We start from the raw sequence: 52,676 nt of genomic DNA, 5'->3' as shown, positions 1-52,676 counted from the left end.
AACTGACTGACTTCTGGACCTAAACCAGCAGAGAAGAGGTCCAGGACGAGCGTGCTGCTGCACCAGTCGTGCCCAAAGCCTACCAGAGCTTCCTTTCCTAGCTGTGCAATGAGCTCCATCAGCAGAGAAATCTAGGATAAAACTTTGGAGCTTGGATTCCTCCCTCCCAAATGGGAAACAGAGCAAAATCATAAGAAGAAAAAACAGGTTCTGTCAGCTGAATTTACTGAGGATCACACTGGAGTATTTCACTCGAATGGAAAACTCCAGGAATGATTCTTCAGAGGCAGCACATTGCATTTGCAGCTAAACTCTGCAGGCTGAGATTGATATGTGGAAATAACGTCATTTCAAAGCAGAGGGCCCTGGAGCAGCCTCCTCCCGGAGCCATGGGTCAGGGTGAGCTGTATTTACTCCAGCACAGGCAGTGCCCAACAGGCACGAGTAAAACCACCAGATTGAGCAAAGAAATGCGGTTACCCAAACAGAAAGCACCAAACCCAGCGCTGGGGAAGCTTGCAAGGAAACGTGGGCACCAAGCAGGAAAAAATGTGGGGAAGGGGCTGGAAGCAAAGTGCCGAGCTGGTGCTGGGAGCTGGAGCTGAGCCACGGCATGTGCACCAGGACTCCTGTTGCACGCAAGGACGGCAGATAAATGTGCTCTGCAGACGCCAGATCTGGAGCGCCGTCCCCGTATTTCAAGCCCACCCATTACCATCGAGGGTTTTCTGCTCTCAGGCGCAGGCATAACTTACAGGGTGGTTGTTGGGAGGCTTAAAGTACCTATATCAATACTGCAGAGGGTGATTCATGATTATCTGCAGTAATCCAGAAGCTATACAAAATTGCTAATAATAGGTCTTGAAAACCGACATTTTAGTCAAGACAAAAAATGACTGGAACAAAATCCAATCATGCTTTGCTAAAACTATAAATGGAAAGGTATAACCCATATTCAGCTCCCCTAAACACTGAGCTAAATGAAAGCAGGGGATGTAGATCAGCCCCAGGATCCAAGTCAAAGCGGGGTTGGGATCCCGCCCCGGGAGAAGTTGATTCTCAACAGGCTGAAAGCGGCTCCCAGTGCAGCGGGTGCCACAGGACTGACTTAAATCTGAGATGACGGGGAGGATTTGGGAAGGGGGAAGCACGAACACGGATTATGTTGCTTCCCTGGCGGCACGTGACGGGCTGCGGGCTGGCAACCTCGGAGGTGCCAGAGCCAAGCCTCCAGCTGTGGCGATGCGGATGTGGGGCCCAGCAGGGTTCGCGGTCCTGCCGAACACCATTTATTTAAGGCTGCCGTGCGATCCGATGCACAGTTGCTAGGTGACTGGAGCTCAGGGCTGCAAGGATAACGTGGGAATGGCTGCGCAGGTCAGCCCTGGTCCAGCTTCTCAGCATCACATCTCTGAGATGCATCAGGATGCGGCTCCATGTCCAGGGAGCGGCACAAGGAATGGGGCAAATACGGAGCTTGGCCAGGGGGATGCCAGGCACGGCTGGAGAGCCCGGCCGGGTCCGCACAGTTCTGCCCTGCAGCCCAGGATCTCTGCGGGCAGGGAGGGCACAGAGCCTTCCCCAGCCCCAGGTCCCAAAACTTCTTCTCCCTTGCAGCTCCCACACTCCTCCTGCCTCCAAATGCCTGCTTACCCTGTTGGGAAATCTCTTCTCACCCCGCCTGACTTGCACTGTTTCATCTGCCTACAGATCGGATAAGCTGATAAAATGTGCTGAACGAACCAAACGGAGCCTGCTCCCTCCATCCGCTCCCCGCCGCCGGCTCATCCAAACCAGCGCCGCCGCATCCAAGGCCTCGAAAATCTCTTTTGCTATTAACACTGCAACAGAGCGCGGCGTCTGCACGGCCAAAGTCAACATGAAATTTGCAGGGATTTTTGTGGTATTGAGGGCAACTTAACGACTGAAGCCTGAGGCAGATTTACTGTCACAATTTTCACCGAGGACTGTAAAATTCAGCGTGTTGCAAGCCAGTCGTTAACATTGGCTTTAGGCTTTCATGGTTCTGGCTTGGGAAGCGGCAGCAAACGTTTCTGCATGTTACTGTGGGACTGTAGGTAAGCGTGGGATCAGCTGTTCCCCACCAAACCCCATGGCCCCCTTGTTTTCGGTGTAACCAGCCCCTCTTCCATCTTCTCCGCCCTTCCCGAGGCAGGCGATGTTTTCTCCCTCCTCCCGAGGAAAGGTGGGGTTAACCCCACAGCGGCTCCTGGGAGCCTGAGAGAGAAGGAGTCTTTCTTACTTTTTTCCCTACCAAATCATGAGGCATCTCATACTGACCACTTAAATGAAACCAGACTGTTTAGTCCAAGCGATTACTCATAAGCAGCATCTAATTACTTCTAGTATTTAAAGAGAAAACAGAAGAATCTCCTTGGAGTATAAACTCAGTGAAGAAGCTGCAGCTGCAAGAAGAGAGCCCGTGTTAGCCGGACACGTACCCTCCTTCATATCACGCTGCACAGCCGCACCCCAGCACCCCACATCCCTGGCCCACAGGCACCCCCCGAAGCACCCAGGGGTGCAACCATCCCTTTCTTCCCTCGTCCTTCCATCAATAACAGCATAAGAAACAGACGGGAGCGAGGGGATTTGCAAATACACATCCCAATATACCACATCCATACATGCACTGGTGCACGCAAACGATCCTGCAACAGAATGAGGGGGAAAATGAAGCCACGCTCCGTGGGAAAACAGTGCCTGGCTGTCGGGCCAGGCAGCCCATCCTTCGCAGGGAGGCACGGCCAGCTCCCTGCCCGACAGCCGCTCTCATCAGCAGATAAGATCAGAGGTTGGCAGAGCCACTCTCCTGGCTGGTGCGCTGCAGGCTCTTCCCATCCCAGCGATGGATGAAGTTACAAGGGAGCTGGCTGGAGCTCACAGCCGGAGATGCCGTCAAGCCCACACCCGCTGCCCTGGCCTCCTGGGACGGGAGGAGGATGAGACTCTGGCTTGGAAATCTCCCAGAGCACTTTAATCTTCTGTCTTGGACAGTGCCTCAGGCGGCTGTTCAGAAACGGGCGGGTTGTCCCTCTAGAAGCAGAATTGCAAAGATCGTCTTGTGAGAAGCCCCATGCTCCCTGCCCACATAGTGCCGTGGGGGATGCTGCAGCCTGGGAAGCAGGCAGGAGAGGGAAGAAGCTTTGGGCACCACTGCTTTTCCCCAAGGAAAGCTACAGGGGTTGGGTTCTGCAACAGATTCCCTGTGGGGCCAAAAGACAACCAGCAGCCCAAGCGCATGGACATGGAGGAGGCTGCAGCCTGCGTGGTGCGACATGCCCAGGCAGCTGGAGCATGGCTGGAGCAGGAGCATCTTCCCTGCTCAGTACCACTCCCGGGAGGCGCGGATGCTTCTCGAGCATCCTTGGCAGTGGCACCGAGCTGCCTCCATCCCAGCCTTGTCTGAGTTTGGGGGAGCTTCTCCACCAACCTGTGTCCCCAAGCCCTGGCATCTCTGGAGCACAAGGATGTGTGGGACAGGCTGGCCGCGCAGCTCCCTGGTGAGCAAAAAGGACAGTTAAGGAGCAGCTCTCCATTTTTCCAGAATTACTCTAAAACGTGGGTTTCACATTAGACCACCAACAGGGAGCAGGGGCGAGGTTTCTTTCCCTGTCTGCTACAGCAATTTTGGGGAGTTCCCCCCTCTTTTGGCAACAGGAACGATTTGCTGATGCCAGCACTGATGCTAACTATAGTGAAGCAGAAAGAAAAAAGTCCCCAGCTCCTCAGTACCAGGATCCCATTTCCAGCCACCGCTCTCTCCCATCCAGGACTTGAGCAAGGGCTTTCCAAGAGCTTCTGGTTGCCCAGCCTGGCTTAATCTCCAAGGGAGACTGGCTGTCCTCTGCTAGCCGGGGACATCTCTGGGTTTGTCCAGGGCCACCGCAGCACAGGATGGGACTTTGTCACCCTCTTGTGGCTTACAAGGGCTGGCAGGCTTGCTGTGGCTTTGAGGTGGCCACATCCAAGCCCCCTGCTCCAGGGAAGGCAGGGGAGTGCCTTCAGCCTGCTCCGTGCCCCAGCATCCCTGCTTTGGCCTTTTGCTCCCAGGGGCTTGGGGAGGCTGTTCACCCCCCGAGGATCGGCTCTCCCGGCTCTCCTGCCCTACAAGTCACGCGTCTCGAGAGCAATTTCTTGCCCATCTGGTTCAATACCGGCCAAGGAAGAGCTTCCCTCAATTGGGACGCCCCTGCTCGCCCCACGCTCCCGGCAAGCCACTGAAAGCATCTGCGAGTCATTCAGACTGCCTTGCTTTAAGGCACTCCCTCTTTCCCAGTTTAGGTGGCTGGAAATCTCCTACCCAATTCCCAACCCACCCAAATCTCAGCTAGGAAATTAAGCCGCACCAGCCTCTAAGACAGAGGGAGATTCATTCAGCTTTATCTGAAAGCCATTTCAAGTATGTCCAGATTCATAATGAAACTTGGATAAAACCCCAGAGATTAATAACAGTGCAGGGCTTTTTTGGATGATGGGTTTTTTCTGTTTCCAAGAGAAACATATATATGTGCTTTGGTGGAACCTCTGCGTACATTTTTTGGCAGAAAAAACAAAATAAATCCCTTTACTGCAATAACCCTCGAGCAAGATAAGGCAAGAATCTGTTTGCAATTCCCGTGTATTGTTGTCATACACGGATAAACAGGCATCTCTGGCCGTGCTGTCCCCTCGACAAGGCAGGGAGGACAGGGACTAACGTTGCTCCAGGAGCCCATCTCTGCTGCCCACACCATCAGGCAGACGCAGGTCCAAGCCTGGTCCTCTCCCACCACCCATGTTACTTCTATGCAAGCACACGTGTACGTGTTGTTCCTGCGTGAGATTTGAGCTTTTCTGGTACATCAAAGTCACATTGATCTGGAGAATGTGGCTGGAGCCAGCGTGGGGCTGCGTCCCACCCGAGCAGAGGCAGAGAGCTCCACAGCCCACCCAGGAAGCCCAGGAGGTGACAGGTTTGGGTACCAGGAGCACAAGCTTTCCATTCTGCCCACTCCCTTGTCTGGCAGGGAGCAGGCGGAGTGGTCAGGTAATGGCTCAAGTTCACCGAGTGCCTGCTCAGAGAAGGACCTCCTTGTGCCGGGAGGAGTGGGGCATCACCCACTGCTCTGCTTGAGTTGGCTCCCACACCACGTACGTGTTATAGAATCATAGAATCATTAAGGTTGGAGAAGACCCTTAAGATCATCGAGTCCAACCGTTAACCTATCACTGCCAAGCCCACCACTAAACCATGTCCTCAAGCACCACGTCTACCCAGCTTTTAAATACCTCCAGGGATGGGGACTCAACCACTTCCCCGGGCAGCCTGTGCCAGGGCCTGACAACCCTTTCGGTGAAGAAGTTTTTCCTAATATCCAACCTAAACTTCCCCTGGTGCAGCCTGAGGCCGTTTCTTCTCGTCCTGTCCTCATGTTGTATCACTTCACAGCAAAATCCCCCATCACAAGAGGGAAAGCCACCTCGGAACGGACCCAGAGGGAAGGATGTCACTGCAGGCACCAACAGGCATCTGCCTGTGCTGGGTGAACCACCGCCCTGCTGTGGCTGCCTGTCCTGGGCAGGGCCAGGGCGTTCAGTCTGCAGCCAGCCAGGCTGGCTCGGCACTCACGCTTTTGGAGGATGAGGGTGCTGTAAGCAGGACCATCGCCCCGGCCTCGGCTGCTCACGCCGCAAGCATCAGGGAGGGCTGGCAGCACCGTGGCATGAGGCGAGGCTCGTGCTGGATGTGCTCACACAAGTCTCCTCTGCCTTCAGACTGAGCCCTGCCAAACGAGGGTAGACCCTTGCGGGGTGTCATATCCCTTGCGGGGTCTCATGTCCCTTTGGGGGGGTCTACCCTCAACCCACAGCCGCTTGGACAAGGGGTGCAGGTCACAGGGAAGCCGTGCTCTTCACAACCCTCCTCCATCTGATACAAAACCACCTAACGAACGGGCCCTCTGAGACTGCCCAGCGCACTAATGCATCTGGCATCTGTCCACTCCCCTCCCTTAACCACTGCGGCTTTTTCCATCTTCATAAGCAGGGAAAGCAATCACCATAACGAACATCTCTAAAGCTCTCACCACGGCACTCAGGATGTGCTAAACGAAATAAACACACACCAAGAGCCCGTTAATGGCGCTCTCCTCGTGCCCAGCAGCCATGGCCAGGCAAGAGGGGGACCAGGAAGGGACGCTAATGTACAAAGCAGAAACCCTCAGAAAGAGAGGGATGAATTCTTGCCTATTTTTTCCTCCTTTTTTCCCTGTTTTCAGATGGCTGCATCTCCACCGCCGGCACATGGCTATGCCCATGCCAGGACGGTGTCGGCAGGGGAGAGCAGTGGGACACGCTGCCGCACAGTGATGCTCCTCGCCATGTACCCTCCCCTGGGTGACCCATTCTGCCCAGCCATCCTGCCCAGCAAGCTTTCCTCTCTTTCCCAGCATCCCAGACACAACGCACAGGGGGATTTCGGAGCAAACTGGTTATCTGTGGGTGGAGGTTATGGTCAGGGACTGTGGAGCAGAGACCCCCGGACTGTGAGGCAAATGGTCCTGGGCTGGTAGCAGCATGAGCAGGAGCTGACTGTCCCAGGGCAAAGTTACAGGGTGGAGCCATGCCAGATCACTGCTGAAAAACAAGGGGTTGTTTCTCCTCTCTCAGGCTCATGTTGGGCCACTTAACCAGGAGCAAGAGTTTTGCTCTGGTCAGAATTGAGCTGAGAAAGCTCAGGATGCTGGAAAGGCACAAGCCACGGTGCAGGTCCGCAGCATGACCCCGGTGCAAGCACTCCCTGCCTCTTCCCACTCCCTCCTTCCCTTCCCTTTCCTGCCGCACGGCTTTTGACTTAAGTTAAAGCAGCAAAGGATGCCCAACAGGAGAAAAATAATACCCCAGACCTCTGGCTTCGTGAACGCAAACACAGCCCCCTTCCCCTCTCCTCCCAGGTAGAGCTGCTGAAATCTGGATAAACACAGCGGAGCTGTTGTGGCTGTTGGTGTTGGCCGTGCTGCTCGTGAGGCTGCCAGGCCTTTTAACAGGGATACGCTTACAAACAAGAGCAAGCAAGAGCCTGGGGGAAAGCAGGGCTGGGATGGGGGCTGATTAATAATAACAGCCCTTCTCCTTGCTGCATCGACATATATTAGATCTACTACCAAAAAAATAAGAAATTAAATAGCTTAATGCTACTAGCTCTTCAGTGCCAGCGTTGAATAACTGCCACGCCAGTAGACACACAGGCAGTTAGACATAGCCAGAGATACGTTTCCAATCTAGATTGTTAAAATTAAGCATATTGCAACCAAATTTTAATGTCACGTCTGTCTGCTCGTTGGAGTTCTCAAATCTGTTCTTTCAGCTACCGAAATTAAAAGACTGGTTTATATGCTGAGAGGTGATTTTTTTTCCCACCATTTAATTAGTTTGAAACTAACAGGGCTGGGTCGCTACGAGTTTCAGTGATAGAGCTGTTGGGATACGTGTGTGTGTATATATATATATATATTTTTTTTTTCACTTCTGAGCTGCTGCTTCTCATCTGGCAGCAGGCTGCCAGTGACCGAGTCAGTATTATTTGATGCCTGCCTGATGGCTTACATGAAATGATCCAATCACCCCAAGCGAAGCCCCAGCACGAAGTGGCCGCCTCACAGAAACCCCCCTCAGCCTTGGCTCCGTGGATCCGTCCTGGCCGTGGGGCCGAGGAAGAGGCAGGTGTGGGGACACAGCCCCGCTTTCCAGAGGGGCCAAGGGCTAAGCTGGAGGTGGCAGGGAGGGCTGTGCTGCGCCGGGTCGGGTTCTCCCCATTCTGTTTTTGCACCTTGTGTGGAAATCCTATAAACGTAACATGGGAATTGAGTGCAATTTATAACCCCCGCGTCCCCAAAGACAGTACGAACCAGATGTTTCAAAGCTAACTGCTGGTTTTGCCACTGGTAAAGCACTGTGGGCTTGGTTTTGCCTCCTCAAATGCGGATAGTTAATAAATTAATGCGACTTGAACACCCAGACCCTGGAGGGCACCTGCCACCGAGCTGGCGTGGACGCCTAAATGACCCTAAGTGTATTTGCAAAATCGCGGGCAGAAAGCTGCAGCGGCCCTGTACACAAAACAATGCCATGATTCATCCGAGATTGCCATAACCCATCGCGTTTCATCAGGATGCTGTGGCATTTAAGATGGCATTTCCTCCCATCTGCTGTGCATTAGCAGACAAAGAAAAAGGAGGAGGGGGGAGAGAACAGCAAAAACAAAGGGGGGGGGGGGAGAAAAAAACGGGATTCCTGAGTCAGACTGTTCCCAAAGCAGCTCCTTGTCCTTGCAAAGCCCGAGCCCACCCTGCGGGCAGAGGGCAGTGAAACTGGTTGTGGGCAATTTTACCTCCAGCGCTCCCCAGGCCTGTGGTGTGGGATGCTGATATCAGCGGAGACTCGAAGCCCTGCAGAGCAGCGCCAGGGCTAAGGACTGCCAAACTTCAGGAGCGAACAAATCCCCCCAGGCTAACCACTGTTGTGGCTTTATTTTTCCTTGGTCATTTCCTCTTCTTTGATTTTCCATTGCTCTCTCCCCTCCCTGCCTCATCTTCCCTTGGGAATGAGAACACCCTCCTGCATGCCTACCACTCCCTTCACCACACCCCCCCTCCTCTCTTTGCCTGGGTTCCCACCTCCTCCTCTCACTGTCCCTTAACACTTCACCATCCTCCTCCTTTCACCTCCATCTCTCCCCTGCCCTGACCCATCCCCACCCTCTCCATGCTCCCTCCTCCTCCTCTCAGCCCAGGTGGCACCCTGGGGTGCTCTCCAGGAGGGAGGGAGCTCGAAGCCCTCTTGGCAGGGCACTCAGAGCAGGGAAATTCAGCTCAGCTTCTGAACTGGGCCACGAAGATTATCCTCCTAAACGTGGCTTGCACTTTCAGCAAACGGTCTGAATCACGAGACACATCAGAGTTACCTGCTGAGGGCAACAAGGGTCCTGCCCCTGGCCACCCATCCCACCCCTTGGCTGGGGAACCCTGCTTGGAGCCGAGGCAGAAGGAGCAATGTGCCTGCAGCTCGCGCTCCAGCTGGTACCAGCAGCCGTGAAATGGGTCAGGCGAGGAGCTGCACCAGCTGAGAAACAGGCAGAACCCTTTTCTGTTGTCTCTGCTCCACCACCGTGGTATAAAGACCAGCAGCCAGAGGCAGAAACTTCCTTGAGCAAATAGCTTGGGATCTCCCAGTATCTACACCCTATAGGTGCTACGCACTACCCTGGCATCCCTACAGATCACAAAGACCCTTCATTCTGCAACCCCAAACAGGCATAAACAACCCCACATCCACCAAACAAAAAGGTCGGACCGTGATGGAAGAGGTATCCCCCGCTGCTACAACACCCTATATGCCAAAACCTTATGGGTGGACAAACACATTAAATGGAAGCTGGCAGAGCAGCAAAGCGTCCCTGCAAGCCCAAGGGTCCAGCAGACGTGCCTCGAGGCTGTCAGCTCCCATCGGGCACAACGGAGGAAGGGGAGCACTCTCCAGCCTGCAAGCACACTCCCTGAACCCGGGCTTGGCCCGGACACAAGCAGTCATTCAGAATGGAATAGGTGTGGACAAGTTTGACCCCAAGCGATAACCAAAGAGCATGTGAAAGTGGCGGGGAGCAAAGCTCTCGGCTTGTGCGGCTGCGGGCAGGGACGGGGCTGTGCGGTTATTAGCAGACTGAGCTGAGCTGGCTACTCAATTACAGCTGTTTTATCCCCTGTCTGGATTTGAAACAGCTTCCTCCAATCTCTTCGTGACTCAGTGTCTTGGCACGGAGATCGCATACCCGAGAGGTTAGCTTTTGAAATCCACCAGGGACATTTCACCTTCCTAAAATAAAGAGTGGGCAAAATATTTTCAACCTCCTTCCAAAAAATGCACACACAAAAAAAATAACTCCTTAATAAGTGTATGTTGTTGGGTCTCAGCTGGCTTTGGGCTGGGGTAGATTTTCCTATTTATAATCATGCAGCCGTTTGCTGACTGAATAGCTCTATTTATTATTTAGCATGTTTACTAACTGCCCCAAATACCTCCTCTACCTGTAATTGTGGTGCAGCATACATATTATTTTTTTTCAGATTTCTTCATTCAAGTGGGTTGTGTTACTCCCAGGCCCCGCGCTGCGGTTTGCTAATAGTATTCATGGTTTGAGGGTATGAAGCTTTGGACTCAAGTGACCCTGAACTGTAGCGGACCTGCGAAGAGACTTGGGGGAAAAAAATGGAGCCAGTTTTTCAAGCCCTTTCTCCATGAGCACTCAGGGCTTTAACAGACTCTATTTGCCTTTCTTGAGAGCAGTCCCTCCTGGATGTGTTGATGAGCATAGGTTCATCTATCTTCTTCCCTTTGAAGCTCTACTGAAATTGGTAAAAGCCAAACCCTTTATGCTTTCATAGAATCATAGAATCACAGACCAACTGCTAGAGGATGTGAGTCCCAGGTCTTGGGAGAGGAGAGGAGGCCTTAAAATGCAGCACAGCAAGGGCTTGTTGGACTCTTGGTACCCCAACAGTGGGGGAAACGAAGGCACCCGGTTTCCCCAGGCACCCTGCAAAGAATGGAGAGAACAGAGAGCTCTGGAAAAGCTGGCCGTGCACCTCCAAGCCAGAGCCAGCCCACCGCCACCATGCCCTGTGCTGCCCATAAGGCCAGCTGATGGCTCTGCCCGCATTGTCCCCGTCCTGAGCCTTGTCAGGACCTACTCACCCCCCTTTGTCTCTCTGCTGGCATCTTGATGATTTGCTAATCCGGTCGCCTGCCCTCCTCCCAGCCCTTCTCCTGCCAGTGCTAAATGTCCCATCCACCCTCCATTCAGACCAATCTAAACAGTGCTATTGCAATTCCCTGCACCACACAGGGCTCCATTAACCCTGCGACATTTGTTTGGAGAGCTTCCTTGCCCAGGAGGGACCCTCTGCTTCTTTCTGCCCGAGGCCTGGGCAGCACCTCCTGTAATCTCCTGTACGCATGGAGCAGGGACAGGGGCGGAGGAGGGTTGGTTTGGTGTTAGGATTTGGTTTTTTTTAATTAACAAAGCAAACAGAACAGTTCCTGGGGGTATAAAACCATCCCAGGCCACATCAAATTAGGTCCAAATCTGTTCATCAATATACCTGCAGCAGGCAGTGCCCTTTGCGGACCACGGGAGCTGAATCTCCACCCCACCTCATCGTTTTCAGAGGCCCATGAAGTCAGCTGGCCCAGGCTCTGCCTCAGGCTGCCTCCGTCCGCTCAGCCCCGGTCTGCAGCCTCCGCAGGAGACACCCATCACGTCTCCCTGCCCTGGGATGCTTTTCCCCAACTCTTCCTCTCCCATTAGGAGAATCTGGTCTCCAAACCAGGCCGCTGGCTGATCAGACCTCGCACCTCAGGTCGTCTCAGAGCAGCAGCAGTCGCGCCGGGACACCAACCCGGGCCAGCCACCCTGTCGCGGCGTGTGCCACGGCCACGTTTACGCCGAGCATCAATGACCGTTTGTGCAGGGGGAGGTCAGTCCCAGAAAGGACTGGCCAGGTCTGCCTTTCGTTTACAGGAGCTGTAAAACTGCCACCTGGCCAGTGGCTTTACGGCTTTGGATGATGCTGGTGTCAAAGACGTTTGGTGCAAGAGCCAGCTGGAGCCAAGCCAGTTTTATATTTAATCTTGCCTATAAATGCAAATAAAGGGTCTGTATTTTGAGCGAGCAACAGGCGCACCACGGACGTTATTAAACCTTCCAAAAATAAACCTCTGCCAAAGTGAAGGGAGCCAGATTTTTTCCTGGAAAGTCTCAGCGCGGGGCGGGGGGTGGTGACGGGGCAGCCCCTCTGCCGCACGGCCCCTCTCCAACAGCTGCTCCGTGTCAGGAGCTCTTTCTTCCCTCTCACTGTTTGCTTGTTTTAGCCCCAAACAAATGCCTGAGCAGCTCCTCAGAGCAGCTTAATGTCTACCCGACGCTAAATCAGCCCTGAGTGCTGTAGGCCTTCACAGCTAGAAAATTGAGTAGATGTTAGAATCACAGAATCGTTAAGGTTGGAAAAGACCCTTAAGATCACCAAGTCCAACCACTCACCCAGCACTGCCAAGCCCACCACTAAACCATGTCCCTCAGCACCACATCTCCCCGGCTTTTAAATACCCCCAGGGATGGGGACTCAACCCCTTCCCCGGGCAGCCTGTGTCAGGGCCTGACGGCCCTTTTGGGGAAGAAGTTTTTCCTAATATCCAACCTAAACCTCCCCTGGCGCAGCTTGAGGCCGTTGCCTCTCATCCCATCGCTTGTTACTGGGGAGAAGAGACCGACCCCCACCTTGCTACAGCCTCCTTTGAGGCAGTTGCAGAAAGCGATGAGGTCTCTGTTGATGATGATGTTGCTGAGATAACCACCGCCCTGTCCACCCCCGTCGGCCAGCGGCCTGCCCTCCTCGCTGCCTCCCCCTTGGCCGCCCTCTCCCCCGCGGGGTGCCTGGAAAGGACCCCAGGCCCAGGCGAGGCCCCGCCATGCTGTGGCCCCCAACCCGGCACTACATTTCCCAGCGGGCTTCGCGGCGGAAGCGGATGTGACGTCGAGGCCGCGCGGCACGCGGCGCCCGCAGGCTGCGCCGAACGGGCCGCGCCATGGCGGCGGACGGCCGCGGGGGGCGGGAGCTGCTCGCCCTCATCCACCAGCACCTCCTCCGCGGCGGGTACGCCCGGGCGGCCCGGGAGCTCCAGGCGCAGACCGGGCAGGTAACGGGCAACAAGGCCCGGGCGGGGCGGGCTGGGAGGCATCGGGGGGCCCGGCCCCGGAGCGGGGGCCTGGAGGGCCCGTTCCCCCTTGCTCCCTCACCGGGCCCGCCCTGGGGGTGCCGTGCCCGCCGTGGGCCTGTGGCTCCGCGCGGGCCCGCGGCTCCACGCCGGCCCCACGTGCTGACCCGGTTCCCCCGGTGCCCCCGCGGGCTGGCCCGGCCCCGAGCCGGCCATGGGAGAAGGGGTGAGGCCGGCAGCCCGCCGGATAAAGCCGTCCGGTACCGGGGGGCAGCAGCTCGCCGAACACGCGCTGCTGCGAGTGAAACCGCGCCGAGGGGGGGACGCGGCTCTGGGTGCGGCGGGATGGGGGAGGGATTTACCGGGAGCGTGTGTGCGGGGGTACACGGTCCCGTTTTCCTGGGGATTCCCGGAGGGGCCTCTGCGGTCTCCAGTTCTGCCTGGTGGTCGCATCCAGCAGCGGGGCCGATGCCTGACTCGTGTTCCCTCTGCTTTCACAGAAATTGCTCCCTTCCCTCTCGACCTCTCTCGAGGACATCTTTACCCACTGGGAAAAGTAAGTCGAAGGAGGAAATAACTCCCAAATAGATTCCAGACTGCGTTAGCATCCAGGCTGCATGGCACGTGTGATCTTTATTTGCTGGAATTTCCCGCTGTCAGAGTATTTCCGATGATAACTGTGCTCAGCAGATTTTCCTCTTAGACTCTGGTTTCAGATCGATTCGTTTCGGATGTTAAAGGTTACTTTGGTTTAAGATTTCCTGAGCTCGGAGATAAGTTGTTACTCTAGTTTTGAGCTGATGCTGTTCTTGCCGGTTGGGGTTAATACTGGAGTATTGGGCTCAGAGTCATGCTTTGCTGGCAAAAATCTTTCCTCCAGTTCTGTTTCACTTTCTTTTTAAAGCCATGTGCTTTGCAGGAATGTTGACCCAAGAACAGAGAATTTGAGCAGATGCTGAAATGCCAAAGCTCTTACAGGAACTTAAACCTTGGCATAGATCATGTATCTTCTGACTCGGAGGAAGTCTCTTGATTTCAGCCTGTCCTTTCAAGCCCGTACATGTTCAGCCCAATGCCTTCCTGCGTAGTTATTGCACCAAGTACCCTATGTGAAGGTCTGCAGCAGGGAGGCTTCCCATCTGTGGGGTGCCGTGACGTTTGCACCGACCCTGTGCACCGTTCGCGTTGGTTTGATGCTGAAGCGCGGTGCTGCAGAGAGAGGCCTGGTGGCAGCCACAGCGCCGGGTTATCAGGGAATCAGTGGAGCTGGGCTTCTGTGCCCATGGTGAGGAGCACCGGAGTGAAGATGCTCCTCAGCATGGCCGTGCCAGCAGCCTTGGGAAGCAGGTGTTTGCTTCAAAGGTGTCTTCTGCTAGAACACCTTGTGCCTTGGCACTACCCTGGTCCTCGCTCTTGTGTCTCCATGATTTTCTTACTTGAGCAGGAGAAAGACTAGATCTAGGTGAGGATGTAGCAGTGTAGAAACAGGCTTACAGTTCCTCCCTCTGGCAACTTATTGCTCTCAGGTATGAACGGTGACCTTTCTCTGTGCTAGTTATCCTGGGTGCTACAGCAAACCCTTCCAGACACTGTTGCTTTTAAAGCTTGGGGCGCAATGAGGCACTCACATCACATTTAATTCCTTTTTCTGTAGTGTCACCCTTCTGTTGTGGTCCCACCACACAACTATGCCTTTTATTCCCGGTCCCCCTCAGTTATGCCTGGTTTGGAGTCACAGCAAGGGATGTATTGACCAGTAGTGTTGTTTATTCGGAAGGTGCCCTGCCTAGCTGGAGCGCTCTGGTGTGGGTGAGCTGTGACTCTCACATCTTGTCGCTTCATGGGCTTTTGGCCTGAAAATGCCTTTCCTCCACCTGCGCTGTGGCTCTTGCCTGTCTAACTGAGGCCGTCCTTGGTGCTCTCCTTCAAAAACTCTTACAAAGTGAACCTAACAGTTGAGATTTGCAGTTACTTAAAAGTGGCCTCCCTCCACGGCTACATTTAGTCTCAGAGGAGGCTGGGAAGGGGCAGAAGGCTGCTTGGGTGCAGGGGGAAGCTGGACCAGCACAGCTGGAGTCCTGCAGCCCTCAAACTCTCCGGGCTGCTGTAGGGCCAGAACCTGCGGGTACTGCTGTTTTCCCCTGGGCGGTATCCCTGAGGCCCCATCACTCACGACAGATTCTCACAGTAGCCTCTGTGGAGCTATCAGCTGCCACTGAATCAGGAAGGCATTGCGGTATCATAGCTGCCATGTGGCTTGCTCTGTTATTTTATTAAAAGGATTATTAGAGTAGTTAATGGGACTTTGTAATAGCAAATGTGACTTCGGCTTAGCCTGCTTGCAAAAAACTTGCTGTTCTAGCTATGCTACTGAAACATTCTAATAGTAAGCACAACCTTTACTGGCCAAATTGTTAAACTAGTCTTATTTTTAAATCAGGTGAACAAATAAAATAAGCTAAACTGGCACAAAAGTGAAGGGTTTTGCCTCTGATAATTGTGTGTCTTAGGGCTTAGAAGTATTGCATGCGTGAATCACACAGACTCGTGCCCAGCCAATGTTATCCTTGTAATAAAGCAAATGTATTACCTGTGTTTTAATTTGAAAATTGAAGATAACTTTAGCCACATCATCTGTGCTGGTACAGGTAGGATTCAGAGCTTGGAGACATGTTTCTCCGGCTTAATGTTTTAACCCAATTGAACAGCTTAAGTGTTTAATGCTTGTCTGTGGCCTCTTCCTCCCCTTCTTTCAACACATCTTCTGTAGGTCGAGCCACTTCCTTTCTTAGATCTCTCTGCAACCTTACTTTTCTGTCCTTTTGGCCTGTGAGCCCAAGTTCAAATGGCTTTTGCAGCCTTTAGATTGACTTCTCCTGGCCTTGTGGAATACCAAGACCCGTTTGGGGATCACTGCCCTAACCCTGGGACTGCACTTACTGACTGTCTGGCTACAGCTGCCTCCTGGAGCTGGAATTTGTTCTGTAGGATGCCTTTGCTCTGTGGTGAGCACTGGCCTGACCATATACATTTTTATTTCTCTGCTACAGTGCGGAGGAGTTTGCCTAGGACACAGAAAAAAAGTTCAGTATCTCCTCTGAGTATTGCAGGGATGTGTTATTCTCAGGAGTTGCCTGAGGAGGACTGGAGATGTCCCTTGCAGGTTAGAGAAGTATTTCTCCCACCCCCTTAGGAGCTGTAGAGGAATGACACTGTGTGTCCTTAGGCTGGAGCCTGACCTGAGAGTGGATGAATAATTATATTCCAATTTGTTGAAGATATTTTTTTCCCTATTCTGATGCAAATTCTCTTCCCTCAGAACTCCCTCGAATTCCAGGAGAAGAAAGGTGAGTGATGAGGAGGCAGCCATCCCAGAAAAGATCAGAGTTCCTGATCCTGTGAGCAGCTCTGAGAGCTCAGAGAAGGAAGAGGATGAGAAAGAGAAGGCGAAAGCTGCAAACGGTAGGAGCCTTTCGTCTCCTTGGAGTTGACAGAGTGGGACTGGAGGCTTGTGTAGGAGCAGCCCGACTTCCTTGGCTAGAGAAAATGCTTTTAAAGTGATGGCTACTCCCTTGTGCTCTTAGAAATATAGGACAACTAATTTAGCACCCCCTTCTCATGTGGAGTTTCTGAGGAGCACAGATGTCTGCTAAAGCTAGAAAAAACCTGTTATGATTCATTGGGAAGGGATGGGTGTTGTCGCTTGGATGAAGCCTTGGGAACCTAACGCTGCCCAGTGTGGAGCACCTTCTAGTTGGTCCCAGGTGTCTGCTGGGCCAGCAAAGACAGGCCTGTTTCATGGATGAAGGAAGGACTTGCTAGCTGGTCTGGAAAGCCACTGCCCTCTGTCTGAGGTGGGGATAGATCCCTGGTGCAGCGGACGTGGGAGGCATTGGCTTGCGTAGTCTAACAAAACCCCATGTGTCTGATACATTTTGGCTTAGTCTCGTCTGCTGTAGACCAGCCCTTGGAAACATGCAGATCTTGGCGGGTTCCTTCTCTTGGTGGTGGAGAGAAGGATGGGGTGGAGGAGCAAAGCACTTGCCTGCCACAAGGACAGTGGCGGTGGTGTTGCGGATGGGACCCTGTCCTGTCTGCTGGGGCCTTCCTGCAAACCAGAGGCCATCTCGATGCGAGAGACACGCTCACACGATTGCTCTGTGGCTCTCTCCTGAGCAGCAGCCAGCCTTTCCCTGGCCACGAACTCAGGAGTGAATGTAGAAAGCAGTGAAGATGATGACTCCTCATCAGAAGAGGAGACGTCAGCTGGAAAAGGTGCAATTACGGTAAGGCAATTCTTCTCTTGGCTTTGAAGGCTGATAGTACTCTGGGGCCAGGACTGTCCCAGACTTGTTGGCATGTGTAGAATTGTGGGCTGGGGTGGAATTCATATTTAAATGACCCTCCTATGCTGGCATAAGCCTTCTCTTAGGTATCTGTCCCCCAAGTGCTTCTCTAAAGAGCTCTGTGGCTTGCCTGGCTGCCAGTTTGCTGTTTAAGGTATATTGTTTCCAGTTTAGCCCCTCATCTGTCTATAGGCTTCTAATTTCTTTTGTTTCCTGTAGGTGACACCAGCTGTGGCGAGTGGCAAAGCTACCAACTCCCTGCATTCTCCTAACAAAGCCAATGCCCCGGCAGGCAAAGCAGCGGCGCTCTCTGCTGCGAACAGAACTGTGGTCTCAAATAAGCAGCAGCCCAATGCACCAGCTGCATCTGCAACTCCGGCCAAGGCTGGGCAGAAACTGCCCGGTCCTGAGAAGCCTGCACATGCTGCAACAGCTGTGGCCAAAGTAGGTCAAAGCAAAGCACCAGTAACAACCAAAGCACCGGAAAGTTCCAGCAGCAGCTCCTCATCAGAGAGTGAGGAGGAAAAAGAGACGCCGACTGCGAAGGCTCCAGCCCCCAAAGTGGGTAAGGAGCCTGCGGGGTACGGTAGTTGCACGTGTCCTCCAGCTCTGCTGCGAATCAGGTCTGAGCCGTGCCTTCAGCGTGTTCCTTTCAGCTCCCTTGCTGGAAAGCTCAGAGCAATGCTCGTTCCTTGGGGAGGCTGTGAGAACACTGCAAAGCAGCCAGCTCCGGAGCTCTGTGGGATGAATCCAGCATGCTTGCTCCCATTTCAAGCGGCAGATTCTGTGCTAAGATGTCTGTCTGGCAGCACCCAGCACTACGGGGTTGGAGATAACAGCGTAGCTTATCTGGAGGAGATGCAGTACTAATACTGCAGATGCTTTCAGCTTTTTGGAAAGGCACTGCAGCATCTCTTTATTCGCAATTGCAAAGTGGTTGTTTTGGGGTTTTGAAGTCTTTAGGGAAGTCTTTTACTGCTATTCGCAATTGCAAAGTGGTTGTTTTGGGGTTTTGAAGTCTTTAGGGAAGTCTTTTACTGCTTTGAAGTGTGTGTGTTGCGGGGGGGGGGGTGAGGAATAGATCATAGAAGCTCTGAAAATGGTCCTTCTCTTGGCTCTTTTCCAGAGGAGGTCCGGCCAGGCTGGGTGCCCCTGCAGAGAGCTGTGTGTGGCTGGGCAGCTCCCCACAGGGTCAGAGGGTGCCCAGGAAGGATTTCCCATCTCTGCCTGCACTCGGGGGAGTGGTGTTTGTGGGCCAGCGTTTGTCTGGAGAAGCTGTTCCCAGCAGGCCATGGATGCTTTCAGCAGGGCTAGGTCCTCTTCCCTGCAAATCCCCTTAGCCCTCTCTGCAGCTTGTTTTGTTTTCCTGACTTCAAAAGCCGCATTAGCATCATGCTCTGGGAGCTTGGAGCAGGCAGCAGCTGTGACATCTCCTTGCTTGTGTTTCAGAGCCGAAGCAGGCAGCTGGGGCCGCTGAGAGCAGCAGTGAGGAATCAAGTGATGAGACATCCTCTGAGGAGGAGCTTGCAACTCCAGTGGCCCAGGTAACCTCTCCAACTTGGGATGCTTGTCTCTAGGAAATCACTTCCCTTGTTTTGAAGGAGAGAGGAAATGCTGCAGTGTTGTCATCTGACAACACCCCCTTCCCTGGGTGTGTGAGATTCCCAAACCCAAGGCCAGAGAAAGACGCTGTGAGCCCCACTAACCCCTGCCAGCATCAACCATTCCATCCCAGTTCCTCCTAGTGCCTGAAGTTGAGGGAGATGCTTTGATCTGTAGGAGGTGATTGTGTGCCACTCCATGGATGTAGGCAGGCAGTCCGTGGAGAAAGTGGCTTGCTTCAGATACTGCAGAGCCCATGGGTCTGAACAAGCCTATCCTGGTCAAAGTGAGCAAGGTAGCCTTCTTTAAAACAGATTCCACACAGTTACAGCTCTCAACCAGTTTCTTCTGAGATGTTACCTGATTCTCCTGTTCCCTTTTTTCCCCCTGTTCCCAGGCAAAACCAGCTGTGAAAACAGTGCAAGTTAATGCAGCACCTGTGAAAAGTGCACCTGCTGCTCCAGTGTCCCTCAAGAAGAGTGCAGCGAGGCAAACGGCCCTGGCACCAAACCAGGCCAAACCCACATCCACAACGGTTCCTGCAGCTGCAAAGCCCGATGACACATCAGAGAGCAGCGACTCATCAGACAGCGAAGATGAGGAACCTCCATCAGTAACCCAAGTGCGTCTATTCGAGAATCTGTTTCTCCTTGCACGCCTCTCTAGGGCTAGGAACTGCAGTGAAAAGAAAATTTTGTAAATGCATGTAGTGTATAGCAAAGTCATGTTGGGGGTGGGAGGAAAGAGGCATGGGGTGCTTAAAGGCACATCAATGTCTTTGCTCGGAGCTTTAATCAAGCTATTGTGCCTTTCTTAAAAAAAAAATCCATCAGTACTTTTAAATACAAAAAAAACTCCAGCAATTCTTTTCCCACCTGAAGAGGCAAATTGTCATGGTTGAATTTGCCTCTCAGCTATAAATTGCAATAAATACCGTCTAATTTGTTGAACTGTAGTGCAGCTTAGTTTCCCTGCTGTGGAGAGTGCAAAGTACTGCAGTGTACCTCACTGGAGGGGACTGGTAGTATCAGTAGGCTGATGAAGAAGGTTTTGCTTTCTCATCTTGGGAAAGTATCCCCACACAGCTAGATGAAAGGATGTCTTGTGTCCTGCCAGATGCTAATCTTCCTTCAGCATTTGCCTTTCCTGGGGGGCTCTGAAGTCTCTTCCCTTGATTACAGTCTGAGCAACTGAATTATGCTGCTGTGGGATTTGCCTTGTTTCACACTGTTCTTGTCTTGTCCAGACAAAGCCACTTCCAAAATCCTCCCAGGCTATCCCATCCCCAGTGAAACCTACACCAGCAGCACCACTCTCCAGCAAAGCAGCTCCAGCAAAAACACTTCCGCTGTCCCAAGGGAAGCCAGCACCAAAACCAGCAGTGCCAAAGCAGGCCAAAACCACACAGGGAAGGACTGCTGCTCCCACGAAGCCTGCTGAAAGTATGAAGCCAGTGGAGAGCTCTGACTCCTCAGGCAGTGAAGAGGAGGATCTCCCTGTGCCTGTCAGCCAGAAGGTAGGTGATACCGCGTTCAGCTCAGTGCCAAGGGATGGGAGACGCAAGACAGTTGTTGAGCCCTTAAATGCTGCTATTGATCTTGAAACACCAGTAGCATGTAGTATGGTGTATCTCAGTCCCTCGGAGAGGAAGATCTTTCTTTCTGCTTGGAAACAAGCATAGCCTAATTCTTCTCACCCAGCCATACCAGAGGAGGGTAGGGGTAACCTATTTGATACCAACTGTTTCAGTCCATTCATGCCTTGCCCCTCTGGAGGGGGCTTTGTGTGCAGGGTCACAGACAGCTTGGTCTTGGCTCTCCTGTGAGGGTTTGTTTAGACCTCTCTTGAGAGAAGGACCGTGAACTCAGACTGGACTTAGACTTAGGTGGCTGAACTCGTAGGGAAGCAAATCCCTTCCTGAGAGCATCCTTAGGCACGTTGTACGGAGACCTTCTGCATTGACTGTGAGCTGGAGAGCCCTTCAGAAAGTGCCCTGAAAGCAGTGTTTTTGAGATGGCAGCTATTATCTGCAAGGGAGGAAGGGAAGCCGGGGGCAGAGCCTCACGTGTCCTTGCAAGGAGGCTCTTTGTCAACGCGTCCTTTCACTATTGACAGGCAGGAGCCGGAGAGGCTCTGCGTTTTTGTCTTTATAGCCTTGGTCTGCTAAGGTGGGTGGAGGGGGACGCATCTCTTAACAGTTGGCTCTGTGCTGCTCTCTTCTTGCGTGATTATATGTGAAGATTCAGCTCTGGGTGGCAGGAGCAGCTATTCTGATAGCTGTGCCATGGGGTCCCACTATAAAACTGTCGAGACTCGTCCGTTCTGGCAGGGTTGTAGGTGAAGGACATCCTGGGGTAGGTTTGTTTCCCCCCAGTGTGCATTTGAAGCTGGCAGCAGCAGGTAGCCATCTTGCCGATGGCTATTTAACCACTTCAGCATCTTCCCTCTTGCAAACTGGCGATTACCCCTCAACAGCCACAGTCAGCAAGGAAGAGCTTGTCGTCGAGGGAGCTCTATTTTTGCCAAACAGGCTGTTTCTTCCCTTGTTAGTAGCCTACAGCAGAGACCACGAGAAGCCTGAAGATAAACCATTAGGCTTAGCTGTGTCCACAGTCCTGTCCTCCCAGTCAAACTCTTCTTAGCTCATCCTCACCATCTGCTACTTGGGCATATGCTAACCACTGACTTACTGTATCCTGCAACTTCCTCTGGCTTCTGTGCAAGATCCAAACAGATACAGAGCGTTGGAAGCTGCTTCATCTTTCCCTGTGGGGGTGGATTAGCACAATTAAAATGAACATCATGCCTAAATTGAACTGCTTAATTGGTATGTTTACCCCTGAAGACTCAAGAATATTTAGTCAAAGAAGTTGACAAGGTGTTTGCATATTTTGGGGGGGAAGGATGGTGAAGGGGGACAGTCCGCATTGACCTTAAGGATGCTGTGAGCTGCTTTTCTTTTGGAACTGCTAATTCTGCTCTGCTTCCTCTTTCCTGGACATTTTGAGCCAAAGACGGCACTCAAGCCCTCTATAGACAGGCTTCGGCTCCTGCTTACCAGGTCTGGGCATGAGAAGCACATGCACACACGTGTTGGGAACCTGTGTCTTCCTTGAGCATCCCAGGAAAACCTGTGCAGGCTGCAGTGGTAGAAGTTGTGCCTGCAAGTTTTTCTCTGCAGGCCCTGTGGGGAGAGGCCAAATCTCCCAAGAGATGGAGGGGGTCTCTTTCCCTCCCTGAACCCTGTCTCCACTCCCTTGCAGGTGACAGTCATACCTTTGCTGTGTTGTGACACAGCTGAGATACCGGTCCCAGTCCTGATACGCTGGTGGTGCTTCCGCAGTGCACAGGCAGCAATGGAGTGTGATTGTTACAACGTGCTCGGTGCACGTGGCTCTTGTTTCCCCCTCTTGTCATGCAGTGCTGCATGATGCAAATGGACCCAGCGGAGTGGCAGATGGGTTGTGCGGGAGCTGAGTCATCACACTCGTACTGAGCCGCAGGCAGCTCCTGGTTTGGGGGCTGGAGAGGGAGCAGGAAAAATTATTTCCTCTTGAATTATTTTCCTTCTCTCTGAGTTACTTCAGTACTTTAAGTTGTCAGGAGCTCTCTCCCTGGGTGTAACTCAGCCACGCTGCTGGCCTGATCCCACCTGGGGCCATGCCATAGGACGTGGTGGCTGTCAGCCATCGGGCAGTGGTGGATGGAGGGACTTTGTCCTCCTCCCAGGAAGATCTGAGGAGGCCCGAGGCTGTGTAAAGCTTATGGTGGTTTCTCTGGATGCTGTTATGTTCTTTCTGTGTCAGAATGCCTCTGTACAGCAGCTCTTTCCCAATCTCTTGCTAAGTTAGAAAAGGAAGCAGCCCTTGTGCTGTGCATCTGAGTAGGGGGAGAAGCCAATCCTGTTGCTATGAAGGTCTTAAAAGCAAGTGAGTGGGGTCTGATCTTGGTAGACTTTTCCCTTGCACAGCAGCGCTTGGGATGAGAGGAAGAGGAGCTAGCGCGTTCAAGTAGAGCGTGTGAATTCTTGTGTCTGCCTGAAGTAGTTGTCTCTGCAGGATTGCAAATCTGGCCTCTCTCCTGGAGATAGTGACTCACTGGTATCAAAACAAAACAGACAAGTTAGGTTTGCAATCCCCCCTCCCCAAGCGTTTGTGGAGGTTTCTGTTTCTCTAAGCAGAGTCAAAATGTGCTTGGCTTGTTCGCAGAGCTGTTCTGTAATGGGATAAACATGCAGATGCTGTTGTCTGTTTAGTGTTTGGCTTGGAGATGATAAACACTGCCCCAGTGGCAGCCCTCGGTGGGGCTGTGCCAGGAAGCCCGCTAAGATCTGTCCTCCCGGGAGGCTGCTTGGCTGGTGCTCTCGGCTGCTGGCCAGGAGCGGCCCCCGGCTGGGCCGGTGCTGCTGAAGTCCTCCTGGTCCTCTGCTGTGGGCTGAGAGGATATCGCTGCGTTAGCAGCGTGGCAGGGGCTGGGTAGCTGGGCAGGAGCCTCTCTCACCTTCTCGTGGGAGGTCTGGAGATGGAGCGCCGAAGTGGGCTGCCATCACATGCGGGTTGGATGGGGTCTGCCGGCCCTGGCAAGCGTGATGTACTCTTTGGCAGAGCAGCCCGGAGATGAGCGATGAGTGGAGTAAACTGAGTGGGCGCAGAGCACTGCAAGCCTGGAGAATATCTGCAGGTGGTGAGGTTACCAGATCTCTCGGCAAGCTCTCCCTCTGCCACCGTTAGCCTTCAGCAGTGTGCAGGAGGGGTGTCTGCAGCCCTCGGCCTGAGCCAGGAGAGGGGCTGGGAAGAGATCCTCTCGCCTGGCATTTGTGTATCTGGTGCTGTGATAACTGTGGCTTCCTAGTGCTGACACACTAGTTGCTTGGGGCAGTGGCTCGTGGCCTGTCCTGGGATGTAAGAGTGTTGATGGGTGCTGTAGAAAGGCACAGCCCAAGTGAGTTGCAGGGTTTTTTTGTTTTCTGGAGATTTCTAGATTCTTAGACCTGTTGACAGATCAGTTTCCAAGGTGCTCAATCATATCTTGGGTCCCGGTCTGTCTCTGCCTGCCCTCTGTGTTCCCAAATGCTTATGTCAGCCCTGTGTCTACACTCCAGCAGCTCTAGGATGTATCTGCTCTGATACTGTCTCTGAATCTTGCAAGTGTTTTGGCACAAGGCTTCCCAGCTCCTACTGATTCCCCAAGCTGGGGGGAGATCGTGCTTCAGTGAGAGCCTTCCTTGGAATGGGGGTCTCGGGGCTGCAGTGCTTCTCCTGTCCAGCCAGTGTCTCAGCCTCAAGAAGGAATTGCTGTTCTGACCTTGTTGGCCCTGCATGCTCGTGTGGTAAAACACGCTTGGGCTTCCTGTCAGAAGCATATTGCTAAATGTATGTCTCTACAGCAGCTCAGTCCAGGCAGTAACTGAAGCCCTTTCCAATCTTGACACGCCAAGGACGGAGTGAGTGTTAGTAGCAGCTGTGTTAGGGTAAAACAAAACCCAGCTTGAGCTGAAACTGCACTTCAACTCCTAAACAACACCTGTACTAATACCATATTTCTGGGCCTGTGTTTCTTTTTTGTTAAGAGGTTAACAGAACAGCCTGGGCCTGTTCCCAACCTGAGCCAGGCTGCTAAGGCTGGGTTGCCTGACAAAGCAGTGGGAAGCACCTTGAAGAACCAGGCCTCAGAAAGTGGGAGCAGTGACTCGTCTGACAGCGAAGAGGAGTCCCCTGCAGCACAGACACAGCCTCTGCAAGCTGGTAAGTCTCCTGGTAGTGGCCAGGATCCCTCCTGGCCTCATGGGCTTCCTTTTCTCCCTTGCACATGGAACAGCCCAGCCTGTTGTGATAGATCCTGCTCTGGAGAGCCACGGAGAGCAATTCTTTCTCATGGTGACAATCTCTTATGCTTTTCCTGCAGTGAAAAACAATGTTGTCCCCCAGCCAACAAACGCGAAGAAGGCACTGGCTCCAGCACCAGTGCCAGCCCCTCCACCCGTGGACAGCAGCGATGATTCCAGCGAGACATCGGATTCAGAGGAAGAAATAGTCCCACCTTCGCAGGTAAGGAGCTGCTGACCCGATGAGCATGGACACTGTTAGTCCTGCACGCTCCGGAGGTCTCAGGACTTGCAAGGTGGTAGTTGGGTGGCTGATGAGCAGTGCGGAGAGAAGCCCTCCTGTTGGCTGGGTCTGTTTTTCTTGGCAGCATCCCTGGGTCCCGCTGACCCTGGCTCTGGGTGCATGTCTCAGCCGGAGCAAGCTTGCACTGTGTGAGAGTCGTGGAGGGTGTGAATGTTTTGGCAGAAACATGAGTAGACGCACGAGCCCAGACCTCCTTTGGGACTCTGTCTCCTTTGCCCTACTCCAGGGAGTTAGACTGGAAAAGCAGCCAAATCCTTGCAGGCAGAGTCTTTCCATGAGCTGTGTAACTCCAAGGCAACCCGTCCCCCTGTTTCTTCCCAAACCCCTGGGTGTGGGGTGCAGCTGGAGCTCTCTGGACTCCCCCTCCACAAGCTTCGGGAGGCTGGAAGGATCCGCCCTGAAGGGTAGCACAGTGGTCCTGCTGCCTTTCAGCTGGAGGAGCCAGACCCCTGCCTTGGAGAAGGGAGGTGACCCCCATATCTCTGCAGAGACATGGCCGAGTGTCGAGGAGCCGATCCCAGCTCTCTCACCTGAGTCTCTTTGTGTCTCCACGCCAGTCCCGCAGGGCCATGGCTGAGCTCCCTGGGGCCTGAGCTGCCTCGGGTGTCTCTGCACCTCTGCTGCAGTTTGAGCCCAAGAAAGAAACCACCAGCCTTGACTGAGGAACATGGCTGCTGTTCCTACGTGGTGGTGGCTTGGCTGGTGCTCTGAGCCCAGGGCTTAGTGGCCAAGTGTGCTTCTTGTCCGTCATGTATGCACCTCTGTCTGGCCAGTGCCCTTGCTGGGAGAGGGGGATTATGTGCACTCAAGGAAACCCTTCCCCATGTTGGCCTGATGCTGTGGCCAGTGGAAAGGCTGTTCCCCCCCTTGCTTGGTGGGCCAGCAGCCAGCCTGAGCTGTCCTTGATTAAAGCGTGTTTATAGTACCAAGATTGTATAAAATAACGCAGTCCCTGTAACTTGAGCTTGGTGCAAGACGGCTGAGAGCTCACGTCGGATTGGCGGCTCTCTGCATGATGGAGCGTTGCCTTGCTTTCTGAAGGCCAGATGTTGTGTGAGGGAAATGTCAGCCCACAAAGGCCCAGCTTGTCAGAGATCTGGAGAGAGAGGGCTGCTCACGTAGCCTTGTTTGTAACACAAACCAGGAGGCTGAGCACTCCTTCGTCGCTCCTGCTCCCTCCTATGCTGGCATTTGTGTCTTGGACCTGATGTCAGTGTCTGATTTCCATGCCCCTGGCTCTTCTATTTTTAACCCCTCTTGGGTTTAGTTTGATGAGAGGTTTCAAATGTGAGGCAACAAAACTGCTTCTTGTTAATCTGGTTTCTAATCTGTGGCTTGCTTGTGGACCTGAAGGCAGATTTGCCCTGTGGCTGGTGTCTTTGTTTTATCTCTGTTGCCAATTAACTCTTGATGTGTGATTTTTAGACTGTAGGAGACATCCTGGAGTCCAAGAGCCAGCTTTGCGAAGTAGGGTTTGCAACTGCAGTCTTGCTGGTGCTGCAGTGGGTAGGGATCTCACAGCCTGCAAGCACATCACATTTTGCCTGCCTGCCCTCAGGATGGGTGCCTTTGGGGCACTGAGCTAATGCTTTAGGCACTCCTGGGGTGCTGGCCCTCACTTCTCTGCTCCTGGCTGTGCCAGAGGCCCTGCTCAGAGGCTCGTAGGAGACAGAGCTGGCCTGTAAAGGGGAAAAAAAAAATAAATATGAGCCTTGGTACTGTGCTGAAAATAATGGAAGGGCTCAGGAGTTAGTGGTGGATTGGTGCATGCTTCTTTTCCCTCCAAGTTGTGCTCTGTCCTGATTTTCTGTCTCATCTATTTTAGAGTCTGTCCCAGCAGAACGTCAAAGGAACCAAGGTTTCGAGCGCAGCGGCTGTCAAGGCTAATGCCACGCTGCCTTTGGGGAAGGGGATAAAAGCGCCTGCTGTCCCTCCAGTTAGCAGAGTGTCTGAGAGCTCGAGTAGCGATTCCTCGGAGCAGGACGTGCTGGCAGGAGAGGTAATGACGGAGGAGACTGGAGTGGGGAGCTTCCCTGGGGAGAGCGGTCAGATGGGTGTGCTGGAGCCTGAGGCTGGTGCTGTGTCCCCAGCTGAGGGAGCGTGTTCGTGGAGGGCGGGGTGAGGGGGGCTGCTCTATTTTAACCACTGTTATCACACCATAAGGTGAGGGAGATGAGCAGAGGGCAGGCCTGGTACCTTTGCTGTTCCTGCCTCCACGATGGCTGGCAGGTTTCGTCCTTCTTTTGTGATTGCAGTGTCCGGTACAGTCAGGAGTTGTCTGCTTGGCCACAGCTGCCTGCTTCATCTGTGGGCCGGGGGGAGATGGGGGTCTCTGCACCCTACGTGAGAGGTTCTTGGGCTAACCTTGACACGAACGGGAGCAGTACAGCTGAAGAAGGGCCGAGGTGGTCCAAGCCCATCTGCTCTGGGCTGCTTCTTATAGTTCATGGACATGAGCAGTTATTCCTCCTTCCAGATGCATTTTGTCTTTCTCTCCCTAGGACCCCACTCCTCCTTGCCTGAAGCAAACGGTTCCTGTGGGAAAAGCTTCTCCAGCCAACACTGCTGCCCCGCAGGCTGCTTCGCTCCTGGGAAGTCCCACTGCCAAGTCGAGGAAGCCAAGCCTGCAGCCAGCGCAGGACGCTCGGCTGAGCCAGGCCGCGCCACCTGCCCAGGCAGAGGAGACCTCGGACAGTAGCAGTTCCTCAGACAGTGACGAGGAGGAGGAGGCACCCAAGCAGCTCCCCAAACCTGGTCAGTTCTCCCGAGAAGATGCTGTCAGTGCTGCTGGCCAGGGTGGGAACAGCGTTTTGTTACCCTGTGGGAGGTGTGTCACCTTCACGTAGTGGTTGGAGAGGGGTGCCTCCTCTCCAGCTTGGTTGGAGAGGGGTGCCTCCTCTCCAGCTTGGTTGGAGAGGGGTGCCTCCTCTCCAGCTTGGCAGCTTGAGCACTCCCCTTTCTTTGGAGGCAGAAGGCTTTTTGGTGGCAGTAACTGTGCTGGGTAGGTGAGCTCCACCCTGGGCAGCAGTGGTGGGTTTAATGGGATGAACTCTGCTCCTCCAGCAGGCTCGCTGCAGAAACCAGGAGGGACCCAGCCAGCCCACAGCTCCTCCTCAGAGTCCAGTGAGGAGGAGGAGGAGGCAGCATCGCAGGTATGGTACCTGAGCAGGCTGGGATCCTCTCGGGTCTTGCAATGGGCTCCTAAGTAGGATGGAGAGAGCGTTGAATTCTCAGCCGTAGCAAATGGGATGCTGAGTGGGTTTGTCAGCACAGAAGTGGGGGCTGCCCAGTGCGGTGCTGTGAGCGGGGCCTTTTGGTGGGGGCAGAGAGAGGCTTTTGAACCTGGAATGCTTCCTCAAGCAGCCAGGCCTTGGGTCCAGGGCTCATGGTACCTTCCCTAGGGGAAGGCATGGGAGGTGGTGCCTTGCAAGGGTTAAACTAGGAGAACTGATGCACAGTGCCAACAGCAGCAGGATTTTTTTCCCCCACTTTTATTTGTAACTTAACCCCTGTCCAAGCCATTAAATTCCCTTTGTAAGTAACGTGCAAGGCGTGCAGTACATCTGCAGTGCATTAGCTGTGCGTGGGTGCATGCTAATGGCCAGGAGCCTCCCCCAAGCCTGCTTTACTGGGTGAGAACAAAGAGGAGACCCTCTCACCATCAGCTCTTGCTGTTGTAAGCTCAGCCAGTGTCTGTCAGTGCCGGCCCCCTCTCCTGGCAGCCCTGGCCTCTCTGCAGGGCTGGCTGAGCAGCACAGGATCACTCTGTGGGTGGCCAAAGGTAGACCCTTCGTTTGGAGTACGGGGGCAATAGCAGCAGAGACAGATCTGTGTCTGGTGTGTGGGAGGCTGCCCTGCTGTGACTCCTCTGTGCTGTTCCAGTCCCTCCTCACAGGCTATCTGGGCCTCTCCAGGACCCCAGCAGCACCCCAGGCACCAAAGACGGTTCCCCCCGAGCCTGTAGGCAAAGCGGGGCAAGGGAAAGCAGCCGTGACTGCTCCAGACTCCCTCGCCAAGGCCTCTGTGAAGGCAGCCCCAGCTGATAGCTCCAGCAGTGACAGCAGTGACTCCGACACAGACATTGACCAGGTGGCTGCAAACCACAAAGCAGGTGGGTCTCCTTTGGCAAGGCCGGGAATCTGCTTGGCCCAGGAGCAAAGCCGTGCTGGCACGGGAGGGTGACACTGGGACAGGGCCCTGTTCCCAGCGTGTCTCCGCTGCAGAGCCCGCTAGCGTAGAGTGCTGCTGCCGTCTGCTGGCTTCCCCTGGCCACGACACAGCCCTCTTCTTGAACACCTCTCCTGCGCTGGCTGGCTTCTGAGGCTCTGTGCCTTTGCCTCTTCCAAGTTCAGCTTTAACTGCAATAATTAATGCAATTAATGGGAGTAGGTAGGGCTCTCCCTAAAACCTATGCCCACTGCATTGGTGTGCTGCGGTAGTGATGGCTCCTAGGGAACGTTTAAACACTGGCTGAAGAACGTTTGCTATACAGTGCTGGTATTCAAGCCTCCTCTTCATTTTTCTGGGCACTGTAGCGTGTCTGGAGGGCAGAGGAGGGGAAACAAGTGGGAAGACCTATGGAGAAACAAGATGTCCTCCCATTTCCCTATCGCCCTGGTTTGTTGGCAAATTGTAAAACTCGAAGCTGGAAGCTGCTTCCAGCACCTTGAGATGAGCTCTGGTCTGGCTGTGAGCTCTGGCCCGGCTGTGAGCTCTGGCCCACTCTAGAGGTTCAAATGGGTCTGTTGGCTTCTTGGGCACATCGTTAAGTTGTGCAAAGGGCTGTTGAGGAGGTCGGAACTGTTTATAGGTTCATGAAGGCCCAGGTGCTGGGGGATAGGCCGTTGGTAATGGCTAAACGTGGTGGCCTGGATACTCCCTCCACCTTGGGAAGTGCCTGGCTTACTGGGGGTGGTGTCCTGGGGAAGGACTGCTCTCTCTATGCTCACCTGTCTTGCGCTACAGTTTCCTCTAGTCTAGTCCCTGTTCTTCATCGATGTAGATAAAGCTGTTGTGGCTGTTGTAACCCACTTCCCTCGCCAGATACTTGATCTCAAGCCGAGGCATCTTTCTCTGGCTCTGCTCTAGTTGGGATGGCCAGCAGGCTTTGCTTTTGAGGGAGAACTGGATGCTCCTCTTCAAGCTCAAGCATATTTCCATCCTCCAGTAACTCTGTGATCTGTATAATGAACGCTCCCTGAGTTGTCTTCTCTCTCTTGTCATTGTTTCTGCAGAAAACAACCCCCCTCCAGGGCAGGAAGCCACAGGAGCCTCCAACAAAGAGAAGGTGGCAGGAAAAACAGAGCCAGGTCATGCCAGCCTCAAACCTTCCCCAGTCAAGAAAGCCCTGGCCGTGAAAGAGAATGACATTGGGGCAAAAGGGGCACAGGTGACCCCAGCATCATATGCACTGTTCTCCATCCCACAATCAGAGGAGACAAGCTCAGGGAGTGAAACCGAGGTCACCACTGCTGCCAAAGTTCCTGCAGTGCAAACACTGGAAGGGTTGGAAGAGAAGAAGAAGAAGAAGAAAAAGGAGAAAAAAGAAAAGAAGGAAAAGAAGAAATCTTCCTCCACGGCAGACAAGGCTGGGAAAACATCTAAGAGCAAAGACAAAGAGAATAAGAAGCAGAAAACATCTCAGAAGCGGAAACTGCCGGGAGAGGATGGGGCTGTTGGGCAGCCCAAGGAGAAGAAGCGGAAAGGGCAAGCTAACGAAGAAGTACCCAAAAAGAAAAAGAAGAAAGCAGCTAGTGACCTGGAGAAGTTGCCAGGCAGCAAGGAAAAGAAAAAATCGGCTAAAAGTAAGCATCCCTCACTTGGGGCTGCATTTGCAATGGGTTCTTGCAGCTGACGCACATTCAGCCTCTGCTGCGGGGCCTTGTAAGTAGCACCCGCTTTCCCGTTAGCTTCCTGCTTGGCTGCTTCCCTCTTGGCCCACCCAAAGCCAGTGCCGGATTTTTAACACCCCATTTCAGTGGTTTTCTGCAGTCTCGGCACCAGGTCGTGTTGCAGACAGCAAGCTGGCCTCTCCCGCCCCTCTGTCCTGCGCCCGGCACAGTCGGAACTGTGTTAATAATCGTGCTGATCCTTGCTGCTTGCAGAGCAAGGTGATGTCCCCGTGCATCTTCTGTGGCATGATCTGCCCCTCCAGGGCTTTCTCCTTTCCTGGCCTTTATCCTGGCTGGAAGCAGCTGTGGCTGAGGGCTGGCAGAGGGTTGACACGAGTCTGCGTTGACCCTCCTGAGGCCTCTTTGCACCCCTCGCGTGGCCTGCCTGCCTGCGCTGGGCTCGGGAGAGTTCTCTCTAATTGTAAGCCACGAGGCCTGTGTTCTGCCCGCCGCGCTTCGCGTGGCGCCCTGCGCTGTGTCTGCGGTGCAGAACAGCTCTGCTAACCCAGCCGGCTGCCCTGGCTCCTCTGTGGCAGACACAACACGTGCTAGCGGAGAGCTAAGGTGCAGCGTGGCTGGGGAGGGCAGGCAGAAGGCTCCTGACATGCTGTGGGCACGGCAGAGGAAGCGCAGCGTGCACACGTGCAGGGCTTTGTGTTAGTCAGAGCTTCCCGAACGCGGCCCCTTGCTGGCAGCCTCTTTAAAAGAGATCAGCCTTGAAATCTGCGCTGTCATCTGCCATGTCAGCCGCTGCTGTTCCCCGTGGGGCGACAGTGCCCCTTCCTGACCCTGCCTGATCAGTGTCTGCTGCACCATGGTGAGCAGCTCATTCGAGAGATTTGACACGGGGCTGTTACTGCTGCTTTCAGACCCCCAGAGAAAGAGGAGGATGGTACCAGCCTCCTGCTCATTGCTCCCAATTAAGAGTGTTTCCTGCCCCTCTTGTCTGCACGCCTCTCCGTAATGCTCTGTTTGCTCCCCTTATGCAAAGGCAATTTTTTTTCTTTACAGTGCAGACTGCATTTGCAAATTACAGCTGGTTCTGTGCTGGATCTTGTAGACTTTTTTTAAAAAAAAACAAAAAAAACAAACAAACAAAAAAAAAAACCAAAAGAGATGGAATGGGTGGGCCAGATCTGCCGGGGTTTCTGTTCGGCAGAGATGCAGTCCTTCATTTTGGAGGAGACAGACGTGTCAGCCCTTATGCGTGCACAGGAATGAGCTGGAGCCTCTTGGAGCGGTCGTGCTGAGCCAAACCTTGTGTCCATCCAGTGTTGGTGGCTCCATTTGCTCTGATTTCTGGCATATGCCCAGCTGCTCCAGCACTGAAGCCGTTCCTCAGAGTGGGTGGGCAGCAGGAGGTGGAAAGAAGGGGATCCTATGTAATTTTGCCCACACATGTGCATGGATGGCGGGATCAAACCGCTCTGGCTCAGAGGGACTGGAGGAGCAGCCCTGGGCGCAGCTGCCTTGTAGCAGGGCTCTGCCCTCACCCAGTTACTGCTCTGGAAAGCTTCCTCAGGTTCGGATGTGATCAAAAACTTACTGGAGATGCCCCTACCACTCCGTGCTCCATCTCAGAAGCAAGCAATACCAGAATCCCTCCCTTAGTTGACTTTTCTTTCCCTCTCCCAGAAAAAAAGGCTGGAAAAGAAAAGAAGAAGAGCAAAAAGGTGTCTTCAGAAGGGGAGCCTATAGCAGATGGCTCTGCTGAGGTTCACAAGAAGAAGAAGAAGGTATGTGCAAGACCCTGGGATGGGGTACCATGGGGCGGCCTGTCCTGAGCCATGGTTGCGGTGCTTGTCCCTGCCACATGCCAGGCTGGAGAGGAACAGAGCCGTGTCCCAGCCTTGCTGGCAATACAGAGGAGGCTGCAGTTAATTGTGGCTGTCTTGAGACACCCTGACCTTTGGCTGGTTGGGGTTGGGGTGGCTCGAAGAAGGGCTTGTTCCTGTATCGCTCCCGTGGGAGAGATCCCTTTCCCTGGAAGGGTCAGACCCAGGAACCCTTTTGGTGGCAGAGAAGCTGCCAAGGAGTAAGTGCTCTTCTTCAGCTCTCTGTTCATCTAGTTGTTTTCAGCAGAAACTGGAGCTCCTGAGGGCTTGGCAGGCTACCGCATCCCATCCCACGGGCTGGGAAGGGGGGCAGAGGGAGACTATAGGATGTTCCTTGTAACGGATATGTCCCTGTAGAGATGGCTGCCAAGAAGCCTCTGTGGCTTGTGGCTCTGCTGGGTCCTTCGTGTTTGTGGTGCAGATGATACTGATTTATTTTTCACCCTTTTCTTTTTAGAAGAAGAAAACAGCTGAGCCTGAAGGATTGTGAGAAGGTACATGGCCTGTGGGGACTATCAGTTGGTACCTCTGAATGGCGGTAACCTTGGCCAAATTCAGTACTCCCGGGCCGGTCTTGGGAAGACGATGTGCCCTCTAAAAGCTCACTGAGTCAGCCTGGCCTTAGCTTAGAGGGCCAGGGAGCGGAGCGGTGTGAGGAAAGTCACGCAGCAGTGTGCTGGCTTCTCTGGATGTGTTTGACCTCAACTCTTTAGCTGCTGAGAACTGGATGTCCAGCCTGGATGTTTCTGTCCTCTGTCATCAGCAGAGATAAGCGGCCTCTGGCAGTGTCTGTCTGTCCCTGCTGACCACAGGGAGCTTGGAAAAGTAATGTGGATTAGATGGTGGTGGTGTAGCCACCTGGAAGTCGACCAGATCACTCTGCTCAGCTGTAAGGCCGCTCTCCTCCTCCCCATCCCTAACTCTTTTAACTCCTCTCCCCAAAGGTACCGCATCCCTGTGATTAAGGATTTATGGGTGAAGATCAAACAGAAGAGAGGAAAAGGAAGCTCATCAGGAGAATTCCAACTTTTTTTTAAATAATAATTTATAACTTCTTTTAACTGTGACTTTTAGAGCAGTGTAACTTTCTGCCTCCTCCTGCTCCACTGGGGCCCAGAGACGTGTTTATCGCCCCTCCCCACGGCTCGCCTGTTGCACAAGAACTGAACTGAAGGAGGCAGTTTGACCAGAGAAGAGCCAGCTTGCATAAACTGCTTTCCTCCTAGTTGACACCCAGCCATCTCTTTCTCATCACAGAGCTATATTTTTAAGAGAAACTGAAACTTTTACTTTTTTTTTTTTTCCCCCCTTCCCTCTTCTGTGATTTGTGGTGTCAGTCCTTTTGCTACTATGGAAGAGAGCTCTTGGGTTTACTTTTTATTCTAACACTGACGGCAGTGATGATCGTGTCCCTGGAGTTGCACTGAACAGCTGTGTCCAGCAACTGTTCTCGGCCAAGGCGGTGTAATTTTTTGTGGGTTTTTTTTTATGGAATACAAAATTAAAAAAAGAAAAGAACGGTGAGATTTTGCTTCAGCTGCTTTCAAGGGAGGAAGGAAGGTGAGAAGCCCTTTGGTTCAGGGACCAAACCCAGGCCAGGGAGGCAGGGCGGGCGCTGGGGCTGAGCCCGGGGCGGTGGTCGGCTGTCTCTGGAGGACGGTGCGGGTCGGGGGGCAGAGCCCACCTTCCACCCAGGCTCAGAGGCACGGCTTCAGCCCCTGGGCAAAAACTAATTGCTTTGTGCCAGCTCCCCGAGGAAGAGCAGACGCTGTTGCTCCTCAGCTGTGAACTGTGTTCTAGCATTGGTTTGTATTTTTTCCATTACTAAAATGCTGTGCAGGGGCAGGTGCTGAGAGCAGGTTTGTGCATTGCCCTATGGGGACCTGGCCTCCTGCCTCGCCTCACGCCTGCTTTCCTCGCTTCGCTCCCAGCCCTGGCATTTAGCAGGTGAGGAAAAAGGGACCGGATCCCCTTGTGCTGCTCCCTCCCGTGCTGTGCGGCTGCCGTGCAGGCCGGCTGCCGGCTCTGCTGGCGAGGGCAGAGCTCTCCGGCTGCCACCCTCGCACCAGGCCGCTCTCCTCCTGTCCCCCCGCGCTGCGACTCACTTAAAGGGGATTTCAGTCTCCCTGGGGGGTGCAGGGGGGACCCCAGGGCGCAGGGGAGATGGAGCAAGTGATGGGCCAGGAATGTGGCATGGAATATGTGTGAGCCGGGGTGGGGGCAGAGATGTTCAAGTGTCTTTGCAGAGATTTTTCTTTTTCCCTTTTTTCTTAAGATTCATTTATTTTTAAGCTAGGACAGCTGCAAACTGTTTGCAAGCGCTGCCCTGCTAGAGTTGCTTACAAGGCTTTCGTGTTCAAAAGTTTATTTGGAATATTAGCTTGTGAGGTCATTTGTAAAGGAACTATCAGATACTCAGAGAAGTTAGAAGCCCCTCTGACTCCAGGGTCAGCTCCTCTGCCCGCTCTTACCCACGGCTGCGGCTCTTCCCCAGCCTGAAGGCAAAAGCTGAAGGTGAGCATCTATCTCTACCAAACTGAGCACTCCACAAGAAAAACCCTAATCCAGTAAGAAAAATCCTAATTCCAGTAATTTAACAGGGCTTCAGCCTACGGGGGTCAGTTAAGAAGCTGGTGGAGGTTTTGCTGCTTTTAATGTTTGTTCAGTGTAAGAAAGCGTTAATGGCTCGTTCTTCAGCAGGGGTGAGCTCTGCGCCTGCTGCTGCCTGGGTGCCACTGAGCAAAAGGGAACAGGATTTATGGGTCTGGCATCGTTGAAATCACTTCCCAGCCTGCTTTACCCACCCTCCACGGCAACGCTTCGGCTCCAGCACTGATCCCGGTGGCAGCTGCAGCCCCATCTGGTGCCCTGCAGCAGGGGAAGGGTGACAACCGGTGCCTCGAGGGGCAGGAGCGCACAGGGGTGCCCACTGTTAATCGTTTCAGGAAAGCAACGTGAGAGCAGAAATGAAATAAGAGCAAAAAAAAAAAACCAAACAACCCAAAACGTGGGAGCTTGGATGCTGAAGAGGGGACAGGCAGCTGCTTGCGTCCTCTTCTACTTGGCTGTTGTGGGGGAAAGAGAGGAGGGAGTCAGTAAGATGGCTCCAGGACTTCCCAAAGCCCAGGCTGCTTTTGCCTGGGTCTCCATCGCAACCTCTGCCACCCCAGCAGTGCTTTTGTGCCTTTTTGGGGGGGGTGAACCTGTGCCTCCCCCAGCCCCAGGAGCTTTCCCCAACACCCCCAGCCCCCTGACCACGCTCAGCCCTCACCTTTCTCCGCACCCAGCTTGAGCATGTCCACCCCGGAGAAGATCATCTCCTCTGGCTCCGCAGTGGTGGCAGAAGCGGCATCTGCAGAGGGAGGGCAGGAGCTGGGTGCTGGAGCCCTGGGGCTGCCCCATTGCCCCCACCCCTCCGAGGTGGAGGCTGTCATGGGTTTGGGGGCAAGGGGGGGCTTGTGGAAAGCCTTGATGCATGCCTCTATCGCTGCAGCTAGCCGGGGGGGGGGCTGTGGTTTTTAGGGTCCCCTCGAGCCTTGGCATGCTGGCACCGAAGGGTGAGGGACGCTCTCTACAGCTTGGGCACCCTCCTCTCCCTGGCTGCTCTTCTCCTCCCTAATCACAAGCATCCATGCATGCTGCTCGTTCCTCTCCTCCATCCCCTCCCTGGTGACCTACCAGGGCAGTCCAGCTTTTCCCGAGTGGCAGTGCCCTCAATCCTGGTGCCATTTTTGTGGGAGCACCAGCAGTAGCCCGTGGAGGCATTGCACTGCTTGGGCAGGTAGTCGCCGTTCACATCGCACTGCGGGCGGAAGCGACCCGGCCGGACACCCCCAGAACTGGCCTCCGCCTGGCACTTAGTTTGCACTAGGGCAATAAAAACAAATGGGAGACACCGTGAGCCCTTCTGCCGCCCGGCAGCCTCGGCGGGAGCGTTTTATCCAGAAGCAGCTAAATTAAATATAAAAGAAGAACCAGCCCCACCCCGGTGACCTTTCTAAAGCTCTTAGGCTAGACAAGGACTGAGGGTTTGGTGTGGTGCTCCGGCTTGTCAGACATTTGCTCATCCCAAATGCCCCGCAGGCCGGGGGCAGTGGCTCTGTGGTGTCCTAAAGGCCCCCAACCAAAGGCTCCCCATGGGATGAAGGGATTGGTTCGGACCGATTGGACAGGGGCCGGTTGCCTTTGGGATGCCCCATGCTGGCACCTCCTGGGGTTGCTCCTGAAGGGCCAGTCCCGACCCTCCCCAGCTCAGCAGCCCCCAGCCCCGATACCTTTCACCGCTGGGATCGCCTTGCGCTCCTCCGTCTTGGGGCTCTTGGCCATTTCAAACAGCAGCCACTTGTGCATCCAGGATTCAAAGGACTGCAACAAGGGGAACCGGCGCGTTAACCGGGCCGGGAGGGTGCACCGTGGGGGGAGGAAGCTCCAGCCTGGGCCGGGGAAGGTCGTGAGCACCACCACCTCCCTTGGGGTGGAGGTAACCCAAGCCTGGCTCAAGCAGGGCTTTGTTTTTCCAGGTGGGGACACCCCAGTTCCTCCCCAAAGCGGGGCGCGCCTGGAAGGGGAAGAGTAGGACAGCAGCAAGCACTGACCTTCCAGTCCGCATCGGTCATGGTGTTCTTCAGGCTCTTCAGGTTGTCCATCAGGTTGTTCTTCAGCTCCGGGAACATCTTCCTGGGGTCTGCTTGCTGCAGAGCGACCACCACGGTGAGACAGGGCAATGAAAAACGAGGTGGGGGGGTGAAGCTTTGCTTACATCGGCCAGCCAGCCATTGCAGGAGCTCTGGCACCAGCTCTGAGCACCCCAAGGGACCCCAGACCCAGCCAAGAGACAGCCTGAAGCTGGAAGCAGAGGGTCCCATCGCCTCCTGCAGCGCAGGGGCCAGTGATGGGGCCAGTGGGGTAGCGGGGGACCTTACCAGCAGCAGGTGCTTCACTTGGTCCTCGGTTTTGTTGCTAGCAGGGGCCGTGTCCTTAAAAGAAAAGGCAAAGGAGCAGCGTGAGCGCGAGGGCTGGCAGCAAGCCCCGAGGGCAGCGGGCAGCGCCAGGCAGGAGCGGGCATCTCTTACCATGCTGCCTGCAGAGGGGGCGAGAGGCAGGACCCTCATGGCCAGGGGCGTGTTCACCATGGCCATCTTCATCTTGCTCACCGGCTTGGCACCTGCCGAGGATGGAGTGGTGTGAGGGGTGCCGGGCTGGGTGGTCTGGGGAGACCCATCCCCTCTCCCTGGCCACCCCCACCACCACACTGGTGCCCGTGGGGCTACTGACTGGCGGGCAGCTTCCTCTGCAGTGCCTCCAGCTGCAGGGTCTGGGAGGTTTTGGTCAGCTTGCTGATCTGCCCGCTCTGCTGGTAGACGAAGTAGACGGTGACGGCCTGGCCGGCGATCAGCAGGGCCACCAGGATGGAGAGCGTGGAGAGGGCGGCTTTGCGGCCCAACGCAGACCTGCGGGACACGGAGAGGGAGCTCAGCCCCGGCCGCCGGCTGGAGGAGCCGCCCTCACACCCTGCCATCACTCCCCCACCCCAAAAACCCCTCCTGCAGCCCACGTCACCCCCCTGCGCCGCCCCAAACACCCCCCTCCCAGGGGGTTTGCAGCCAGACAAATGCAAATTCCCCCATCGTGGCGTGCAGAAGTGAAATCTCAGCGTGAAGGTCACTCCTCCGCACCGGGGGAACCGAAACCCATGGCGGGGGCGGGGAGGGGGGCCGGGAGGGCACCCGAGCAGCACGTGGGCAGACGGGGGCTGCACGCAGGGTGCCGCCAGGGGATTTTTGGGGCATGGCATCTCTCTGGGCATTGCCTTTTGCAGGATGATGAAGCCACTTGAAGCCTCACTGGTCCCGGGAGATGGAGGACATATCCCATGGGATGCCGGACTGCACTTAATTTTTAAAATTTTGTGCAAAAAGCGAAGGTGCAGGGCACCCCGAGCGCACAGGCAGCACGCAGGCAGGCCGGGCAGGTGGGTCGCAGTGCTGCCATTGCACTTGGATGCCAAGGGAAGGCAAAGCCAAGCACCAAGCGGCCGCCTGCCCCACTGCTGAGGCCTCCTCGGGCCAGATCCTGCCCCACGGGGGTGAACGGGGCACGGGTGGGGTGCAGGGGTGCCCCAGGGAGCCACCAGCTGCCTCTGCTGCCCGACGAGGTGGAGGCACCCATGGGTGCTGGCCCGCTGCCACTGCTGCTGCAAGCAATGTCCAGAGCTGGACTCGCTGCCTGGATGACTGCCTGGTGACTGATGATGTCAGAGCTCCCGAGCTTCTGATTGGCTGGAAGTGTTTGGGGGGGGGCTGCCAAGGGGGTTGGGAGATGGGGGCTAGTGGGGACACGGGGGGTGGCCCCGCAAAACCGGCTGGGCTCTGGGTCCGCGCTGTGTCCCCGCCTGCCCCGTAGCCACGTCACCAACCTGCCTGCCCCATAGCCACGCCATCAACCTGCCTGCCCCATAGCCACGCCGAGCTCCCATCCACCCCATAGCCACACCTTGAGCCTGCTTGCCCCATAGCCGTGCCCCTGTCCACCCCATAGCCATGATTTGAACCTGCTTGCCCCACAGACGTGCTGTGCCCTCATCTGCCCCATAGCCACGCCGTGAACCTGGCCACCCCATAGCCACGCCATGGCCCCATCCGCCCCAGAGACACACTCTGACCCCCCCCGACGCCATAGCCACCCCGTGCCCCACAGCCATGCTCCGGCCCCTTCTGCCCCACAGCCACGCCACAGCCCCCAGCCCCGTATCCCCTTCCGCCCCATGGCCCCACTGCATCCTCCCTTGCCTCGAGCGCCCCGTAGCCATGGTGTGACCCCCCTTCCACCCCACAGCCACTCTGTGCCCCCTTGGCCCAACCATACCCCTTCCATCCCATGGCCATGCAATGCCCCCTCTGCCCCACGTCCCTGTGGTGCCCCCTTTGCCCTCCCCATGCCCCCCATCCTCGCGCCCCCGTGCCCCCGGCAGTGGCACCTCTGGGTGTCCCCGACATTGAGCACGCCACTGCTGCGGTCGGAGATGAGGTCCCGCTGCTCCTCGGCCATGGCTCCGGTGTCGGCACCCCGATGGGCAATGAGCACCCCGAGTGTTGTCGCTGGAAATACCCCCTGTGCCCCCACCCCGCCCCATCACCCCCGGGGAGGGGGGGAACCCCAAAAAAAAAGCCCCATTGGCTGCTGGCATCTGCATCACCTGTTGCCAGGCAGACCTCTGCTCAGCAGGTCTCCGGTCCAGAGATGGTGCTGGATCCGGCCATGAGCACCGCAGCCACTTTGCGGGGCGTCGCTTCCCGCCCCACCGCCGCGAGCAGGTCACGACGCTCAACCTGGCCATGCCCGGTGTGGTGGGCTGGGGGGGGGGGGGCTCCAGTAGCCCTGGGGGGGCAGGAGGTGGGATACGGGGTGCAGGGTGTGAGGAGTGGGGTGTGGAGGTGGGAGGCGAGGTGGGATGCAGGGGTGGGATGCAGGGGTGGGATGCTCCCCACACCAGGGTCTGAGCAGGACCCCCCCGTGGAGGGACGCCGTCAGGGTGCAGCTGCCCCTCGCTCACCTTCCCTGCCAGGGAAAAGCCACGCTTCGGCCCAAACCCCCCCTCGAGGGTCACTTTGGACCCCCTCGGGTGCAGGTGCTCGGCCAGCGCCTCTCGGGCTGAGGGGGTAACAGTTAAAGGACCACCAAGTGCTGTCAGGTCCCCCTCCCTCTCGGGGCACCCCTCTCACCCTGCCTGCAGCACCTTCGGGGGGCTGAACCCCCAAACGCAAGAGACGAGAAGCAGCCCCTCGAGGTGGGTGACCCCAAAGGGGCAGCGTGGCGGCGGCGGGGGTCCCCAGCCCACCCCCCGGCCCCGCTAGCGCTACGTGGGCGAGAGCAGCCAGCCACCCCCGTAACGCTCATTTTAGGTGATTTTAGACAAGGACCCGGGGCAGCCCCGGGGGTAACACGTCCCCGATGCCAGCGCAGCGCCGTGGGGCTCGGCCTCGCCGGCCACGCCACGTCCAGCACCGAGCCAGCTCCAGCACCGACCCAGCGCGACCGTGGCCGGGGTTCAGCCAAAAGTGAAACCGCGGGTGCGAAAGGAAAAGCAACCCGCCCGGGCATCACCGGTTACCAGGCAGAGCTCCCCACGCGCGGCCCAAGGGCTGGAAAGTGGTGAGGCTGGGATGAGCCCGGGCCCCTTCAGCGACCCCATCCCCTCTCCCGGATCGGTCCCAGAGCCATCCCGCCGGCACGGAGGGCACGGCACGGCCAGCCCCCGGCTGCACACTGGGAGAGCCCCGGTAAGGAATAACCTAAAAGCATTTCCAAGGAGCGGGGCAGGGGCTCCGGGCAGACGGAGCAGAAGCTGGTGGGACGATGCTCTGGCTTCCCAGGTGGGAAATCACAGCCACAGTGCGAGGGAAGGGCTTCGGCGCTCGGAGCCCGGTCCCGTCCCCAGGCTCAGGCCACCAGCCGGGAAAGCCCCGGGGCACCCAGGGGCGCACAGGGCCCCTGCCCAAGGGCGCCCACCAGCCTGGCCCAAGCCCCCGCGTCCCCGGAGGCTCTTTTGAAGACAAATAACTGATCTATCTGCTGCTTTTTAGGTGATGCTGCATTTAGAAACCATCCGAGGTGCTGGAAAAAAAAAGAAGGGAGAAAAAAAAGGAGCGGGGAGGAAGCAAAAAGCACATAAATCCCTTCCATAAATTTCTCGGCTCTCAGCCCATGGCAGGCGCTGGGGGCCTGGGGGGACGCGGGGCAGCAAGCCCCCGCCCGGGGACCACGGTGCCGGCACATTCTGTGACCGGCCTCGGCCCTCAGGGGAACTAAGGAGAAAGCTGAACAGGAACTGGGCAAGTGAAACCTCCAGCGATTTCATGGAGCGGGGCCCGACTCTGCAAACCACAAATGCTGGCGATGAACTGGGGGGGGGGGGGGGAACCCTTGAGCCCCCAGCCCAGCTGGGGACCGAATCAGCCCTTGCTCTGCACACAGACATCTCCATTAACTTCTTCGGTACTCCCCCCTCCACTGCGCCTTTCTGCACAGGGCCGTGGCATCTGAAGTGTTTTAAGCCTATAAATTGATTTTCCTGGGAAGATGCAGACCCTTTTACAGAGCTGCTTTCAGCCTGCCTTATCCCCCCGCCTTTCTTCCATAGCCTGAGGCCGGCAGCCAGACCCATCAGAGGCTCCTCACCCCACCACCACCCCCCGTCACCCCCGGGGCTTCGTATTTTGTGCTGCCCATGAAAAACTTGCCAAGCACCATTACAGGAGGCCAGGAAACCAGCTGTCTTTTTGGGGGAAAGAGGCCATCTGGAGCAGGGAGCAGTCTCAGGGCTCAGCTCGGACCTGCCCGCTCCCCAAGGCCCTTGACCCAAGCCAGCAGAACAATTATTTCAGGCAGGGAGGTGGAAATAGCCCCGCGGGCATTCACGTGAAGCCATTCGTTACCAGCTCAGCCTCCGTCTCGCAGCCCTCAGCCCCTGCAGAGACCGACGTCTGGGGGACAAACCCGCATTTCCCACTGCCCGCAAAACAACGCCCTCCGCCAGCCCAGGGCGGGCTCCGGGCAAACGCGAGGGGAACGGCCGAGCCGCAGGGCTCACCAGCAAGCGCAGACCCGTCCCTGGGGACATCATGGGCTGGAGATGTGCTGCAGCCCCCGAGCAGCCCCGCGCCCTCGGCGGGATGAGCGTGGCCAGAGCAGGGCAGCGAGGCTGGGGCAGGGGCTGGAGCCCAAGGCTGGGGAGGAGCGGCTGGGGGAGGTGGGGGTGCTCAGCCTGGGGAAGAGGAGGCTGAGGGGAGCCCTCATCGCTCTCTGCAACTGCCTGACAGGAGGCTGGAGCCGGGGGGGGGTCGGTCTCTTCTCCCCAGTAACAAGCGATGGGATGAGAGGCAACGGCCTCAAGCTGCGCCAGGGGAGGTTTAGGTTGGATATTAGGAAAAACTTCTTCACCAAAAAGGCTGTCAGGCCCTGGCCCAGGCTGCCCGGGGAAGGGGCTGAGTCCCCATCCCTGGGGGTATTTAAAAGCCGGGTAGCCGCGGTGCTTAGGGACATGGTTTAGTGGTGGGCTTGGCAGTGCTGGGTGAGTGGTTGGACTTGGTGATCTTAAGGGTCTTTTCCAACCTAAACGATTCTGTGATTCTGTCCCCGCCGGGGAGGCGCAGGGTGGGCAGCCACATGCGTTGCAGCCGGGGTTTGCAGGTGATGGGTCTCCTCGCTGGATCACGCAAGACAAGCCAGCCGGGTAGCGGCAGGAACAGGCGAGAGCCATGAAACCCATCCACAGTGCTCAGCCGGGAGAGCCTTTCCCTCCAGTCAGCCCCGGGACACGCGCCGGGCAGCCCGCTCTGCGCAGGGACCCGTCGGGCTCTCCAGTTTCTCTTCCTCATTCGCCGTTTCTCCCCTGGGGGGTTTCACACCGACATGGGAAGTTGTTTCAAAGACATCAGATCGGCTAAGAAATAAAAGCCATTTTTGCCATTAATTGCGTGCAGAAAGCCCAGGGAACACCTGGCTGGGCTTACGGCAACTCGGCCCCGACAGCCCCGCGCACCCAGCGGAGCTCCTGCTCCCAAAGATTAAGGGCTAAAAAAGCAAATCCACCTTCCTGCCGCCTGTGCAAGCCCCAGAAAACCTCCCTGCGGGAGGACACGCCACGCAGGGCTGTAGGTCCGGGTTCCTTCTGCCTCGGGTTAGACACGAAGGTCTCAGCTGGTGCTTCGGCACCCTGCTCTCCGCCACCGCCACGGGGTGCCAGGCAGGTCCCTGCTGCCCAGAGGCTGTCCTGACCCCGCTACGTGCGGGGGAACCCACCAGACAGATGAAAAGCCGCTTCCCTTCTCGCAGCTTCGGAGCGGTGCTCAGCAGACACCTTCCCATTTCCACATCTGCCCTTAAAAACAGCGGGGCTGAACCAGCCAGCACCTTGGCGGGCAGCAGGCGGGAGAGGGAACTGGTCAGAAAACACCACGATCTGCACCCAAAACGACAAGAGGGGTCTGTTAAATTTGTACCACGCGAAGGTCGTGCCTTGGATTTCATATTCCTGTAGAGCTTTCCCCAAACGTACCCTGTAAAGCAGCTGCATTAATGGCACCTGGGACAAAGTAACACCTACCGTAACAGCAACAGGCTTCACTGTAGGTATTAAAAAAACAGCGAGTGAAGCCGTTAGTAACACAGCACCGCTCTGCCTCCCGCTCCCCTGCGTGCCTCGGCCCTGCTCCCTCCCCAGCTCAGCTCCACCTGGGCTGAGCCCCTGCTGGTTTCGCCTTTTCAGCACCTTCTCCACGCAGAGTTCAAAGAACACCCTCAAGTTCAGGAAAACAGTGATTTGAACTGCAAATAGCGCACTTTTAAGACAGTAAGGGAAGTTTATTCTGAAGTTTTCCATGGCCACATATAAAATTACAAATAAAACACCATGGCTGCACCAAGGGAAATGCTGGCTTAGAAACATCTGTCCAGGCAGAGACTTTTTTTCCAGAGAAAAGGGAAGTCATGTATTAAGCAAGTTTGCAGAAAACCCAGCAGCAGTTAGCTCGCTCACAAGCCCAGCTTTCTTCTCCGCAGCAGGGACACCTCCAGGAGATCGTGACTCACTTTGAAACCGCAACCATCCAAGTAGTTTTCGCTATGAAGACCAAGACATGCCAGGCTGGCTGATCCGAAGCCGTGGTTTCCTGCGCTGTGAAACTCATCCCCTTTTTACCACGCGAGAGCTAGCACTCGACAACCGAAGGCCGAGCTTGGCAGGAGCAACACGCCCTGGATCCCATCCCGGATGAGTAACTTGAACAGACTGCTTTGAGAGCAGAGTGCCTCCGACAGCTCCGTCCATCGGAGCGTCCTTCCTGGTGAGGGGAGGCAGGCTCGGGAGCGGGCAGGTGAAGGAATCCCCCGTGAAGCATTTTGAGATGCAGAGGTGTGGGAAAGAGCCCACGCGGAAGCAGGGAGGTTCTCAAGCCTCGGGATCTGGAGGCAGACCTTGCCCAAGAGCCCAGGACACCAGAACGTCCCCTTCCAGCCTCATTTCATAGGTCACACATCATCACGTATAAGACTACTCACATTGGCCACATAACCAGGCGGTTAATCCTAAGGTCTTTCAGCCACTTCTACTGAATAACCATCACTTAAACCTGACCACAAGTGTTCCTGGACAATCATTTTACCAGCTCCAGATGAGCTCACTCGCTCGTTGCCAAGTCCCACTGAACAGCACATGCCTGCGAGAGCGGAGGCAGAGCACGACGCGCTGCAGCTGCCTCTGCGAGCTCCTGCCGACGGCACGCGGCGCTGCCGGGGAAACCGCAGACAGCGCCGCGCGGACCCACGCCGGAACAGGCACCACGCTGTATGAGGGCTGAAGTCACCATTTCACCGGAGGAACTTTGACCATTTCATCTCTCTGGAGCTGTAGAAGCCACAGCAACTTTAACCACGAGCACAAAGAACCCTGACACCACAAGCACACAGAACCCGCCTATCTCAAACTATACTTCTTAAGTCTTGTAGGCCCGTGAATCTTCTCTTGGTCTAAAACCCTGCTACAGCCGAGGAAGTGACAGAAACAGGAGCGATTTCAAAGCCTGGAGAGCTAGGAAGAGAATACTGGCAAAAGTGGAAATGGGCATTTATTTATTCCAGGTGATGGCAGCACATTCGCAGAGGGCAAACATCAGTGCAGGAGGCAGGGTGTGACAAAGCGAGGAGTCATTTTTCTTAAATACCTCTGGAAGTATAAATATCTGAAGAGAGCAGCTGAGGGAGCTGCACGTAATTCCAGTGCTTTCAGAAGCTTTTCGCACCGCTGGTGCAGCAGTACCACCACCCACCCCAACCCGCCCCAGAAGATAAGCCATTTGTGGATGTAATTAAACCAAAGCCGCTCAACTTCTGAGCATACCTCAAGAAAACACACGGTTGAGGAGAGGTTTAAAAGAGAGCTTTAATGACAAAAGGTGCGGCGTTGTTTACAGGCGACGTCCACGGCGACCACCCTTTCTGCGAGTGCTGTCAGAGGGGATGGGGGTGACATCCTCTGCGGGGACAAGAAACCCAACCCGCGCTGTTACCTTCCAGAGGAAGCCCCAGAAACAAACTGGGAACAGCCACCCCGACATCCCACAGCCGCACCTCAGCCACCGCAGGAGCCACACACGGGCAGAACGAACGCACCGGGGGAGTCGAGATATTTGTGAACTCGCCGAGGGCTGGGTACCCAGGGCTGTTAACACTTAGGAAGCAAAAAAATCCTTATTTCCCATCCCACTTAAACCAAGCAGCCACAGCGTTTCCGAAGAAACAGAGGGTACGTGATGTAACTTTCAGAGCAGCCACCACCACCGCTTCTTCTGACTCCCCTACAAAGTCTGGGACTCTCCCTCAAGGAGTTGAAGGAACTCCGTTACTACTGAGTCACTCTTAAACCAACACAGTATTTCTGGGTGGCTGAACGGCTCTGGCACAAACGCTGTTACATCAGAGGGGCGGCAGCATCCTGCCGTACAGCAGCGGGGGTTTATCGTGCAGACAGAAACTTCGTTTCTGAAGTCTGCTCACGCCACCTCCTGGCGAACCTTCAGTTTGAGAATCTGTTTAAATTAAATCATCCCTACAGCGGCATCTGACAGAGGCCAAGCAGGGCCTCCCAAATTCAAACCCTCATACCGAGCAACATACATGCCTGCAGAGCTCCTTTTACTAAATAATCCCTCAAAACTGATTTTTTGAGGTAGCAAGGCTCCGCACTGATATATCACTCTCTCCATCACTCACCAATGCGGCCGATCTTCATTCCGGATCGGGCCAGAGCTCTCAGGGCTGACTGGGCACCAGGTCCAGGAGTCTTGGTCCTGGAGGAGAGAACCAGAAACCACAGTCCCTTGAATGATTCAGAAGTTGAACACAGTTCACAAACAACCAACAGTGTTAAAATCATAGTTTCCCCACCCCGAAACGTCCAGATACCGGAGCTCACCCTCCTCCTGTCCCCAGACCCAAATCATTTACATGCTATCAGCCACCAAACAGGCGCGTTGCTGTCATGCCAAGGTAACACATCTCCACAGTGACAGCACCTCCCCATCCGCTATGGATGAATAAGAGCACACCCCAGCACCAGTCAGCTGCAGACGCCCATTCAGAGCGGGTCCCAGCTGCTCAGCGAGAGATGACCACATCACCCAGTCACCACACAACGTGACAGACACCCTTCGGGTCAAGTTTAAAGTCAAATTCCTGGGGTGCATCCACCTCCCCAGCTGAGGCTGCGCAAAGAAGGGACGTGGTGCAATCTGGCAGGGTTCTAAGACCGGACGCATCCTCTGGGAATACCAGGGCCCAGCCCCTCCAGCGTACCTATTTCCACCGGTAGCACGCAGCTTGATGTGCAGGGCCGTGATGCCCAGCTCCTTGCACCTCTGGGCAACGTCCTGGGCTGCCAGCATAGCCGCGTAGGGAGAAGACTCGTCTCTGTCCGCCTTCACCTTCATGCCACCAGTCACACGGCAGATGGTTTCCCTACAGAAGGGAAAGAAGGCATTCAGAAAAAAGCCCCTCCTCTTTCCTCCCCACAAACCAGCTTCTGGGTTCAGACAGAACCTGTTATTTTGAACGTTACTGGATCAATAAGCTGCCGTTCCAGTACCTTGAGTGCAATATTCATCACAGAGGAGCACACCAAACCGTCTGGTCTATGCTCACCTGTGCATGCCATCTTATCATACAGCTCAGCAGAAGCTCAAGGATTTCAGCGGAGCCTCCTGCCAAATCTAATTTCTGTTTTCAAAACAGAGCCCGGTACTGCAGGGAGGTGCCCAGCGTCCAGTACTCACTTGCCAGAGAGATCAGTCACATGGACGAAGGTGTCATTGAAGGAAGCAAAGATATGGCAGACGCCGAACACATTTTCTCCTTCAGCAACCTGAGGTCCCAAGCTGATGACCTGCTCTTCCTTCTTCTCCTTGCCCTTACGAGGTGCCATTTCTGAACAACAACAAAAAAGAAGTATGAGCGATGGGGGATTCTCTTACAGGACTTTATGAAATTCCCTGCTACTGCAACATTTTACCAAGCAAGTTGAGTTACTGTTGGCAAAATGCAGGTAGTCATTTTGGGGTACAAGTGGACTTCTTGTAAAACCCAGGATTCCCAGCTTTGCTGTAGGCTGGCAGACGGGTCACCACCCGCAGCTGCTCAGTGGGGTCTCTCCTGCTGCACTTCACAGCAGGAGCTGCCTACACTGTGCTTCACGGCAGCTGATGTCCCCAGGCACCACCACAGCAGAGCATGAGGAAGCTCCTTTCCTTGAGAATCAGCAATGCTGAGCTTCCCCTTGCTCATTTATACGACTTTACGAAAAGAAAATACCTAACTGAACAATTATTAAAGACCTAGGTACTACCGTGAAGCTCTGACTCTGCAGACCTTTCAAGTACCAGCTTGGGTTCTTCCATGTTATCAGTCCCCTAACCACATCCTTGGGACCAGCCCAGGGAAGCCTTCTGCTGTCCACACCCAGCTGTGGAAGACGGCAGCCGGGGCACTCGGCAGCGCTTGGTCCAGTGGCTGGGGACCCCGTGCATCTGCTCCTGAGCACGGGAACACGGTTCCATATTGCTCCTCTCCTGCCAAATACCTGCTACACCTGGCGCCTTGCAGAAGAGAAAAGTCTAGCAGCTTCATTAAGGAAAGCAGCCCAAGCACTGCTTGCACCCACAGGCCGTAGCCCGACAGTCCCCTCTCCGGAGAGCAGCGCTGAGCACCGACTGTTACATCGGGGCCGACAGGGCACAGCCAGCCAACGGCCCCGTGGACGTTACCGTCGCCCACCGGAGCCCATAAAGCCCAGCGATACCGACACGGCAGGCAGAGCAAACGCCGAGCCGCGGGCGCCATAACGCCGGCATTAACCTCACGACAACGAACCCGCTGCTCGCCTGAAACCGCCCAGGGTCCAGCGGGCCGGAGGGGGCTCACACCTGCCCCGCAGCCCAGCCTCCCCGCTCCTCCACCCCCAGCCGGGAGCGCCGGCCCTCCCCCGGGCGCCCAGCTACGCCAGCCCCCGGCTCGCCCGCGGCCTAGCGCTCCGCTCCGCCGGGCGCGCCTCCCCCGCGCCGGGCGCGCTGCCCCGCGGAGCCCCGGGCCCGAGGAGGCGGGCGGCGTGCGGAGGAGGCGGCGGCGAGGCGCGGGCGGGCGGATGGCAGCGGATAGCGGCAACCCCGCACTCACCTGCTCGTCTCCTCCGGCGGCCGCCACTGGAAAGGAAGCGGCAGGGGTCGGGGGGCGGAGGTCACCGCCGCTCACCCGGAAGTGATGGCGGGAGGCGGCCGGGGGCTGCGGGGCAAGCGGCGTTTCCCCGATCGCAGGCGCAGGACTCTGCCGCGATCCCGATCGCGATCCCGATCCCGATCGGCCGCCGCCGTGAAACCGCGAACGGCGCTCCCGAGAGCAAGCCGAGCCGACCTCTCCAAGATGGCGCGGCCGGGTCCCTTCCCAAGATGGCGGCGCCACCCTCCCTGGGGTCCCTCCCCAAGGTGGCGGCGACCGCCGCTTTCCCGGAGTCCCTCCCCAAGATGGCGGGGGAGCGTGTGCTCCTGGCAGAGCCGTGCCGGCAGAGCTTGGGAAACCCAGGCCTGAATCGCTTTGAAAAACAACTGGAGGAAAATCGGTGTGGTGCCAGCACGCAGCCCGCTTCCTCCGGGCCAAGCAGCCGCAGTCGCTGCTCCCCGGGCTCAGCTGGGGCCGGGGCGCGGGCCGTGCCCCCTCGCTCCGCTGTCGGGTGGCTGAGCAAGGCCGGGTGTCGGGAGGGGGGGGTCCGGGAGCTGCTGGTCCCTGCCGGTCCCTGTCCCTGACTGCAGGAGGTGTTTGGGAATTTACCCTTAAGGGATGTGCATAGCAGTTTAATAGAGTCACAGAAACACAGAATCGTTTAGGTTGGAAAAGACCCTTAAGATCACCAAGTCCAACCACTCACCCAGCACTGCCAAGCCCACCACTAAACCATGTCCCCAGGCACCACATCTCCCCGGCTTTTAAATACCCCCAGGGATGGGGACTCAACCACTGCCCTGGGCAGCCTGTGCCAGGGCCTGACGGCCCTTTCGGTGACAAAATTTTTCCTAATATCCAACCTAAACCTCCCCTGGCGCAGCTTGAGGCCGTTCCCTGTCATCCCATTGCTTGTTACTGGGGAGGAGAGACCGACCCCTGCCTGGCTCCTGGCTCCAGCCTCCTGTCAGGCCGTTGCAGAGAGCGATGAGGGCTCCCCTCAGCCTCCTCTTCCCCAGGCTGAGCCCCCCCACCTCCCCCAGCCGCTCCTCCCCAGCCTTGTGCTCCAGCCCCTGCCCCAGCCTCGCTGCCCTGCTCTGGCCACGCTCCAGCCCCTCCATGGCCGCCTTGGGGTGAGGGACCCAGCGCTGAGCACAGGATTCGAGGGGCGGCCTCACCAGTGCCCAGTACAGGGGGAATATATATACATATATGTGGAAGTCTGGCGTATTTTCTCTTAAGGAGCTAAGAGGAGAGATTTTAATACACGTAATTCTCTGTCGGGAGGTCAGGCGGCTGATGTGAGTGGCGCAGACTTTGCAGCTGTGAGCGATGGTGCAGGGACCCCCTCCTGGAGCAATTAGCGGGGGAGATTTTTTCCACCTCTACAGCAAAGAGAATGCAAATTTGTGAAGTTTTACGTTAAGGTGGTCCAGCAAGCGAATATTGTCTGGTTCCAATTGATTTAAGTAGGGCTCAGGATGGGAAACACCAAAGAGCTTTGGAAAAAAGGCAGATTGAACCTGACTTGATAGTGCTTGTGATACGCTTCCTGGGCCCGATCCTGCCCTGATTCCAGATGTGCTGGGCTGCCTCTGGCGCTTAGCCCTCCAGGAAGCAGAGAGCTCAGAGCCACGTGGGACTGGGTCACGGGTGGCAGACCGGGAGCCCACCCCCGTAGGTGCCGAGGTGTTCGGATCTGCACCCAGGAGCCGCGTTCAGAGCCGATCTGACCGGAAGAGAAGCAGATGGCTGCAGATGTACGAGGGAGGCTCCTTATAATGGCCCCACTAGCGGGATTACACAGCCCAAAGGCCTGAAAACACATCGTCAAGGAGGGTCCAGCACCTCTGCTCGACTGACAGCATTTGCTGCTGGCCCATGGGAAACTTCTGACCCCATTCTCGCGCCCATCAGCTCCGCAGCTCCGGGGTGCTGCATGTTTTTAGGGGAGCATCCACATGCCAAGCAAGGTTGATGTCTTTTGGGCCACCTTTTCCTTTCCCTGGCCAAGCATCCCAGGTCCCTCCAGCCCGCAAACCTCTCAGCTGCCACCAGGGAAAGAGCTTTGGTCCCTAAGTGCTCACAGCTGCCACCATAACGCCCGCCTTGGCCCTGTGGGCCACCCTCTTTTTGTTAGCAGTTTGCTGCTGCATCAGGGATCTTCCTGTTTAAATATTGAAGGAGAGGCTTTTAAAATATACATCGGCAGGACTGCTGCAATTCCAGCCGGGGGTTCCAGTGACACCGGCCGTGGCCTGATTTGAAGAAAGGGGCTAGCAGCAGGCGAGCGCTGCAGAGGTCAGCCCGTGCCACGTGTGCTGCAGTGGCTGTGGGTGACCCCTCTGGGAAGGAGCCATGGGGATGGCGAAGGGTGCGTGGGCAGCCTGAGCCGGGCAGGGTGGATTTTTCCCTGAGAAGCCACGCGTGCAGGGCAGGCTGTGATGATCCGCCGCGAGGCTTGCACCAGCCTACAGATGTTCTCCTGGAACAGATGCAAGCCAGAGGCAAGGAAACGAGCAAGCCTCCACTCATGGGGGAACAGGCTGAAATAACCAGATGAGCTTCTAAAAAAAAAACCAAAACAACACAGTGATTCAAAATCCAGCGCTGCCCTCAGCCCCAGAGCAGCTGGGAGGCAGGCTGCTCCCAGTCCCTCCAGGCTCTGTGCGGGATGGGGCTTCCTCTACTGCCCGGGACAAATTCTTTCCTTTCGCTTTGCCTTGTACCAGTTCTGGTGTGTCTGCAAGGGAACTGCCTGCCCTGCAAAATGTTTCTGGGGTTTGAATGCCAGCCCTGACCAGGCTGTTTTAGCTGCCGAGGACAGCACTGAGGAGCTTCCCAGGCTGGGATGAGTGAGGACTGCTGCAAGGACTGCGTCCTCCAGCCTGGCCGGGAAGGATGCTCAGGCCACGGTGGGGTCAGTGCCAGAGACCTGTGTATTTGCTTTGAGAAATCCCCCAGATTTAGTTCCTTGATGGGTAATTAACATTCCAGCTGCTCCTTGGTAAGAGCCTCCCCAGCCCATGGGAAACCCACAGACACAGTGACGCTAACTCAGCCGGTGACTAAACAAAAAGGGAGCCCGAGAGCCAAGGCAAATGGAAACACGGCTCTCGACCTTTTCTCCTGCCCGGGCTTTGGCTCTGGGGTAAATCAGTCCTGGCTGAGAGGGGTCAGCGGGAAGTGACTGGCCTGACCTGCGAAGACCCCAGCTCTGGGCTTCCCGCAAGCAGGATTTTTTGGTGCTCGGATGTCACTGTTTCTGTGGCTGCATCTCGTTCCCACGAGCCACCGGTCCGGTGGCCTTACTGATGGCCTCAAAGCAGAGACCGGAGCTGGAAGAGGCCAAAAATCTCCCTGGAGGCTGAACCCTTGCTGTCTGCCTGGTGCGGAGCAGGGTCTGCGGTCTGGGCTCTCGCGGGGCAGGTGGGCGACAGCTCTTGCGGGGCGGGTGGGCGACAGCTCCCGGCCCCCAAAATTATATCTGTCCTCTAATAGTCCTGCCAAAGAGAAATTCAGGACCTCAAATGCAGCCATTCACAGGTTAAAAAAAAAAAAAGCAAGCTTTTCCATTCACTTTTAAGGCCTTTTTAGTTTCAGAAAGGCAGTCTGTGTATGCACATGACATGTCAGAAACAGGCATAAGACGATTAAAAAAGAAATCTCCAACGCTGAAGTTAAAGCACTTAAGGAATTGGCAGAGACTTCAAGAGGCGGTTTCTGGTCCTAATGAAGGCAGTGGAAGTGCTGCCATGGACTTCAAGGGGACCATAATTTGGCTGTAACTCAGTAGGGAGCTGAAGGTGTTGATTAATAAATTGGAGACAACGCGGAGGAAAG

At 55.7% G+C, this 52,676-nt stretch overlaps 3 protein-coding genes across 8 annotated transcripts; 1 reads left to right on the top strand and 2 right to left on the bottom strand.

Annotated features, from left to right (window-relative positions):
- The first annotated feature begins 12,595 nt into the window (after positions 1-12,595).
- On the top strand, positions 12,596-34,097 carry TCOF1 (treacle ribosome biogenesis factor 1). 5 transcript variants are annotated; one of them, XM_087753864.1, is made up of 18 exons: positions 12,596-12,753; positions 13,272-13,327; positions 16,091-16,233; positions 16,951-17,057; positions 17,337-17,682; positions 18,567-18,661; positions 19,117-19,341; positions 19,966-20,235; positions 24,289-24,463; positions 24,624-24,766; positions 26,673-26,846; positions 27,349-27,601; positions 27,914-27,999; positions 28,730-28,958; positions 30,082-30,651; positions 32,374-32,474; positions 33,031-33,067; positions 33,518-34,097. In XM_087753864.1, exons 1-17 carry the CDS (start codon positions 12,643-12,645, stop codon positions 33,061-33,063), a joined length of 3,117 nt encoding a protein of 1,038 aa, XP_087609990.1. In that variant the 5' UTR covers positions 12,596-12,642; the 3' UTR covers positions 33,064-33,067; positions 33,518-34,097. The 5 variants fall into 5 exon arrangements, with proteins under 5 accessions (XP_087609990.1, XP_087609992.1, XP_087609988.1 ...); XM_087753866.1 differs by having other exon boundaries at positions 27,911-27,999; positions 33,034-33,067; XM_087753862.1 differs by having other exon boundaries at positions 27,911-27,999.
- Positions 34,098-35,209: 1,112 nt separating this feature from the next.
- CD74 (CD74 molecule) lies at positions 35,210-39,699 on the bottom strand. 2 transcript variants are annotated; one of them, XM_087753868.1, is made up of 9 exons: positions 39,550-39,699; positions 37,848-38,023; positions 37,646-37,737; positions 37,496-37,549; positions 37,169-37,264; positions 36,848-36,938; positions 36,252-36,440; positions 35,845-35,925; positions 35,210-35,638 (listed from the first exon to the last, which is right to left on the bottom strand). In XM_087753868.1, exons 1-9 carry the CDS (start codon positions 39,618-39,620, stop codon positions 35,631-35,633), a joined length of 858 nt encoding a protein of 285 aa, XP_087609994.1. In that variant the 5' UTR covers positions 39,621-39,699; the 3' UTR covers positions 35,210-35,630. The 2 variants fall into 2 exon arrangements, with proteins under 2 accessions (XP_087609994.1, XP_087609995.1); XM_087753869.1 differs by lacking the exon at positions 36,252-36,440.
- A 5,791-nt stretch (positions 39,700-45,490) lies between these two features.
- Positions 45,491-49,030, bottom strand: RPS14 (ribosomal protein S14). Its single transcript, XM_087754070.1, has 5 exons — positions 48,795-49,030; positions 47,399-47,549; positions 46,923-47,084; positions 46,341-46,417; positions 45,491-45,603 (listed from the first exon to the last, which is right to left on the bottom strand). Exons 2-5 carry the CDS (start codon positions 47,545-47,547, stop codon positions 45,536-45,538), a joined length of 456 nt encoding a protein of 151 aa, XP_087610196.1. The 5' UTR covers positions 47,548-47,549; positions 48,795-49,030; the 3' UTR covers positions 45,491-45,535.
- Positions 49,031-52,676: the final 3,646 nt, after the last annotated feature.

The sequence above is a fragment of the Nipponia nippon genome, unplaced genomic scaffold (genome assembly GCF_047370975.1).
Source record: "Nipponia nippon isolate SJK-2023a ecotype South Korea unplaced genomic scaffold, ASM4737097v1 scaffold_17, whole genome shotgun sequence".
Taxonomy (NCBI): domain Eukaryota; kingdom Metazoa; phylum Chordata; class Aves; order Pelecaniformes; family Threskiornithidae; genus Nipponia; species Nipponia nippon.
Note: the sequence above shows the minus strand (reverse complement) of the source record. Positions and strands in the feature narration are given on the sequence as shown.

Excerpts from the sequence above, each read along its gene's own strand:
- CD74 (XM_087753868.1), bottom strand. The coding sequence starts at position 39,620 with ATGGCCGAGGAGCAGCGGGACCTCATCTCCGACCGCAGCAGTGGCGTG. Across the intron at positions 38,024-39,549 it reads AATGTCGGGGACACCCAGAG|GTCTGCGTTGGGCCGCAAAG; the intron begins GTGCCACTGCCG and ends CGTGTCCCGCAG. Across the intron at positions 36,441-36,847 it reads GGCGATCCCAGCGGTGAAAG|TGCAAACTAAGTGCCAGGCG; the intron begins GTATCGGGGCTG and ends TTATTGCCCTAG.
- RPS14 (XM_087754070.1), bottom strand. The coding sequence starts at position 47,547 with ATGGCACCTCGTAAGGGCAAGGAGAAGAAGGAAGAGCAGGTCATCAGC. Across the intron at positions 47,085-47,398 it reads GTGACTGATCTCTCTGGCAA|GGAAACCATCTGCCGTGTGA; the intron begins GTGAGTACTGGA and ends TCCCTTCTGTAG. Across the intron at positions 45,604-46,340 it reads AATGAAGATCGGCCGCATTG|AGGATGTCACCCCCATCCCC; the intron begins GTGAGTGATGGA and ends TTGTCCCCGCAG.
- TCOF1 (XM_087753862.1), top strand. The coding sequence starts at position 12,643 with ATGGCGGCGGACGGCCGCGGGGGGCGGGAGCTGCTCGCCCTCATCCAC. Across the intron at positions 16,234-16,950 it reads GAAGGCGAAAGCTGCAAACG|CAGCCAGCCTTTCCCTGGCC; the intron begins GTAGGAGCCTTT and ends TCTCCTGAGCAG. Across the intron at positions 28,000-28,729 it reads AGGAGGAGGCAGCATCGCAG|TCCCTCCTCACAGGCTATCT; the intron begins GTATGGTACCTG and ends GTGCTGTTCCAG.